The sequence below is a fragment of the Jaculus jaculus genome, chromosome 2 (assembly GCF_020740685.1).
Source record: "Jaculus jaculus isolate mJacJac1 chromosome 2, mJacJac1.mat.Y.cur, whole genome shotgun sequence".
In the NCBI taxonomy this organism is placed as follows: Eukaryota; Metazoa; Chordata; class Mammalia; order Rodentia; family Dipodidae; genus Jaculus; species Jaculus jaculus.
The window spans coordinates 111,130,017-111,202,105 of record NC_059103.1 but is presented as its reverse complement, the minus strand read 5'-3'; the positions used below and the strand labels follow the sequence as shown (position 1 = coordinate 111,202,105).

At 40.6% G+C, this 72,089-nt stretch overlaps 2 protein-coding genes across 3 annotated transcripts in view; both read right to left on the bottom strand.

The window, feature by feature from the left end:
• The window catches only part of LOC101606685 (17-beta-hydroxysteroid dehydrogenase 13), an 18,695-nt gene extending 6,001 nt beyond the window's left edge, over window positions 1–12,694 (bottom strand). The window contains exons 1-6 of one of the 2 annotated variants that reach the window (XM_004661601.2): window positions 12,485–12,694; window positions 8,090–8,197; window positions 6,309–6,440; window positions 4,250–4,356; window positions 1,578–1,715; window positions 1–85 (exon numbers count right to left, since the gene is read on the bottom strand). The exon at window positions 1–85 is cut by the window's left edge and continues 32 nt beyond it. In XM_004661601.2, coding sequence (XP_004661658.1) covers window positions 1–85; window positions 1,578–1,715; window positions 4,250–4,356; window positions 6,309–6,440; window positions 8,090–8,197; window positions 12,485–12,694 — 780 coding nt within the window. The remainder of the gene's footprint in view (window positions 86–1,577; window positions 1,716–4,249; window positions 4,357–6,308; window positions 6,441–8,089; window positions 8,198–12,484) is intronic. The other variant, XM_045144328.1, reaches the window with a different exon arrangement.
• Window positions 12,695–32,056: 19,362 nt separating this feature from the next.
• Window positions 32,057–66,965, bottom strand: LOC101606975 (estradiol 17-beta-dehydrogenase 11). Its single transcript, XM_004661602.2, has 7 exons — window positions 66,682–66,965; window positions 61,976–62,083; window positions 55,800–55,931; window positions 54,260–54,366; window positions 42,403–42,540; window positions 35,570–35,686; window positions 32,057–32,744 (listed from the first exon to the last, which is right to left on the bottom strand). The coding sequence occupies exons 1-7, from the start codon at window positions 66,889–66,891 to the stop codon at window positions 32,660–32,662; spliced, it is 897 nt and encodes a 298-aa protein (XP_004661659.1). The 5' UTR covers window positions 66,892–66,965; the 3' UTR covers window positions 32,057–32,659.
• Between the last annotated feature and the right edge of the window lie 5,124 nt (window positions 66,966–72,089).

The following is a 72,089-nucleotide window of genomic DNA, read 5'->3' as shown; positions in this document are numbered from 1 at the left end:
TGGAACAAAAATCATTTTCTTGTTGGTAAGTATTCCATCTATCAGACTTCTTGCTACTTCATCTGTCTCTAATACAGGCCATAATCTGTGAATAAAAAGAAAAAAGCGATTTATTTCTATTTAAAATGTGTTTATGTTAGTGCTAAGGACTAAACTCAGAACTTTGCACACACTTTACACTGAGTTAAAATTAAAAGCCCAGCCCCTCAATATATAGTGGTTTTTTGAGGCTGGGTCTCTCTTTAGCCCAGGCTGACCTAGAATGCACTTTGTATTCTTAGGATGACCTTGAATTCACAATAAGCTTCCTATCTCTGCCTCCCAAGTGCTGGGATTAAAGGTGTGTGCCACCATGCCCAGCAATTTTAATTAATTAATGAATGAATTAATTAATTCATTAAATAATTTTGGGTTTTCAAGGTAAGGTCTCACTCTAGCCCAGGCTGACCTGGAATTCACTATGCAATCTCAGGGTGGCCTTGAACTCACAGCGATCCTCCTACCTCTGCCTCCCAAATGCTGGGATTAAAAGCATGTGCCACAGTGCCTGGTTTAATTTTTTAGTAAATGAAAATTAGCCTATCTTTTTACCAAATTTGGAGTTAGGATTTGAAAGATTTTAGGATTCACTGCACAAATGCCACCTCCTTCCTTCCATCACCTCCCATGTTTTATCACAATCTTATGCTTCATACCCACAAGATGTGCTTCTCAGCATACCCAGGCAAAATAATAAAATGGTTGCTAGCAGTAAGATGGTAAGGGATAGAAGAGCCACAGAATGAAAAGATATGGGCTTGATCATAGGTCACCTGACAACTCAAGTCCTTTTGGATGCCAAGAGAATTCCAGGCTTCTTGCCTTGCATAGCTATCCCATAAAGCTGTGTTGTTTTGAAGGAGTTTAGTACTTTAGATTTGCCTCTGACTGGAACTATTCTGCTACTACTTGTGAAACACTTTTAAAATGCATACAAACCCCTACCCCTCACCCTTAGAGCACTTTCCTGCCTACTGAATCAGAATCTCACAGAAATAACCTGTGAATATTTGCTTTTCATGGAAGCCCAAGTAGTGACTTTTTGGGACAGGAAGGTTCAGAAAATGCTAGAGTCCTTTGTGTTGGCCTCAAAGTCAATGTCATGAAATGTAGCAGAGTCGCACATACCCAGACCTTTCCATATACAAGGAGAGTGAACCACTAAGGGAAAGAATATTGTTCATTTTGGAAGGCAGTCAGGATGGCCAAGTGGTCTAAGATATTGTTCATTTGGAGGTTCATCAGAGGAGAACAGGCCCATTCCCTTTAGCATGCCTCTTCAGCACACCGCATCCCAAGTCCACCCACTGCTAACTGCCTGGATGAAAGAATACCAGTTTTCTAATTCAGTGGTAGCCGATCACTACTGTTTATCCTTAGTGCATTTCCCCTTTCATTTAGTTTCAAGGTGAAACATAAAGCGAATGCAATATTAGCAAGAATTTTTTCCTTTTTTTCTGTATCCTAGAAGTTTCTCATATATTTTTCATATCAGCTTCTCATGCCATATATCATCCAAATGTGATTTTTGACCTCACCTTGTGCTTGGGTTTTTGGTGAACCCAGTGTTCACAAAAACTGGGCAGAGACATGAGGTTTTGATGCCAGTTTTCCCCATGGCTTCAAGTTCTGCTGTCAGAGCTCTGTGGAAACCAACAGCAGCAAACTTGCTTGAACTGTAAGAGAATCATGAATCACTGTTAGCTACAGGGTGGGGGGGGGGGCATCATTTGCTTTAACAAGAAGATCCCAAATCTACTTGGGATTTTCCTGAGAGATAAATGACCATTCATTCATTTTCATTTTCTTATAATGATTAAACAGAATTCAGAAAGTACTTAATTTATGTTGTCTTCTTTTTTGGCACTGGAGATTGAACTCGGGGCTCTGTAAATGTTAAACGTTCACTCTACCACTGATCTACACCTTTGGCATTTGTACCTAATTTCATGTGTGTGTGTGTGTTCACCTATGTGAGTGTGGGCATCCACATGCCACAGTGTGTGTGTGAAGGTCACAGTGCAACCTTGAGTGTTGGTCCTTGCCTTCCACTTTGTTTGAAGCAGCATCTCTTATTTTTGCATTCTTGTGTCAGCCAGGCTATCTGGCTTGGAAGCTTCTGGGAGACTCTCCTGGCTCCTCTTTCCATCTTCCCATGGGCATGCAGGAATTATAGGTGCACATTACAGGGCCTGGCTTTCTAAGGATGCGGATATCCGAACTCAGGTACTCATACTTGCATAGGAAGCATTTTATCCACCTGTCCAGTACTATCCTGTCCCTGGTTTTTTAACTGGCAATGACAACAAACAAACAATAACTTTATAAACTAACTTAAGGTTCATGTTTCCACCCTCCACACAAAGTTTGTCCTATATTCCAGTCAATGTTTCAAATATTTCTAAAGCAGATTTTATTACTGTTTTTGTTTTTAGAAGTAGGAGCCAGGGAAAAACATTTTAAATATGAAACTAATATCTGTATTGAAAAGCTTCGGTGAGACTGCGCATTCCCCCTCTCTCTCTTCCTGACTGAGTTGAGAGGTTCTCTTTGACTCTGGTGGCCTCACTGACTTCTTCATTTCCTTCTGAGAATCTGAGGCTAAGGGACTCCAGGTGGTACGTGTCTGTGTGTGTGTGTGTGTGTGCGTGTGTGTGTGTGTGTGTGTGTGTGCGTGTGTCTGTGTTGCCAGCTCTCAAAACGTGACTCTGTTCTTTGCTTCTCTGATCTATCTATACAAGTGATGGTTGTATTTTTGACACAGTTAACAAAAAATTAATTTTAAAGGCTGGCTGTTTTATTAAAGAGGAGGAAAAATGGAAAATTATTCCATTCCATTGTGTTACTACACATATTTTTTATTTTAAAATTTATTTATTTGCATGCAGAGAAAGACAGAAGACAGAGAGACAGAGAGAACAGCTTTGCCAGGGCCTCTAGCCACTACAAACAAACTCCAGATGCATGTGCCACTTTGTGGATCTGGCTTTACCTGGGTACTGAGGAATCAAACCCAGGTAGTTTGGCTTTGCAGGCAAGCTACCACTGAGCAATCATTCCAGCCCTGTTTCTACATCTTTTAAACATTACAACAATAGAAAATATTTAATCTGTGTAATTCTTATTTGTGTTTTGAGATGACAGAGACAGCTTGTAGATGTCATGTGTGCACAATGGCTGCCTGATCTGCACTGAAATTAATTATCAAGTGGCCACATGAAGTGTCTGAAGTGTATTTACTCTATGCCTAAACTTAACTTTGAATGTGTATATGTAAATAAGTAATAAATCCACAAACTACCTATGTACTCATCAATATTCATGTGTTGCAAAATGTTTCTGAGGTTATTATACAATAAAAGTGGGAAAATAAGATGAATTAGCAGAGCTCAAGGAAGGATATTTTGCAAACAGTATATCTTTAGAGTCTCTCTTTAGGTGCTTAATAGGGCATAGGGTGTAGTATCAACATCTGTCAATATGGTAGAGGTTCTTTCTCTCTCTCTTTCACATACATACACGTGTGTACGCACACACACACTACTGCATAAGCATACTGGCTCTGCTCCAGAGGCCACACTGATTGGCTTATGTTTGGCACATAGGCTGTGGTACTAATCTATGTTCATTATGTTCATTGGTATGTTTATTTCTTAGTGTCTGTGTTCCATGATTCTTTTAGCAACATCTACTTATTCTAGGGTATTATGGAAACATACTTGGTATGATTGTTTTCTTATATTACTCTGTGGAGGAGTTTTCAGAAAGTGGAAATATGTAAACAAAATTAAAGCCAATATCATTGCTTGAGAAGGCATTTTAAAACTTGTTCTGGGCTGGGGACATGGCTTAGCAGTTAAGGCAGTTGTCTGCAAAGCCTTAAGAACCAGGTTTGATTCCCAGGGACACATGTAAGCCAGATGTACAAGGGGCACATGTGTCTAGAGTTTGTTTACAGTGGCTGGAAGCTGTGATGCATCCATTCTTTCTCTAGCTGCCTCTTTCTCTCTGCATGTCTCTCTTAAATATTTATATATATATATGTATATATATATATACACACATATATATATATGTATATATTCTTAAATTGTTTTAACCTACTATATAATTTATGTACATCCAAGTTACCATACTGTGAGCATTGGAGTCTAAAATATAATCCTTTAAAGATGCAGAAATAATAGCATTACTGGCAAGTGCTACTTACCAATATGGGATGAGGTAAGGAATCACTCCATGGCCACACACTGAAGCCACTGTGACAATGTGGCCATAGTTTTTTCTCATCATTGATGGAAGAAGTGCTTTTGCGATCTTAAGGTCCATGCAAAGAGGAATAATGACATGCATATTAGGTTTCCATATTAGGTAGTTTTACTTTTGATAAGACAGAGGGCATTTGAAAGGAAATGAAATATTCGCACTATTCTGTGACTACATCTACCAAAATGACAGAACAGAAAAAGCAAACCTGTGATGGTTTGAGCACAGCAAAGAGTGGTGTGACATGTATATTTCAGGACAAGAACCTGTATTATTGTTCCTTCTTGATCACTTTGGAAGGAATTAACCATGTCCTTTCTGAAGATGTCATCTAATTATTTTTTTATCACTGGGGATTAGAACTTGGGTGTGGTGGTTTGATTCAGGTGTCCCTCATAAACTTAGGTGTTCTGAATGCTAGGTTCCCAGCTGATGGAGATTTGGGAATTGGCACCTTCTGGAGGCAGTGTATTGTTCGGGATGGGCTTATGGGTGTTTTAGCCAGTTTCCCCTTGCCAGTGTTTGGCACACTCTCCTGTTCCTGTTGGCCAGAGGGTGATGTCCACCCTCTGCTCATGCCATCGTTTTCCCTGCCATCATGGAGCTTCCCCATCAAGCCTGTAAGCCAAAATAAACCTCTTTTCTTTCCCACAAGCTGCTCTTGGTTGGGTGATTTCTACCAGCAATGTGAACCTGACTGCAACACTGCGCCTCACCATGCTAGGCAAGCGTAGTGCCACTGAGCTCTGAACAATATTATGCAGGGGGAGAATCAGTGTTGCCAGAAGGAATTCCCTACGATAATATAGTATTAGACGAGCCTTGGTCTTGTGATTTTATTGTTTCAGTTGGAAGGACTGAAATCTGTACTTGTGTCAGGGCAGTTTGAAAGAGTTTTGTACTGACCCACAACCTTTATATATTGTGGGTAGATTCACACACACACACACTCTTTCTTTTGTAAAATTATGTCTATGTTTTTAGAAATATAAAAAACCCTTTTCTCCAAAAAACTTTACTGTTTGTGAGAACTATCAATAATATTTGATAAAATTTTGTAGATTCACCCTATGTTCATTCTTAGAGCCAGAATTACCAAACCAAACTACCCGAAAAGTCCTGTAGGGATAAGGAATATTTATGGTTGGTTTAAAGCTGTAGGTTTTGTATAATCTGTTATGCAGCTACAGACAACTAATATACGGGGTCTCTGAGTAGTCTGGTGTGCATGAGAGCCAGATCCCACTAGCATACGTAGGAAGCTTGGGAAGGATCTCTTCTAGTATTCAGGTCTGCTCTTGGGTCTATAAGAGCATCGAGGCCCTGAAAAATTCATTCATTCATTCATTCATTCATTCATTCATTCATTCATTCATTCAGGACAAGAACCTGTATTATTGTTCCTTCTTGATCATTCAGTCATTCTCTATGAAGTCCTGCTGAAATTCACACTTCAGTCTCTCATAAACTAGCCAATTAGAAGTGTTCTGAGCCATGTTTCTAAGTTTCAGCATTTCACAAGTCTAGAACTTATCTCAAAGTTTTTACCCATAAGTGCCACCAACCCTGCATATATCTAAATAGTTACTTCTAATATCTTTTGTCAATAAAAACAAAGAAAATTCTATGAAGGGAGGTCACAAATGGATGTACACTTTACATGTTCAATCTAAAGCTTGAAAAACATGTATCCAAACAACCTTCACAAATATTTGAACAAGTCTCCACAAATATTTGTTGGTGACCCGGTATATGGCATGCTTTGTGTGAGATATGGAGGGTAAACAAACCAAGCAGCTTGCATTCCAGTGTGATGTGTCCACATGAACTCTGTGACCTTCTGCTAGACTCTGTGGCTTTTCTACCCAAACAAATGTGGTGATTCTTTGCTTAAGGAAAAGATATTGCCACCCAATAACACTGTGAATGAAATTATGAACTTCATGTACTTAAGAGGAAGTGTTAAACATGTGCAAGCCAGAAATGCTTCTACTCATACTAACCCAAAAATGGCCTAAGATGTTGACCTCAAATGTTCTGGTAATCTCTTCATCTTTGGTACTAAGAAGATCAGCGGGATATATGGCTCCAGCGTTATTTACCAGGATGGTCACATCACCCACTTCTTTCTTTACCTTTTAAAGTAAACAGAGAGAACATGGGATATGTTATTCAGACTCAAACTTTTGGGACTGATTTCATCCAGAAATAAGATTTTTGTTTTGTTTTGTTTTTCGAGGTAGGGTCTCAGTTCAGGCTGACCTGGAATTCACTATGTAGTCTCAGGGTGGCCTCGAACTCACAGCGATCCTTCTACCTCTGCCTCCTGAATGCTGGGATTAAAGGCATGCGCCACCATGCCCGGCTAAGATTTATTTTTTAATTCTAGTGAGTAAAGTCTTTTGGAGGTCAGGCATGAAAGAGCTTCTAGCTAAAGTTGTTTTTATTAATATAAAACCTTAGTACCTGGTGTATTGTGAGTAGTGTGAAAACTTATGAATAAAATAGAATTAATATTTATCCCAATAAATCAACATATGAGTCCTGGCCAAATATGTTTAAAGTGCTTACTGAGTAACTTGTTCTGACACCTTCTGGCCACATGACCTTTGTCTGAGTGAACTTTTCTGAGACTTAATTTGCCTTCTATAAAGGAAAGCTAATGGGATTATTTTTTTAAACATTTTTTTAAAATTTTTATTTATTTATTTATTTGAGAGCGACAGACACAGAGAGAAAGACAGATAGAGGGAGAGAGAGAGAATGGGTGCACCAGGGCTTCCAGCCTCTGCAAATGAACTCCAGATGCATGCGCCCCCTTGTGCATCTGGCTAACGTGGGACCTGGGGAACCGAGCCTCGAACCAGGGTCCTTAGGCTTCACAGGCAAGCGCCCAACCGCTAAGCCATCTCTCCAGCCCCTAATGGGATTATTGAAACAGATTAAGGAACACAATACTTTATTTGAATGCTTGCTTCATTGTAAGCACTTAGTTACTCTTTTTCAAAATTTTTATAATTATTGATTGTACATATTTCATGGGAGACTAGGTTAGCACACAAATAAATGGGAACTTACAGAGGAAACAAAAGAAAAAATTACTGCAAAAGTAATAACGCTAACACATTGGGTCATGATACACAGAGACATTTCTCCTACCCATAACTGAGGGCTAACTCCACAATGCATGACCCATATACCTCAACAAGGAGGGGTCGGGGGAGGGGGTAGGACATGGACGAGCCTAACAATGGTACCAACTTGACTGTATTCACTGAGTACAAAACTAATTAATAAAAAATAAAATAAAAAAGTAATAAGGCTAAAAAGTAGAAAGAAATTGATTTTCCTACTGATAAGTCTTTGGTCATTTACTTTGGGCCACTGCTCAAAACTCCACATCAGAACAGATTCATTAACAGTATAAAATAGTCACAATGGCCAGAGCTGAGTGGGTTACATATACATAGATATCTTTATTATTATTATTTATTTATTTGGCAGAGAAAGAGGGAGAAAGAGAGAGAGAGAATGAGAGTTCCAGGGCCTTCAGCCACTGCAAACAAACTCCAGACATGTGTGCCCTCTTGTGCATCTGGCTAACATGGGTCCTGGGGAATCAAACCTGGGTCCTGTGGCTTTGCAGGTAAATGCCTTTACCACTAAACCATCCCTCCAGCCTGCGTCTTCCTTTGTTCACATAGCTGAAATCAGGCAATCCTAGAACATTTTTTCATATTCCAACTTGGTGTCAGTGGATGCAAAATCACGTGCAGGCACTCACCTGATCCACGGAGCTGTAAATCTCCTCCCTGTTACTGCAGTCGACCACGTACGCATGCACTGTGGCCCCTAATTTGCAGCATTCAGCTGCAGTTTCCTCAACACCACTCTGTGATTACAAAGAAAAAAAAGCAAATTCAGGAAAAAGTAGAGGAGAAGTCATTAAAGGAGAATTTAAAAAAAAAAAAAAAGTTTTCAACATATCTCCGTAATGGTAAGAAAATGTATTGAGATGGTTTGCCTAACTTGCAATAAGATCATCTGGCCTTTCTGCCAGCAAAACAAAAAACATCATTTTTTATGTGTGTATTTTTGTAGTTGTCTATTTTTGCAGCTTTAGGCAGTTTGTCAGGAGCAGGCTGCTTTCATAGCTTGAGGGTGCTCTTGGAGAGGCTGCTCTTCAGAGTCAAAGAAGGAAAGTTTGCCCATGGAGCAAGAAGGGAGACTCGAACCTGAGCACCAACCAGAGCTGGCAGTAGAGTGCTGGGCAGCAACTCTAACCTGTGTGCTTTTGCAGGCTTCCCTCAACAGATTTGACTTACCCTTCTGGGAGGGGAGGAGAAAAACCATCTCTATTGGCAGGAGTGTTGCATGGGGAGACCATGAGCCTACCCTAGGAGATAGAGAGCATATGCTCCAGGAGCTTTGGAGCAAAACTCTTCTCCAGGGGCTTTTGGAGCACGGCTATTTGGCTGGATTCTCATTTAGCTAACAACCTTGCACAAAAGTCTAGGGTATGCCTGGTGTTGCATGCTTTTAATCCCAGCACGTGGGAAGCAGAAGTAGGAGGATGGCTATGAGTTCAAGGCCACCTTGAGACTACATAGTGAATTCCAGGTCACCCTGGGCTAGAGTGAGACCCTACCTTGAAAAAGAAAACAAAATATGGGAGTGGTGGTGCACAGCTTTAATCCCATCACTCAGGAGGCAGAGATAGGATTCCCATTAGTTCAAGGCCAGCCAAGACAACATAGTGAATTCCAGATCAGCCTGGGCTAGAGCAAGACCCTGCCCTAGGGGAAAAAAAAAAAAAATCTAGGACGCAGCAACACAACCACTTACTTTTATTTTTTATCCTCAGTTAAAAAGCCCTTAAGATAAAATTGTCCTAATGCCTAGTTGTGTGTGTATGCGGTATACGCGCGTGCGCATACATGCATGGGTGGTTCTTTTCTCTTTTGAGCTTTTGAATTAGGATCTCACTCTGTAGCCAGGGCTATCCTGGAATTCACTATGTCACCTAGGCTAGCTTCCAAATTATGTCAATCCTCCAGCCTCACCCTTCTTGGTGCTGAGCTTATAGGCATGGGCTAACACATCTTGATGTTTGTTTTTTAACCAGCATTTCCAAAAAATTATAATTCTCTCAAGTTTTGACATATATTGAATTGTGTGTGTGTGTGTGTGTGGTGGGGGTGGGGTCAGTGTGCACATGTGTTGAAGTCAGAGGTCAGTGTCGGGTATCTTCCTCAAATGGTGTTTGTCTTATTTTTTGAACCAGTCTCTCACTGAACCTGGAGCTCACCAGTTTGGCCAAACAAGCTAGCCAAAAAGCCACAGGGATCCTCTTATCTCTGCCTCCCCAGAGACCACATAGAGTTGCTACCATGCCTGGCATTTATGTAGGTGCTGGGGAAATAAACTTGGGCCCTTATGCCTGTGCTATGATTTTATTGACTAAACTGTCTTCCTGGCTTCTTTGTTGACTTTTCTAGAAAACGTTACAGGACTTTTAAAGTCACACTTGTTCTTCTCACAACTGCAAATCAGTACCTAGCTCAGGCTGGCCTTGAAACTGGCAGCAGTTCTCTTGGCTTGGCTTCTTAAATGTTGAGATTACAGATGTGAGTGACCGAACCCAGCTAATAGTGATCTTTCTGAGCCTGGCTTATTTTGCTTAGCATGATGCTCTCCAGTTCCACCTACTGTCCTGCAAATGGAATGATTTCAGTCTTCTTAAAGGGTGACTACTACACGCCCTTGTGTAAATGAGCCACGTTTTAATTCTTGATTCATCTGTTGATAAGACACATGGGCTGACTCCAGGACTTGGCTGTTATGTCACTGTATTCCAAAAGCAGCACTTTAGATTCACCCCAGGTGAAACTGCTGACATGCTCCCCATCCTTGGATGCAAAAGGAGCCAACTATAACAGCAACCTAGTCAGCCCCTCCCTGGACCTGAGAAAATCTGAGTTACATTTATAGCCTCAGAACTAGTCATTTAATATTTTAAATGTTTGATCATAACATTCACATTCAAGGACTCAAAGAGAATTCACAAGGTCAGGTTACTTATTCAGGTAAAAAGAAACAACAAATAAGCATTTAAAAAAACATGACTTCTATAGTTTTACTCTTCTCTTGTTTTTGGAAATTTTAGAGAAATGTAATACACAGTGGTATCTTCCTGTAAGACACATCTGGAAAGAGACCTTAAAGCTAGATTTTTATCAAGGCTTTTTTGTATACTTATTTATATTTTTGGGAAGTGCCAGAGAAAAATGGTTTTCTCAAATTCTAGAAGGCTTTATTTTCATCTCTTCAAAAGAGTCAAATCCAGTCCAAATCAGTTTGGTGTTGTGCCTATATCTTTTAAGTAAAGATACATTAGTGCCGGGTGTGGTGGTGCATACCTTTAATCCCAGCTCTTGGGAGGCAGAGGTGGGATTACTGAGAGTTCGAGGCCACCCTGAGACTACATAGTGAATTCCAGGTCAGCCTGAGCTAGAGTGAGACCCTATCTCAGAAAAACCAAAAAATAAAAATAGCCGGGTGTGGTGGTGCACACCTTTAATCCCAGCACTATGGAGGCAGAGGTAGGTGGATCACCATGAGTTCATGGCCACCCTGAGACTCCATAGTGAATTCCAGGTCAGCCTGGGCTAGAGTGAGACCCTACCTTGAAAAACCATAAAAAAACCCAATAATAACAACAAAAAAAGATACATCAACTTTTTCTTAAATTCTCCATTAGAGGAGAGCATAGTTCCTTAAAGACAAAGCACATGTTTGAAGGTCCTCCACAGGCAGGTGTCAGCTAGGCAGGATGAAGAGCCCCCAAGAGGAAAACTTTAATGGTAAGTAAAATCTCATTGCAATTTGTGGCAGTTCCACTTCACAAGCAAATGCTTCTTGTTTTCCCAGTCATAACCACTCTACCAGCCATATGTTAGTCAAAATGCTTTGAGTTTCCATATAGTTCTGGGATCAAACCCAGATCCTTGCCCATGCTGGGCAAGTGACACATCACTGAACTACATCCACAGTCCATTGTTTTCCAAATCTTAAAATCCTGTGAAAGTTTTCTTTTGGTATATATTTCTATGGCGTTCTTGAAATTTCTTTGTATTAGGGAAAATTATATAAGATTACAGTTACTTCATATTTATGTTGGGTAGTTAAGAACATTTATAAATAAATAGGAAATCAAAAAAATTTGAATGTCCAAGAGAAAATCCAACAGTCTTTCCATAGACTTAACCCAAGGAATATTTCTCAGGTGCCAGAGATGATTTTTAAGCACCTAAAACATTCACCTATTTAATCCTCTTGCACAGGACCTGGTAATTTTTTTCTACAAAAGGTCAGATAGTAAATACTTTAGGATAGTGAGTGTGAGACTCTCAGGGTTTCTGTTGTATATTCATGGTTTTGATATCCCTTTAAAAGTATAAAATTTGGGGAAATGTTTTAACTTAGTGGTATAGGGCTTGCCTTGCATGTATGATTATATGGGCTCAGTCCCCTAAAAGTCAAAATCAATTAAACAAAACAAGCTGAATAGGCTGTGTACTTGCCAAATCTGGCCCAAAGCAGTTGTTTGTTATGGTTCTTGCCTGCCAGTGACTTATAACTCCTTTGCAGAGATTTGAAGAAAAAAAAAAGTAAGTTAAGAAAGATCATATGAGTCGTCTAATTTCAGCAACTTGGAAGGTGCCTGACTGGTTTCTGCTTCTGTTAGCAACCCAGCATGCCATGGTATTAAAAAATGACCACTTTGCTTTCAAATATATTCCCTTTGTTTAACCAACCTGATACCTAACAGCATCAGAGGCCTCTAAGGAAGTATTTTGTTTTTATTGATTTTTATGCAAGCAGAGAGAGAGAAGAAAGCCAGAGAGATAGAGAGAAAGGGCACACCAAGGCCTCCAGCCACTGCAAATAAATTCCAGATGCATACACCACTGTAATTAGCTTTACATGGGTACTGAGGAATTGAACCTGGGTTATTAGGCTTTGCAGGTAAGCAAGCACCTTAACCACCAAGTCATCTCTCCAACCTTCTAGGGAATTTATTCAACATTGGAAAAGAAAACTATGAGGAGCAGCTGATGCAATTAAAGAGACATGACATACTTTGTGGCTTCAAAAGATGGGCAGGACTATATTTTACCTTATTAATATCCCACAGAACCAGTCTGCTTTTCCGTTTTGCAAATTCATAAGCAGTCAGCCGGCCTATCCCATGTCCAGCTCCGGTAATGAGAACCGTGTCCCCAGCCACAGATTTTCTTCTCTTGGGAATGAAAAACTTCACCACTGACTCTATGTAGGCATAGACAATGACGAGGAGGAGCAGGAGAAGATCCAGGACGATGTGCATGGCTTTGAGCTGCTCTCGCCCCCTGGCTCTGCACTTGTGTGCTCCTCAGAGCCCAGGAGAAATGTGCCCCACATTATGAGCTAGCACAGAAGAGGCAGGCTTTGTCTATGTCTTCTGAGAGGCCAGATACACCAGGGGCTTTAGAACTGATGCCAGTTGCTAATGTAAACTCAGTGCAGCCCAAGAGAACTGAACAAATGTGCTCTTTGGACTCACTTATCTGACAAGCAAATTGTGTACCATGTTTCAACATGAAATGTCACCTTTCATGGTAGTTCCAGAAATACTGCTCTCTTTTTGTGAAGTGTGTGTGTGTGTGTGTGTGTGTGTGTGTGTGTGTGTGTATGTGTGTATGTGTGTGTGTGTCGAGATCAGAGGGCACCATCCACCATTTAAAAGAAATTATTACTTTATTTGACAGAGATTGAGACTGAGAGAGTGGGAGAATGGGCATAACAGGGTTTTCAGCTGCTGCAGGTGAACTCCAGACACATGCATCACCTTCTGCATTTGGCTTACATGGATCCTTTGGCTTTGCAAGCAAATACAAAGCCATTTCTCCAGTCCCCACCATTTTTTTGTTTGAGGCAGGGTTTCTCACTGGCCTAGAGCTCACCAATAAGACTAGACTGGTTGGCCAGTGAGCCCTAGGAATCCGCTTGTCTCTACCTCCCCAGTGCTGGCTATACAAGCACTTGCCACATGCCTCACATTTTTTCAAAATGTCTTAATTTCATTTATTTATTTGAGAGAGAGACAGAAAATGAGGCATGCACGTGTGAGAGGGATACATACAAAGAGACAGAGAGAGAGAGAGAGAAAGGGTGTGCCAGGGTCTCCGGCCACTGCAAACGAACTCCAGACACATGCGCCACCTTGTGCACCTGGTTTATGTGGATTCTGGGAAATCGAACCAGGGTCTTTTGTCTTTGCAGGCAAGCAACCACCTTAACTGCTAAGCTATCTCTCCAGCCCACGCCTCACATTTTTATGTGGGTTCTAGGAATTGAACTCAAGTCCTCATGGTTTACTGACTTAGCTATCCTCCCAGCCTTGTTTGTCTATGTATAAGGGGCAGGGAAAGAGAAAGTAGAAATATTATCTTAAAGAAAATTAAAATATGGACCAATGAAATTTAGCTCTTTGATTCATTTATTTAGCCGTAATACTGTATTTCAGTGGGTTGGTTGGTTGTCTTACATATGATTCTCCTCTCTCTCTGAAAACCTCCTGGGTTTGAGGAACATATTTTTAAACCTTTTTTTTTTTTTTTTTTTTTTGCAGGAGGGTTTCAAGGTAGGGTCTCACTCCAGCCCAGGCTGACCTGGAATTCACTGTGTCATCTCAGGGTGGTCTTGAAGTCATGGTGATCCTCCTACCTCTGCCTGCTGAGTGCTGGGATTAAAGGCGTGCGCCACCACACCTGGCATTTTTTTAAAAAACTTTTTATCGACAACTTCTACACATACAGACAGCATGTCATGATTACAATCCCCTCCCACCACTCTCTCTTTCCCTCTCTCCACTGAATCCTCTCTTTTCACCTCATCTCTCTTCTATTTTGATGTCATCATTTTTTCCTCCTATTGTGCAGGTCTTGTGTAAGTAGCATCACTGTGAAAAAAAGTAAGCTATATGAAGTGATCTGTTCTCTTTTTAACAATATTGGGGGAAAAAACCCTTAGACCAGTTGTCAGAAATCTCAATGTTAGGGGGATGCATTTATTCAGTGTAGACTACTTTCTAATAATCAAATAGTGGAAATTACCTCTGACTATCAATGAATGGTTAATGAATGGTATGGAATATGTACACAATGGAATATTAGCCTTTAAAAGAAAATAAATTCTGCAATATAAACTACCCTCAAAGGTATTATGTCAAGTGAAATAAATGAGATACAAAAGCATAGGTATTGTATTACTTCATGTATATAGGATGCCTAGTATATTTAGATATATATAGACCAGGAAACAGAATGGTGGCTGTTAGAGGCTAGGTGTGAGGGGATAGGGTGTTATTGTTTAATGGATACAAAGATCAGTCTGGGCTAACAAACATTCTGAAATAGAGGGTGGAGGTGATTGCACAATGTGGGAATGATCTAATGCAACTTGACAGGACATAAAAAAATGGTCAGAGTGGTGAACTCTGTTATGTATGGTGACTTCAGATAATCCCATTTATTTTCTCTATGTTACATTTTCCTTATCTAGAAAGCAGAGATAAGAATAAAGCATGCTTAATAAACACACATTTTCACCACACCCATTCCTCAGTCTTCCCTCACACATCCACACTAGAATTAAATGAAACAGTGTGGTGGCACGCACACCCCTTCACACACACACACACACACACACACACACACACACACACACACACACAGTTTCAGACAGTATGCTGGAGTGTGCATAGCTGGGTCTTATTTTTTTTGGTTTTTCGAGGTAGGGTCTCACTGTATCCCAGGCTGACCTGGAATTCATAACGTAATCTCAGGGTGGCCTTGAACTCATGGCGATCCTCCTACTTCTGCCTCCCAAGTGCTGGGATTAAAGGCATGCACCACCACGCCCAGCTGCATAGCTGGTTCTTTACGTATGAACCTTGAGCACATTTATTATTTTTTTAAAGCACTTGACTGTATCATTCTGCATGTAGGTTTGCAGATGTGCGTGTGTGGAACCATAAATACTGGCAGGGAGCTGTAGACGAAGCATGAGCTGGGTTGCTTCGCAGAAACCTATTCTCAGCTTGGGTGTCCACAGCTGCAATCCTCAGCTTGCTCGTAAGGGTGACACTAGAGGATTAATACCATCCACCTTCATATATTACTGCTACACTCCGAGAAGCAGCTCGAGAATTCACTGTGGCATCTAAATTGTTTCATTCCTAGGGATTTGCACCATCCAGGAATCAATAAACACCAAGGAAGCGTGAACACTGGATGCTGGAAGCACGCAGTTGATGACCTCTAACCTGGTGAACCTCCTTAGTTCTCTTCCTTCCTGTGGGACAGAATATTCATGTGCCTCACATGCAGGGTTTTAGTGGCTTTAATGATGCTAGAAACACATCTTCTTTCAGATTGAAATAGAAATGAGACTGTTTCTTTTTTTTAAAAAAAAAAGAATTCTTTGCACACGTGTGTATGCACAAACACCTTCCAGGGTCCCTTGGCACTGCACATGAACATCAGAGTCATGCACCACCTTTAGGTGTGCTACTTAAGGGGAATTAGTTAGGTAGCTTTATTTTCAGGTAATCAGGTAGAAAGGGACCAAGAGGGAATCAAAAGAGTGGTCACACTGTGTCTGCCTGCATCAGCATCTGATCTGACTCATCTAGTCAGCTCTTTCTCACCCACCCCTTCAGGTGTGCTGACCTCTTCCTGAGCCAGTCACCTGAGCCCAGACCAATCAGCCCTCACTCAGAACTCACCTGAGCTTGAGGGTGAAGCCCAGAACAGATTATAAGTGGATGCTTACCAGGTGGGCATGGACTTTTTCCGGGTGTCCTCCTTTCTGATGTCTAAACCTCCAGGTCTCTGCTCTGGTAAGCCCTCCACTATCTGAGCCTGGCTGGGCTGGGATGATTGGTGGAAGGACTCTCTACCCCTTCCTGCCTCTGACCTGGCAGGAGCTCTCTGCACTTGCTTCTCTTAGACTAATAGAGTTTCTCTAAACCTTGCCCTCTGGCATGTGGATTTTAATTACTTAAATTCATAAGGATCTAGACTTATTGGTGTGTTGGTGTATGTTGGGTTTATTGGCAAAGAACCCCAAAGACTCCCATTATATTTCTTTACATGGATGCTGGGGTATTGAACTCAGACCACCAGTCTTTGCAAGCAGAAGCCTTTAGCCCATGACCCATCTCCCTGGCACCTTTTATTTTTGTGATTGTTTTTAGGAGTAGTATAGCTGAATAGTTTAGGCTGACCTTTTACTCTTCTTGCCTCATCTTTGTTGCTGCTGGACTTACAAGCATGTACCACCACACTGGACTGTATATTTTTATGACACCATTGGCTTCTTTTTAATATATCTTCATCACAAATAAGAATGCTAGTTCATGCTGATGTATTTATTTATGCATGGGTCTTTATATGTGTGCATGTCCATGTGTGAGGTGTATGTGTGAATGTGGAGGCCAGAAGACAACCTCAAGTGTCCAGTGTTGTTCCTTGACCTTTCTGTTTGTTTAGACAAGGTCCCTCATTGGTCTGGAGCTCAACAACTAAGTTAGACTGGCTGGCCAGGCAGTCTCAGGGATCCTCCTGTCTCTGCTGTAGCGAATGCTGTTATAAGCATGTACCTTACACCTGGCACTTTTATGTGGGTTCTGAGGATCGAACTCAGATCTTCATGATTGCAAGGTAAGTGCTTTATCAACTGAGCTATCTCCCCAGCCCCTCTGATCATGTACTAGAATAGCTGTTTTCTTGATATGAAGACAATTTATTGTTTTTTTCACATATTTTAGAATGATGTTACTCTCAAAAAAATTTTCCCAACTAAGTTAAAATCACTTCTATTAGAATCTTATTAAACTGAAATTCTTTCTGCACTCTTGCTTTTTTTTTTTTTTTTTTTTTTTTTTTTTTTTTTTTTGCTTTTACTACTGTAGGCCATACACATGGAGCCACCAGGCTGTGTCTGGAGTCCAGAAGAGGGGGCCAGGCTGGAAATAGCAGTATTGGCATGGTGGCTGGTACTGACAGTGTGCACTGTGGGTACTTTACTGAGATGAGGAAAAGGAAAGGAGGGAGGTCTAATTCCAGGATTTGGGCTTGGGTACTTGTTGGAAATGCCTTTCTGATAGGGAACACAGATAAAGTAGAGAAGATGCCAAATTTTGTCTGTGTTGACTTTAAGACATTATTTAACTGGAAGGAAGATAATAGAGGGGACTATGTTGTCTAATTTAATCCCTTTGTAGATGAGGAAACTGAAGGTCAATGATGTGAAGCTTGTGTCAGATTGTCCAGTGCTCTCTGCAGTGCCAGGATACCCAAAGACCCAGAAGACAGTGTAAGTAAAAGGTCCATCTCCCTACTTGACCCGTCATGTCATCCTAGATGACCAAGTGAAACAAAACAAAAGCCCCACCTTAAGAGGCCAGACTGGCTTCAAAATCCAGTAAACTTCCTATCTACTTGGAGGAAGGATTGATGCCCTTGTGGATGAAAACCACTCCACTTTGACCTATATTTTGTAACAGGGGTTTGAATAAAAGGACTGAGACCACACATTTTAGAAATAGGACGTTTAATTAGCAGCTTGAGGAGGAAGGTTTAGGCAAAAGCAGGGAGAAGGAAGAGCTGAAGGACTGCAGGCGCCAGCTCAGAAGGGACAGAATGCGGGGAGTCAGCAGGGTGAGGGGAACCAGAAGGGAGCTGAGAAGTGGAGAGAGAGAGAGAGAGAGAGAGAGAGAGAGAGAGAGAGAGAGGCATATATGAAGGGAAACCAGATGAGACAGAGGGAGATTCAGAAAATATAAGCTCCTTGTCTTAGGAAAGAGACCAGTTTAGGCCTTGTATATCTATGCCCTTGGATGTGGCAGACTTGCCACAGAGAGGGGACATGGAGAGTGTGGGCCAGTGCTCAAGGAAGGGGACGGGCTGCTTAGGACCCCCATTGAGCAACTGAGCCCTTTGAAGGCTTCAGTTTAGACCAATTCAGAGAGGAGGTGGCCCTGAGACTCTAACACTTATTTTAATTTCAGGGAACTTTAAACCGTGGTTATATAGGACTAGGCCAGGCTAGACATTTTCAGGTGAAGTAACTCAGATTCTGACTTGTAGCACTGTATTTAACCTTAAAATAATTCCAATACTTTTCCTTAAGATGGCAGTATAGTACCCAAATCAAAACAGCCTGGGGCGGGGGCAGGAAGCAGAAAATCAGCACAATACAGTCTTTTACCAAAAAGTGAAGGTGTATAAGGAATTATTAACCACAGAGACCAGCCAGAATTGGCACCCACTGTGGCTTTGGCGGTCTCAGTCCTGTGGGAAGAGCTACATGCCTGGCCCTGCCTGAGCTGTCAGGAGCAGAATCATGGTGAAGGGATTCTTCACTCACACAAGCCTCACAAAGTCAAAAAAGCTGAAGCGTAAGATAGCAGAGACCAGCAGATCAGCTCCAGAACACTCCAGAATACTCTCCACAGCCTCCCTTCCCCCAACAATGAGCACCTGGAACCACTGGACACCTTGGAACTCCAAGGGATTTCAGCTACCCCTCAGCTATACATCTTCCAGCCCAGCAGATTGGAACAGCAGATCCACTGACCTAACCAGCCTAGCTGATCTCACAGCACAACAAAGGGAGAATCAGGTGGGCATTCAGCATAGGTGAGACCGGGAGACATCCCAATAGGTAACAGGGCCTACTTATACTGGCCAATACCTGTCCCAAAGCCAGGTATTAGCATTGGAAGTGCTAATCACACCTCCCATGTCAGAGCAGAGTAAGTGGCAGATTGGATTGATGTACAAGGCTTTGCCATTCTTAAATGAGCTGTGTTGGGGTTGAGGTTTGTTACTTTTGATGTTTCCTGATTTATAGTGCCTTTTTGTCTTTTTCATCTGTCTTTCTTGAGGGCAGCGTCTCATTAGGTCCCAGGCTGACCTGGAACCCATAATGGACTAGGAACTTCAGCCTCCCAGTTGACAGGATTAAGGGTGTGGGGCAACACACACTCTTAGGGACTCTGGCTTTGTTAGATTATCTGTTTATTTTCATCTCCATTCTTGCATAAATATTCCATGCTGGTTTTGATTGTGTAAATTGCTCAGTTGAATTTTAGAATTGGCCTGTATTTTACTCCACCCAGGCTACTAGAATCCTTGCATAGCAGGCAGATTCAACACTTAGGGTTACTTCTGCTATTACTCTGGGAGTAATAATTAGAAAACCCAAGCATTGAATTCACTCAAAATGCAAAAATCTCTACATTATAATACAATGAACACAAAAACAAGACAATATAATTCCACCAAAAATCATAAATCCATCAGAAATGACCTCCAGTGTGACTGATTTAGATTAAGTGCCTAACAAAGAATTCAAAACAATTATTATAACTATGTTCAAAGAAAGCAAAGAAGAAATTAAAGGAATCAAAGAAGCAAGCAAATTCTGGAAGGAATACCAAGAGAACACAGGAGATCAACTTAATGAAATAAGGAGGTCAAAATAAGACATGAATAAGGAAATAGAAATACTGAAGAAATACCAATCAGAAATACTAGAAATGCAAAACAGAATAAGTCAGATAGAAAACTCTACAAAGTCTCACCAATACAATGGATTAAGGAGAGGACAGAATATCTAAACTAGAAGACAAGTTGGCAGATTTAGAACAGTGCAACAAGAGAAAGACAAACCAATAGGAATGTATGAATGGGAATTTCAAGACATTGGGGACACAATGATGAGAACAAACACAAGAATTCAGGGTATAGTAGGAGAAGAATTTCACCCCAAAGGCATAGTAGGTATACTCAACAAAATCATAGAAGAAAATTTCCCCTAAATAGTGAAATAGATGCCAGTGCAGGTACAGGACACCTTTAGAACACCAAACAGACAGAAAACAACCTCTCATCCCCATATCACAATTAAACTACTAAACACACAATCCAAAGAAAATATGTGGAAATCAGTTAGAAAGAAACATCAAGTCTCATACAAAGGCAAGCCCATCAGGATAACAGCAATTTACTCAACACAAACCTCAAAAGCCAGAAGGACTTAGAATGATGTGTTCCAGGTTATGAAAGACAACAACTGTCAATCAAAATTACTATATCCAGAAAAGTTATCCATCCAACTTGATGGAGAAATAAGGAACCTCCCCCCAAAAAAAACAGGCTAAAGGAATATATGATCACTAAGCAGTAGTCTTTCTACATACTAACAACAAACATGATGAGAATCAAATCAGGAAATCACTCCCATTCATACTTGCCTCAAAAAAATAAAGTACCTTGGAATAAATCTAACCAAGGAAATGAAAGAGCTCTACAACAAAAACTTTAAAACACTCAAGAGAGAAATTGCAGAAAACATTAGGAAATGAAAAGACATCCCAAGCCAGGCGTGGTGGCGCACGCCTTTAATCCCAGCACTCGGGAGGCAGAGGTAGGAGGATTGCCGTGAGTTCGAGGCCACCCTGAGACTCCATAGTGAAATCCAGGTCAGCCTGGGCTACAGTGAGACCCTACCTCAGAAAACCAAAAAAAAAAAAAAAGACATCCCAAGTTCTTGGACTTAAAGAATCAATATTGTGAAAATGTCAATCTTATCAAAAGCAATCTACATATTTAATGCAATTCCCATCAAAATTCCATTGGCATTCTTCATAGAAATAGAAAAAAATTCCTAAAATTCATTTGGAAGCACAAAAAAAATGTCAAGTAGCCAAAACAATTCTGAGGAATTGAAATAAGGCTGGATGTATCACCATACCAGATTTTGAGATATATTACAGAGCCATAGTAACAACAGCATGGTGCTGGCACAAAAACAGACACATAGATCAATGGAACAGAGTAGCAGACCCTGATGTAAACTCAGGCAGCTACAGCCATCTGATTTTTGACAAAAATGCTGAAAATATTCATGGAAGAAAAGACAACCTTTTAGCAAATGGTACTGGGAAAAGTGGATATCTACATGTAGAAGGATGAAAATAGATCCTTCTTTCTTTCCATGCACAAGAATCAAGTCCAAATTGATAAAAGACCTTAAAATTAGACCTGAAACTCTGAAACAGCTAGAGGAAAAAGTAGGGGAAACCCTTCACCATATTCACATAGGCAATGACTTTCTTACTATAACCCCGTTGTTCAGGAAGTGAAACCACTCATCAATCACTGGGATCTCATGAAATTAAAAAGCTTTTGTACAGCAAAGGACTGTGAATAGAGCAAAGAAACAACCTACAGAATGGGAAAGAATCTTTGGCAGCTATACATCTGACAGAGGATTAATGTCCAGAATACACAAAGAACTCAAATAATAATAATAATAATATTGAAGTAATCCCTTATACTCTGTCTGACCACAATGGGATTAAGCTGCAAATCAGCAACAAGAAAAACTATAGGGCATACAGAAATTCACAGAGACTAAACAGTGCAGTATTGAATTATGAATGGGTCATTGAAGAAATTGAAAAGGAAATAAATAAATTCATAGAATCAAATGATGAGAATACAACATACCAAAACCTCTGGGACAAAATGAAGGCAGTCCTAAGCAGGAAATCTGTAGCTCTAAGTGCCTATATCAAGAAATTAGAAAAAAAAGAAATTAGAGAGTTCACAAGTAAACAATTTAATGCTTTACCTTAATGCCTTGAAAAAAAAGAACAAAGAAAACCAAAAAAATCAGTAGACAGGAAGAAATAATAATTAATGAAATAGAAACAAACAAACAAAAATCTAAAGAACCAATGAAACAAAGAATTGGTTCTTTGAAAGGATAAATAAGATTGATAAACCCTTAGCAAATATGACCAGAAGAAAGACAGAAGAGACAAAAATTAATAAGATTAGACATGAAAAAGGTAACATTATAACAGACACCAAAGAAATTCAGAAAATCATAAGCACATAGTTTAAGAATATATATGCCTCTACGTTTGAAAATCTGAAGGAAATGGATGATTTCCTTGATTCATATGACCTACCAAAATTAAATCAAGATGAGATAAACCATTTAAATAGACCTATAATAAGTATGGAGACCCAAGCAGTTATAAAAAGTCTCCCAACTGAAAAATGTCCAGGCCTAGATGGATTCACTGGTGAATTTTATCAGATTTGCATGGAAGAATTAATACCACTGCTTCTCAAACTTTTCCATAAAATAGAAAAGGAAAGAAATCTACCAAATTCCTTCTATGAAGCCAGCATCACCCTGACAGAGACAGAACAAAAAAAGAAAATTGTAGACCAATCTCCTTCATGAACATAGATGCAAAAATTCTGAACAAAATATTGGCACACAGAATACATCAGAAAGATTATTCACCCGACCAAATAGGCTTTATCCCAGAGATGCAGGGATGATTCAACATATGCAAATTGAAAAATGTAATACATCATATAAATGGTGTGAAGGACAAAAATCACATGATCATCTCAATAGATGCAGAAAAGGCATTTGAAAAATCCAACATCCCCTCATGGTAAAAGTATTACAGAAACTGGGCATAGAAGGAACATATCTCAACATAATAAAAGCTATTTATGACAAATCTACAGCCAACATAATACTAAATGGGGAAAAACTTGAAGTTTTTCCACTAAATTCAGGAACAAGACAAAGGTGTCCACTGTCCCCACTTTTTTTTTTTTTTTTTTTTTTTTTTTTTTTGGTTTTTTGAGGTAGGGTCTCACTCTGGTCCAGGCTGACCTGGAATTAACTCGGTCATCTCAGGGTGGCCTTGAACTCATGGCGATCCTCCTACCTCTGCCTCCCGAGTGCTGGGATTAAAGGCGTGCGCCACCACGCCCGGCCCCACTTTTATTTAATATAATATTGTAACTCTTAGCTATAACAATAAGGCAAGAGACACTCATAAAAGGGGTACAAATTGGAAAGGAAGAGATCATATTATCATTATTTGCAGATGATATGATTATATACATAAAGGACCCTAAAGACTCTATCAGCAAGCTATTAGACCTGATAAGCATTTTTAGCAATGTAGCAGGATACAAAATAAACACACAGAAATCAGTACCTTTCCTATATATTAACAATAAACATGTGGCGGATGAAATCAGGTAATCTCTCCCATTCATAATTGCTTCAAAAAAAAAAAAAAACTACCTTGGAATAAACTTAACCAAGTAAGTAAAAAATCTCTACAATGAGAACTTTAAAATATTCAAGCAAAAAATTGCAGAAGACTTTAGGAAATGGAAAGACATCCCATGTTCCTTGGATTGGCAGAATCAATATTGTGAAAATGTTAATATTACCAAAAGCAATCTACACATTAAGAAATCTACACAGTAAGAAATCAAACAACCCAATTAAAAATGGGCTAGGGAACTAAATAGAGAGTTCTCATTGGAAGAAATACAGATGGCATATAAACATCTAGAGAAGTGTTTTACATCCTTATCCATCAGGGAAATGCAAATTAAAACTACTTTGAGATTCCATTTCACTCCTGTCAGAATGGCTACCATCAAGAAAACAAATGACAATAAATGTTGGCAAGGATGCAGAAAAAGGTGAACCTTTCTACACTGTTGGTGGGATGTAATCTGGTACAGCCATTGTGGAAATCAGTGTGGAGGTTCTTAAGACAGCTAAAAATAGATTTACCACATGATCAGCACTCCTAGGCATATATCCTAATGACTGTTCTCACTACCTTAGATTTACTTTTACAACCATGTTTATTGCTGCTCTATTCACTATAGCTAGGAAATGGAACCAGCCTAGATGTCCCTCCACAGATGAAGGGATGATAAAGATGTGGTACATTACACAATGGAGTTCTATTCACTGGTTAAAAAAAAAAAAAAAATCATTAAATTTGCAGGGAAATGCAAATTTCTGGAAAGGACTATACTAACTGAGGTAACCCAGGCCCAGAAAGCCAAACATTACATGTTCTCTCTAATATGTGGATCTGAGCTACAAATGTATATTCTTATGTGTGACCTGGAACTAAAAATCTGTAGCAGAGGTAAACTAGAAAAAGGCTATAAGGAAGAGAGCAGAGGGAAGAATTTAAGGGGATGGTATTGTATATATGTAAGTAGAAGAACAGATCACAGGGATGGGAAAGGCCTAAGGGCGGCCAGGGGAAGAGAATGAGTAAAAGAATGATGGGAGGAGTATCAACCAAAATTCAAGATATTCTGAATAAGACATGTGAAAACCTACTTTTTGGAATAATGACACATCAGAAGCCATAGATTGTTACTAGAAAATTTTCAGTGTCATGGATGGGGTATCTTCCAGGGAGTTGTTGGACAGGGACTTCCCTGTTCCCTCCAAAACATTACAAGCTTTTGCCAAGGCCTTTGGTTTCCCTTGAGAAATAGATAGAAAGACCCTATTGCCAGAGACTTCATATGCCTGAGTGGAAAAGTCACTGGGAAATCAAGCTCGTGCTGAGCAAAAACCTTCTCCCTGTAGACCAGCCAACTGAAAGCTGGAAAAACCTGCACTGCTCGCAGCCCTATGGGAGACAGAAGTCATCAATGGTTAATGTTTTCATTGTATAGGTCTTTCATGTCCTTGGTTAATGTTATTCCAAGGTATTTGTGTGTGTGTGTGTGTGTGTGTGCTGCTTTTGAAAAAGGGAAAATGCCACATTTCTTTCTCTGTATCTTTGTCTTTTGCATATAGAAAGGCTACTGATTTTTGTGCATTGATTTTGTATCCTGCTACTTTACTGAAGGAGTTAATCTCCTTTAAGAGGTTTGAGATGGAGGTTCTTGGGTCTCTTATGTATAGAATCATGTCATCTACAAATAGGGCTAAATTAACTTCTTCCTTTCCAAGTTGCATCCCTTTTATTTCTTTCTCATATCTTATTGCTTGAGCTAGGACTTCCAGTACTATATTGTAGAGCAGAAGTGAGAGTAGACACCCCTGTCTTGTTCCTGATCCCAATGGGAATTCCTTCAGTCTCTCTACATTAAGTATTATTTGGGCTTTAGGAGCTGTATATATAGCCTTTATTATGTTGAGATATAAACTATCATTGCCTATTCTCCCCAATGTTTTGATTATGAAGTGATGTTTTATTTTGTCAAAGGCCTTTTCTGCATCTATCAAAATAATCATGTGGTGTTTAAGCTTATTTATTTGGTGTATTACATTGACAGGTTTCTGTATGTTGACACACCTCTGCGTTCCTGGGATGAAGCCTACTTGATCAAGGTGGATAATGCTTTTGATGTCTTGTTGAATTCAGTTTGTGAGGATTTTGTTCAGGATCTTTGTGTCTAAGTTCATCAGGGAAATAGGCCTATAGTTTTTTCATAGAAGGAGTTGGGGAGCTTTCTCTGTTCTCTGATTGTATGGAACAGTTTCAGAAAAATTATTTTCAGTTCTTCCATGCAGGTTTGATAGAATTCACCTGAGAAGCCATCTGGTCCTGGACTCTTAATTTTGGGGAGATTTTTGGTTACCTTTTCAATCTCTATGGGTATTATAGTTTTGTTTAGGAGATTAATATGCTCTGAGTTTAGCTGTGGCATTTCTTCTACATTATTCAGTTTTGTGGAGTAGAGACTTTTGAAATAAGTCCCGATGATTCTCCCAATTTCACTTACATCTGTTGTGATCTCTCCTTTTCCATTTCTAATTTTGTTAATTTGAAGAGTCTTTTTTTTTTTTATTTCTTGATCAAATTGGCCAGGGGTTTATATCTTGCTTATTTTTTAGAAGAACCAGCTCTTTTTCCAGGAGCTGATGGGATTCCTGGCACACCTCTTGTTGTTAATTTCTAGCAATACAGCATTGTGATCGGATATCATGCAGGAAATTATGTCTATCTTCCTAAATATATGTATGCAGGCTTTATGACCCAGTATATGATCTATTTTACAGAAGGTTCCATGGGCTGCTGAGAAGAATGTGTAGTCTGTGGATTTTGGGTAGAATGTTCTGTAGATTTCCATTAGATCTAATTGATCTATGGTTTTGTTGAGCTCTCTCACTTCCCTGTTGATGTTCTGTTTGGATAATCATGTCTGTTGCTGATAGTGGAGTATTGAAGTCCCCAACTATGATGGTGTTGGTGGTTATTTCTGTTTTGTTGTCAAATAGGTTTTGTTTTATGAATTGTGGTGCACCTATGTTTGGTGCATAAAGATTGATGATTGTGATATCCTCTTGTTGGATTATTCCCTTGATAAGTAGGAAGTGGCCTTCTTTGTCTTTTTTGGTTACTTTTGGTTTGAAGTCTATTTTATCTGATATTAGTATAGCTACACCTGCTTGTTTCTTATTTCTGTTTGCTTAGAATATTATTTTCCACCCTTCTACCCTGAGGAAGTATGTCTTTAGTGGTGAGGTAGGTTTCTTCTAACAAGAGATTGAGGGGTCTAATTTCTTGATCCACCTTGTTAGCATATGTCTCTTGATGGGTGAGTTAAGGCCATTAATATTTAGGGTAATGACTGTGAGGTTTGATTTAATCCCTGCCATATTGTGGTGGTTTATGTGTTTTCTTGGACTTTGCAGTTTTTTGTGCCTTCTCTGAGTTTGGTTATTGTGATCTGCTTCTTGTAGGCACTTAAGGTTGGTTTTCTGATTCTTCTGTGTGAATTCCCTGAAGTACTCTCTGCAGGTTTGGCTTTGTGTTCATATAGTTGTAAAGCTGAGTTTTATCATGGAAAGTTTTTCCTTCACTATCTATTATGAGGGAAACTTTTTCTGGGTAGAGAAGTTTGGGTTGGAAGCCATAGGTTCTTAGACTGTACAGTGTTCCATTCCAGGCCCTTCTGGCTTTCAGTGTTTCCATTGAGAAATCTGAAGTAATTTTGATGGGGTTACCTTTATATATCATGTGTTGTTTATACCTAGCTGCTTTAGGACTTTCTTTTTGGTATCAATGTTTAGAGTCTTAATGACAATAAGTCTTGGAGAATTTCTCCTTTGGTCCAGTATGTTTTGAGTTTTGTTAGCTTCTTGTAACTTGATGGGACTTTCTTTTGAGAAAGTGGGAAAGTTTTCTTCAATAATTTTGTTGAGTAAGTTCACCATGCCTTTGGTTTGAATTTCTTCCCCTTATGGTATTCCCATGATTCAAATACTGGGATGTTTAAGTGTATCCCACAGCTCCTGCATGTTCTGTCCACAAACATTTTTGAATGTATTGAAACTTTTATACTTCTGAACTGTTTCTTCTGTTTGTCTTCCAGTTCTGAGTTTCTATCCTTCACATCACTGATTCTACTCTTGAGAACTTCTATAGAGTTTTGGGCTTGTTCAATTTGGTTTGTATTTTCTACTACTTTTTTTTTTTTTTTTTGGTTTTTCAAGGTAGGGTCTCACTCTGGCTCAGGCTGACCTGGAATTCACTATGTAGTCTCAGGGTGGCCTCGAACTCTCAGCGATCCTCCTACCTCTGCCTCCCGAGTGCTGGGATTAAAGGCATGTGCCACCACGCCCGGCTCTACTACTTTTTAATCTATAATTTCTATCCCTCAGTTAAGTACCCTTTTCATGTCATTTTCTGATTTTCTTAATACTTGGAATTTATGCTTGCATTTTCTTTTTCAACCAACTCCAGATACATATACTACATTGTGCATCTTGCTTACGTGGGTCCTGGAGAATTGAACCTGGGCCCTTTGGATTTGCAGGGAAGAGCATTAACTGCTACTCCATCCCTCCAGCCCTTCCTTGCATTTCTTTATGTCTTCATTGAGCTTTGCCAGCTGGTTATTAAGGTCCTTTTTTTTCACTCTTCTTCAGATCGCTTAACTGTCTTTGGAATCCTTCCTGATTCTTATTTATTAGGTCTAATCTAGGGAGGACAGCATTCATATGATTATCGGCCCTTTGTTGCTTTTCTGCAAGTTCTGCTCTTTGCTTGGTCAGGGTTGCATAGTTTGTATCTTCATTTTGGGGTTCTGATCCTATTGTCTCTTCTATGTTTTGAGTAGAGACATCCACTGTGGGACTGGATGATCTTACTGGATTTACTTGCATTTGATTTTTCATGTTATTCCTTTTGCATTGTGGTCTACCCATCACAGTGTAGCAGTCTAATTTAGGAGGAAGCTGTGGTCTACCCTTGAAGTGTCTTCTACGATTATTCCCTTTTATGTTTGCTTCCCACTAGGCATCTGATAGCAATTGGGCCTACCTGCACAGAGGGAAGGAGCCCATGAGGTCTGGTGGGGGCCTGAGGACCTGATGTAGGGCCTTGTTTTTCCATGATTCAGGGTATGGGACTGTGTGGTCAGGTGGCATGAGGGGGTAGAGGGTAGGGGAGGAATGGTGGGAAAAAGCAGATTGCTGTTGGGGCTGGGCTGTGGGGCAGGAGAGGATGGGAATGTGTGGGGATTCTGCGACGCTGAAGGGTGAAGGGATGGGGCAACGGGTCCCTTGGGACCTTGTAGCAGGGGGTAGAAAGGACTACTTGGTTCTGTGACAGGGCAAGGTGGGGATATGGGACTGCTGTGGGTCAGATGACTTGCAGGGGGCCGGGGGGGCTTGGAGGTCCCCTGTGGTGAGAGAGCCTAAGAAGGGGTGAACGCTAGCCTGTTGGCCTGGGCCCATGCCGGGGGTTGAGGGGTGGCAGAGGGTGGGATGGAGTTTGCAAGTGAGGAGGCATGCATGGAATGCATGGAGCTACACTGGCCTGGGGCCCCTTGCCTGCAGTTAGTGCAGGTGGAACCTGCGGCTGGGACTATGGCTAAAATAGCTGCTTGAGGGAAGTGAGGGAATGGTGGGCTACCCGAGAGCATGGGAATCACTGGATTCCCTTCTTTGCTCCTCCATGCCTTCCCACTGGAGTTCTATCAGAGTCTGCTCACCCCTAGAAGACCCAGTGAATCCTCAACGTCTTGCCTTTCCTTTACCGGGAGGTGCAGCACAGTTAGGCAGATGCCATCTTGACCGGAAGACTCTCCTCCTATGCATTTCTTAAGCAACCAAATTTATAATCAAGATTAGTTAGGGCTGGTGAAATGGCTTAGCGGTTAAGGCGTTTGCCTGCAAAATCTAAGGACCCCAGTTCGATTCCCCAGGACCCATGTAAGCAAGATGCACAAGGGTGCTCATGCATCTGGAGTTCGTTTGCAGTGGTTAAAGGCTCTGGAGTGCCCATTCTCTTTCTCTTTATCTGCCTCTCTCTCAAATAAATAAATAAAATACTTTAAAAAAACAAAGATTAGTCATCCCCATATGTAAGGAGAGCATCCCTAATGCAGATTCAGAAAGTTCCAGGGTGGTAGACAATCAGTCCCAATTTACATGAGGATAATCATAAGCCTCTTTGGTGTAATCCTCATAAGTAGCCTTACTAATGACTAGGTTGGATTTTTCTCATCAAACATTTAACAAACTCCAGACTGATGGGAAAAAAATGATGACATCAAAACAGAAGACAATTTGGAATGAAGGAATTCAGTAGAGGGGGTATTAGGGAGGGGGACAATGGAAGCTGGTGGGAAGGGATTATGATCATGGTGTGTGCGTGTGCATGCGTGTGTGTGTGTGTGTGTGTGTGTGTGTGTGTGTGTATGCACATACATACATGAAGGCTGTCAATAAAAATGTTTAAATAACAACTCCTGACTGACTGAGTCACAGGAGTAACTTCCTAATGTCAGTAAATTAGAATTTTTATTTTAATTTTTTTTGAGAGAGACAGACAGAGAGAATGGGCACACCAGTACCTCTAGCTGCTGCAAATGAACTCCAGATACATGTGCCCCTCCCCCTTGTGCATCGAGCTTATGTGGGTCCTGGGGAATCGAACCTGGTCCTTTGACTTTGCAGACCAATGCCTTAACTGCTAAGCCATCCCTCCAACCCTGAGTTATTGTTTTTTTCTTTTTAAGATGTAGTGAACAAAATCCAGGACCACCATCACTCCATAGTACTCACTCATCTTTCCTGAAGAGAAGGGCTTCATGCTCAAATGTTCTGGGTTACTGCTGCTACCTCTGTGTCCATAGCTAATTAAAGTCCTTTAACACTTCCACACAGGATTACTGTGAGATTAAACAGCAAACTGCCTGGTGTGCAGCTAACACTTAACAACTGAGATGGGATTCCATTCTGCCAGTAAATATCCAAAGAAATAATACTGTTCCTCACAGTGGTTAAGGTTAAAGTTCATTTCTAACTACTGTTTAAGAAGCCAAAGTATGATTATTGGGAAAATGGCAGTGTTATCAGTGCACTGTGGCATACAGTTCACTGTATTGTGCACTGTAATGTCCTGAAGGTTCCTGAAAGCTTTCATCTTGACTGCTTCACTGGAACCTGAGGTTGGCAAATTCGTACAGGTATAACTTAAATGAGTAAATAATTACATTTCTTTTGTTGCAGGTGTGTAATATCATTCATGATCAAATGTGTGGGGATGCAGGTGCATGCATGGGGAGGTGTGTATGGGAGGGGGTGCAGTTAGGGTGAATGGACCCCTGGAAGTAAGAAAAAGGCAGGAAAGTCTGCACTTGCTACAAACCAAAGATGATCTGGCTTCTTATCTCTCCTTTCTAACGATTTTTATTTATTTATTAAAGACAGAGAGAAGGAGAGAAAGAGTGGGTATGCCAGGGCGCACCAAATAAACCAAACGCCAAACTCATGTGCCACCATGTGCATCTGGTTTACGTGGGACCTGAAGAGTTGAACCAGGGTCCTTAGGCTTCACAGGCATGCACCTTAACCGCTAAGAAATCTCTCCAGCTCTCTTATCTCTTTTCTAGTTTCCTAAACCTGTTTTTCCACAAACAACCAGGACCACTCCTAGGAGGGAGGTCTTTCATAGGCTTGAAACACTGTGGTTGGTCAAGTTCAGCCCCTGGAACTTGGTGTCAGGGCTTCTTCCTGAGACAGCCCCTAGTCCTAACCAACCAGCTGTCCCTCTGGTTCACTTGAGCTGGAAGACAGCCCACCACATTAAGGTAATCAATACCTTTATAAGAGGAGGGCAGGATCTCTGACCACTTGGGAATGCCCAGCTGTGGGTGAGATTTTCTTTCAGCTGGGTCTGGGCTGGCTTGGCCCAGGCCCATCCAGAGGGCCCCTAGCCCTTACTGTCCACATGGGTTTTCATCCTCTCCAGTTTCCACATGGCAGGAGCTCCTTGAACTTTCTTTTTTCTCTTTTCTTTCTGTAGTTTTTCCAGGCCCTCCATGTGGGATCTCTAGCCACATGGGTGCCTTTCCTTGGCTCTGTGTTTTCCTCAATAAATACAAGAATGTAATAATCATCCTTCTCAGTCTTTTTTACTTAATTCTTTAATTAAAATTAGAAACAAACCTAGGGTTTGGGGGTTCAAGGAATTTCCTGGACCTTTTCCACCATGTTATATGTAGGCCAAACAAGCCCAGTTGTTTTTTTGTGGTGCTGGGCACCCAGAGCTATGTATATGCTAGGCAAACACTCTACCAATTGACCTATATCCCTAGTCCTGTCTAAAGCAGTCTTGAATGTATTTTTCTGTAGTGAAAACTCAACAATTGACTTATTTGTTCAATGCTTGTGCCTGATCTAACTAAATTCCCTATCCAAGACATTTCTGGAGACTAAAAGAAGACAGACTTTTTACTATGTAGTGGATTTTACTTTAATTTGAAGGTTAAGCCATGTTCTGCTTAAGACAAGCAAGTGACGACACCGAGAGTTTAAATCTCGCTCATTTATTGTTGCCATTTAGAGGTCCATCCTCCATAGCTGTCTGAACTCACAGGGATGCCATTATACTTGCAATTAGCATCCACCTTCAGCTTCCTTGGAATGAAATTCTTATTGAGATGTGAGGCACGTCAGGAAACAGTGGTCATGTGTAGGCTGGAATGTTTCAGAGCTCATGAAATCCATTGTTAAATGACAAGACACAGTCCATTACATCTTGAGAGGTTAAAGTTTCTAATTTTATATAGACTAAAAAAGAAAATGTGGATGACATCAAATGAAAGTGCAATTAAAATATCTTAAATAAAAATCCACGGTACAAGCTCTGGAAAATTTTGTGAGTTACAAAATGTGGGAAATTATTGCCATGAATTGTTTTTTCTCTCATTTTCCATAAGATAAATTCTTAGGGATTTTTGGTTGTATTATAAAAAATTAATTTTCATGAGTACTTTGACACCAACAAAAGGTGATACTGAAGTAAAAAGAATAATCTGGAAAAACAAAGTAAAGTTATTAAACTACTGATTAATATTAGGTAACATCAACTTTAACCTGGTAAATCCATTTTCAAGAAAGCAGGCACTCATTGTTACTTAACTTTGTACCCAATAACTGCATCAAACTTAACATTGATCTTTTGTTTTACAATGGACAGAAAACGCTCAGGAAGGATCCTGGAAGAAAAAGATAGGTAAAAATCATTAGGAAGTTAATACTAAGTACATTTGCAAACTATCTTCTTTAAATCTTGTTATATTTATGATGTAACATGTCAAATCCATCATAGCTAATGACTAAGAACTTTTAACTCTGTTTGTTTTTTCCTATTAAATTCATTTCTTGTGGGGTAGGGAGATGACTCAATGGTTAAAAAGCACTTCCTTTCAAAGCCTGCTACCTAGGTTCAATTCCCCAGATACCCATGAAAAGAGGGATGAAACATGTAGTGTAAGCACCTGGCATTTGTCTGCAGTGGCAAGAGAGCCAGATACACCCCAAATATACACGTTTTAAATAAATAATACTTTCTTTTCTTTTCTTTTCTTTTCTTTTCTTTTCTTTTCTTTTCTTTTCTTTTCCAACTTAGGGTTTCACTCTAGTCCAGGCTGACCTGGAATTCACTATGTAGTCTCAGGGTGGCCTTGAACTCACAGTGATCCTCCTACTTCAGCCTCCCGAGTGCTGGGATTAAAGGCATACGCCACCATGCCCAGCTAATAATACTTTAAAACAATTCAAAATTAAAAGCTTTAGCTTTCTGTAGGGTAGGAGGACCTAAGCATCTTTTGAAATATACATGCATATTTATTTATTTTTGAAATGAATATGTTCTTGTATTTTTCCAAAGAACTAAAAGTGTACAAACCTGGATAGTTAAGATAGTGGGTTAAAAAAAGAACAGTGAAGTTGGAAAGGAAGTGAAATTAGGAGCTAATTTTGTACGTATCAAATATAATTTGATAATTCAAGATGCCCTTTCGATATTCCAGTAAAAGACTAGCGAAGTAGAACTGCTAAATGAAAATGCAAACCATGCACTTCACTTTCAGCATCCTGCAGGGCAAATGGCTTAACTTTTGCATTGAAATTCCTCGCATGGAAGTGGCAAAGGAAACTGTGCTTTCACAAGGATTTCTGTGCGCAATCTATGGATTACTACATAAGCCCGTGCACAGTGCAGACATGTAGTCAATTTCACTTTCTTTCTCCCAACCTATAGTTAAGACTATTTAGGGGCTTATCTTATTTCAGTAGACCTGAGAGAAAGTAAACAAAATATACAAATCAGTCTAATGATATACAGAGGTCTGCTGGACAGCATTATAATATTTGCAAACTGGACTCCAGCCAGGACATTAAGAGCAGTTACAAACATACTAACAGTAAACAGTGGCATGGGTTGCATGTTGTCTACTCAGTGTGCTAAATATAGTTTATGTGTTCTTTCATTTACGCTTCAAGTCCTGTTCTTGTTTTTATTGTGCAGATGATGAGCTGAGCTTGAAAGAAATGAGGTAACTCCTCTGTGTTCATGTTGCAAGCAAATCACACAAACACAGCTTCACAGACACACTCTGAGGGGCATGAGGTGTCTAGGGCTTAGGATTTACTCAGCTGGCATACATTTTGATGCCTCCGATGTGTCATCACTCAGGGATACAGTGATAAAAAATTGGAGAAATTCTTTCGCTCAGAGGATTACATTGTAAAATAAAAAGGCTGACTCATGTAACAATGTCACAGACACCATTGAAAATGTTATAGGTTTTTCAAGCAGACTCTAAAGCTTTATTACCAAAACCTGCAGGCCTTATTACCCAGTTTCTAACAAGGTACTAGAAAGCTCCCCACACATCATACTTTAGATCTCTTAAATTCCTTCAATCTTTATGTCAGTAATTCTTTCTGTTTGGCATGTGTATGTGTGTGTTATGTGCAGTCCAAGGTTGATATTGGGTGTCTCCTCTATTATCTTCCACCTTAGTTTGAGATAGTCTGTTACTGAATCCAGAAGTCAGTGATTTGGCCAGACTAGCTAGCCAGCCTGCCTGCCTCAGAGCTCCCTGCTCTGCCTCCCCAGTCTTGGGACTCCAGGCATATGCCACTGCATCCAACCTTTGACATAGGTGCTGGGGATTCAAACTCAGGTCCTCATGCTCCCATGGGAAGCACCTGACCTGCTAGCCATCTCCCCAACCCAATAATTCTTAAAATATGTTTTGTGGATCAAGTGCTGGTAGCAGTTATCTGTTAAAATACTGATTTTTAAATGGTTACTTCCATAGGAAATTATCTTGGATTATTTATTGATTGATAAAAATACTCATTTCTGAATATCAAACACCTTCATATCTGGGAATAAGATCCAGAAATTTAATTTTTAAACATTTTTGTTTATTTATTTGAGAAAGACAGAAAGGAGAGAGAGAGAGAGAGACAGAAAGCAAGAGAGAAAGGTTACTACCACTACACATAAACTCCAGACACATATGCTCCTATGTGAATCTGCCTTTTTATGTGGGTACTGAGGAACTGAGCCTAGGCTGTCAGGTTTTGCAAGCAAGCACCTTGCAAGCAAGCGCCTTGACTACTGATCCATCACTCCAGCACAGAAAGAGATTTGTTTTGTTTTGTTTTGTTTTTTTGAGGTAGGTACACACTGGAATGATTTGAAAGTATGGCCAGGATTGGAAATCACCTTGCAAGCTGCTGTGTCTCTCAAAGCCAAGGTCACATTCCACATCAATTCAGAATCTCAGGGCCTAGATCTCAGGCATCAACACTCTCTAGGCTCTCATTCCAGTGTGCGCCAAAGTTGAGTGCTCCTGGTCCACAGAGGTGCTCACCAGGTACCAGTCTCACCTCAATGATTAACACATGGTGTTAAAAATTGATGACATCTTTCACCTCTCATTTTTATTAACTTAAATGCATATAAATCTGAGTGGACAAACGGAGATGCTTCCTTCTCATGCTGACGAACATAGCTGTCACTTACCTTTCCAGTTTTAGTAACGGTGACAGAGAAGCTGGAATAAAAATCATTTTCTGTTCAGTCAAGATCCCCTCCATGAGCTTCTCTACCACATATTCAGGTTCCAGGGTGGAGATCAAGCTGAAACAGAGTCAATGTTCAAATTAAGGAACTTCATTTGAGTTTAACAATGAGAATTTTAGAAGTAACTTGGACTAAAAACTAACTTAGCTAAATTAGGCCATGACAAACTCACTTTGAAATCTTCAGTTATTGTGGAAAAGAAATCAGAAATTGGGCTGGAGAGATGCTTAATGGTTAAGGCAAATGCCTGTGAAGTGTAAGGCCTCATGTTTGATTCTCCAGGTCCCACGTAAGCCAGACGCGCATGGTAGTACATGCATCTGGAGTTCATTTGCAGTGGCTAGAGGCCCTGGCATGCATGCTCTCTCTCTCCCCACCTCTCTCTGTCTCTAATAAATAAAAATAAATTTTTATAATAAAAAAGAAGTCAGAAATCATTATATAATTTTATTCTATACTATGTCTTTATTGAACAATGTCCAACATGTCTGAGAAATTAAAATATGATCAGTATGTGCCTCGTCCCTCTAGGTCCCTAATCTCTGCATAGAATCATAATATGTATTAGGTCTTAATCTACCTTTAGCCCTGTTCCTGAGAATCTTGTCGCATCTTGCCTGTGTAATCACTAAGATATATGCACTCAGACTAGCAGCTGGCCTCTAAAGGTGACCTTTAAAAATCCGGGCGTAGAGTAAGTGTTCTTAAGAAGACAGTCATATGAGTTGGTCTTCATTTTCTTTAATTATTTATTTATTAGCAAGGAGAAGACACAGAGAGAGAGACAGTGTGTGTATATTGGGTGTGCCAGGGCCCCTAGGCACTGCAAACAAACTCCAGGTACATGTGCTACCTTGAACATCTGGCTTTATGTGGTCACTGGGGAACTGAACCCAGGTTGTTAGGTTTTGCAGACAAGTCCCTTAACTGCTGATCCATCTCCCCAGACCCTAGTCTTCATTTTCTAATGTTTTATTAATTATTTATAAAAGATACATAATCAAATATGCTCAATAGTTTTGCCAAAGTAGTATCTTGGAGAGACAGATTTTAAATGCTTGTGATTAGTTTAAAATAAGTAGACAAAAAGTGTTGAAGTTCTTTAGAAATATATATAGAATAGTTCATTCAGGAAAAAAACTGCTCTGAAGTAAAATTAGGACAACTGAAAACTGTACATAAAAGTGAACATGATAATTAAATACATAAAGGAGAGGACAGCTTAACAATACATAATATGATCTGTTATTCCTAGCAGGAAAGTCATTTATTAGAATACCATGTGCACCAGAGAACCCTGAAACAATACACTGCACATGAAACATTTGGAGATGAAAGAAAAGAGGAATTATGATGATGAACTCATGGCTTTTGGCCAAATGGACACAAAAGACAAAGGCAGTGGAGGCTTGTAAGCAGGTATCGGTGCTAGGGAGGATGTATCCTGCATGGAAGGTTGTGAATGAAAGCCTTCCCATGACAGGTCATTTTGTAGCATCTTCCTGTCAGCCTTGCATCAACCACGAGCTCAAAATCACCTGTTTGAACAGTGCAGTACACTGGGCGTTCCTCACTACCCACCAGGTCACTGCAGTGACTGGATGCTGTGACACCCGCTCTAAGGCTCTGAGCCCATCACAGGATTTCTCATTGAAAAGCAATGTCCCAATGTCCATCAAACATGGTTTGAAAATGCCAAAAGAAAAGACTTTCAGAATGGGAATGGTGGTGCACTTCTGTAATCCCAGCACTCGGGAGGTTGAGGTAGGAGGATCACCATGAGTTTGAGGCCATCCTGAAACTACATAATGAATTCCAGATCATTCTGGGATAGAGTGAGACCCTACCTTGAAAATCAAAAGAAAAAAAAGAAAAGAAAAACTTTCAGAAAAATTTCAATTTCTTGGTAAGATAAAAATTGTACTCTCAGCTGGGCGTGGCAGCACAAGCCTTTAATCCCAGCACTCGGGAGGCAGAGGTAGGAGGATCGCTGTCAGTTCAAGGCCACCCTGAGAGTACAGAGTGAATTCCAGGTCAGCCTGAGCTACAGTAAGACCCTACCTTGAAAAACCATCACCACTACCACCACCACCAACAACAAAAAATTATAATCCTCAAAATGTCAGTACTTGAAAATACTCTCTTCCAACATCCTAAAATTAATGAGAATTGCAAACTACATTAAACAAATAAATGTTCATTACAGATTTTTGTAGGAACTATAATACTACTTAGGGCCAACCTGTTGGAATGGAGAAGGATATATGTGGGAGAGAAGGAAAGTTGAAGAGTATTTTCAACTGAAGGACAGTGTTATTTTATCACTTTGGTAACAGATTAACCTGGGGAAAAACATTTTGACTTTAAAACTCAGGTTTTTGTTTTTACTAGGCACAAGGCAGTGGCATGGTGACCAATGTTTAACAAGTAGTTCTGCAGAGGACAAAAAATGCAAATTTACAGTACTTGCTGATTCCATGATGAAAATGGTCCCAACCACAGCTGATATAAGCCACCAACCTAGCACCAGCCAGCACCAGCTCCTCAGCAGCCAAATGATGATTATGAAGAGATACATGCAGGTGAAACCACAGAGGAAGTGGGGAGAGGAGCAAGAGTGCTGCTTCCATGGTGAGCCTGACAATCAGCAACAGGGTGAATGAGACAGACACTAAGGATATTCAACATATACCAAACCAGAAATCCAGAGGCTCCTAAGAGTTCATCACTGAAGTAGACTTGAAAAACACCCATCAAGGCTCAGGAACTTTTGCAGAAGTGGGGGCAGAAAGATTATAAGAGCTACAAGTTGGGACATCACACCCAGAGGCATTCCCTCCCCTGAATAACTGCTGCTCTCACAATGCATAACCCTCAATGCCATGGGGAATAGCAGGGGGCCAGGGAGGAGGGAAAATATGGTGCCAACACATGATGTATCCATGCAAAGCATGATCTTAATAAAAAAAATTTAAAAAGAAGAGAAAAATATCAAACCAATGATGTGTAAGTCCACATTGAGAACTGGGGGCCCTGGTGAGCCTCCTGCCTCAACCTCCAGACTAGATCTACACAGAGTGCATGCACAACTTTACTCTCTTACTTTTGTTTTCTAATAAAATTGTGTCTTAAAATAGATAGATTTTGTGCAGCTGAGTGTGGTGGTGCACGCCTTTAATCCCAGCACTCGGGAGGCAGAGGTAGGAGGATTTCCATGAGGTCAAAACTACTCTGAGCACAAAGGGGAAGGAGATCAACGCAGAGAAAAATCAACTCCTACCAAATCAGAGAGCCAAAGCCTCAGAGGTCCCCAACACCTCAGCACTGAAGCAGACCAAAAATGAATCCAACATGGCTCAGGGAAATCTTGCGGAAGAGGGGGCAGAAAGAATGTCAGAGTTACATTTTGGGTCATGATTTGCAGAGACATTTATCATACTAATAACTGGGGGCTATCTCCACAATGCACGACCCATTTTCATTAACAAGGAGGGTCTAATGGGAGGGGGTAGATCACAGATGAGCCTAAATAATGGTACCAAACTGCCTGTATTCACTGAAATGAAAACTAATAAATTAAATTAAAAAAAAAAACAAAAAAACTACTCTGAGCCTCCCTAATGAATTCCAGGTCAGTCTGGGCTAGAGTGAAACAAAAAACCAAGTGAAAAAAAAAAAAAAAAGATTTTGTGGGTTTCATGACATTAAAAAGAAAGTTTAAGAACTAAGTGAAGAGACAGCCTACAGAATGGGAGAAAGTCTTTGCTGGCTATACATCAGATAGAAGATTGCTATCTAGAATATACAAATAACTCAAAAAACTAAATAACAAGAACCAAACAACCCAATAAGTAAGTGGGCTATGAGCTGGAGAGATGGCTTAGCACTATGGTACTTGTCTGCAAAGCCAAAGGACCTAGGTTCAATTTCCCATGGCCCACATAAGACAGATGCAGAAGGTGGTGCATGCATCTGGAGTTTGTTTGCAGTAGCTGGAGGTCCTGGCATGCCCATTCTCTCTCTACCTGCCTCTCTCTCTCTTTCTCTGCTTCTTTTTCTTTCTCTCTCAAATAAATAAATAAAAATGTCGAAAAAAGTGGGATAATAAAATGAAATATAGATAGGTATTTCCATAAGTATGATATGCAAAAGAAGTTTTCTAAAACAGAACCTAAAAGGCATGATGGGGGGAAAAAAACAGGAAAAATATGCATACAAAATGTGGCATGTATCTTTATACAGAGCACAAATGTGCTTAGTTGTCATCTTCTTTATTTTTATTTTAATTTTTTGGATATAAGGTTTCATCCTAGCCCAGGCTGACCTGGAACCACCTCTATAGAGCAGGCTGGCAACTCAAGGCAATTCTCCCATCTCAGCCTCCTAAGTGTCAGGACACACCACCATGCCTGCCTCAGGTATTCATTTGAAAACTCTGTAGCTTCACAGAAAAGTGAGCAGAGACTATAAAGCAGACAATTATACAGGAAGTCAAATGAGCTAGTTATTAGGATAAAAATAAAGATGACTCTGCATGTCGGGAATTGGCAAAGCTGGATATGGCCAAATGTGTCTCTAGCCCTAGTCTGGGTCTGAAACCAGAGAAATGCTGGGATTTGCTGACCACAAATAGCAACTCTGAGTGGAGGGAGAAACCCCATCTCAAGGAAATATGAACAAAAGAGAAGGGCAACTGAAGTTCTCCTCCAGCTTCTGTAGGCATGCACCTCCACTACACATAATATACCACATCAAAGCAAAATCACACATGCAAAAAGAAAAGGGAGAAGAAAGGAGACTGGTAAAGGAGTAGCAAGAAAGAGGCTCTTTCTGCACTATGGGTGAAACTGGCTTAACAGTTCTAAAGGAGAGTTCCCAATATGTACAAATAGTTATAATTCCTGAATAAGTGAATTGATGTAGTAGTGTCCCTCCAAGAATCTACCTGGAGATCACCCAAATATGCAAAGATTCTTTCACAAGGATATTCATGACAGTTTTGCTATGTTGAAAATCTGGGGCTGGACACCAGGAGTGGTGGCACACGCCTTTAATGCCAGCATTTGAGAGAGAGAGGTAGGAGGATTGCCATGAGTTCAAGGCCACCCTGAGACTACATAGTTAACCCCCGGTCAGGCTGGACCAGAGTGAGACCCTACCTCGAAAAACAAAACAAAAAAATCTGGGGCTGGAGAGATAGCCCAGAAGTTAAAGGCACTTGCTTGCAAAGTGTGACAGGACAGGTTTGATTCCCTAGATGCATAAAGTGGCACATGCTTCAGTCACTCATTTGCAGTGGCAGGAAGCCCTGTGCGCCTATACTCACTCTCTCAGAAATAAATAAATAAAAAGAGGAAAAAAATCTGGAAAATTGCAATCAATCTTAAAATTAGCACTAGAGAACACTACTGTTTGAAATAATCAATGTAAATTATGATAAAGCTCTGTATTTTATGAACATGAAATATGACTGTAACCAAAGGTATATCAACTGCATTGACAAACCTCTGCTTACTTCCCTTAGTATTAGGTCATGGTTTGCTTACTGCTTCCAATGACTCATGTGTAATATATGCTGATTACTTAAAATTTAGAATATTAGAGAGAGAGAGAGAGAGAGACAGAGAGAGAGAGAGGTGCAGACAGACAGAAAGAGAATGGGTGCACCAGGGCCTCTAGCCATTACAAATGAACTCCAGACACATGTGCCACCTTGTGCATCTGGCTTACGTGGGTCCTGGGGAACTGAATCTGAGTCCTTAGACTTTGCAAGCAAGCACCTTAACCACTAAGTCATCTCTCCAGCCCCAGATTTCGACGTAGAAAATCAAAACATTTACTTATTTGCAAGCGGGGCGGGGTGAGTGTGAGTGCGCTACCGCCGCCTATCACTCACTGCAAAGGAACTGTAGGCGCATGCATCACTTCGTGTATCTGGCCTACAGAAAAATGTTTACCAAAATGCTAAGAGAAGGGCTAGGGAGACGGCTGAGTGGGTCAAAGCACTTCCTTGCACAGCCTGAGTCTCAGGAGCAGTTTCCCAGTACCCACGTAAAACCAAATGTGCAAAGCGGCACATGAGTCTGGGCTTTATTTGCAATGGCCCTTGCATGCCTTGTGCTCTTTCTCTTTCTGCCCCAAATAAATAAAAGTATTAAAAAGTAAACCCAAAATGCTAAGAGTAGATTCTATTAGATAAAGAAAACTCAGAAGTAAGTTTTCTGGTTAGTATTTTCTGTAATGTTGGAATTTTAAAAAAGGATATTATGACTACAGTGACGTTAAAGTTAATTCCCAAAGACTAGAAACTATCCTTTGATTTCGTTTTTGAATCAAGGAGTGTTTAGTTTGAAATTCAGTTTGGACGATAACCCAAGGGGAAGACTTTTCTACCTTGCAGCACCAGAATCATCAGATGCTTTTGAACCTCCGATGCGCCACCCCACTCCCCTACCTCGCCCAAACTCAGTATGACATGTCATCTCTGGGTGGGGAGCCCAGCATGTGTCCCAGGCATTTCTGGTCACATAAATGTGCCATGCGAACCTGAGAGCTACGGCTTACACAGGAAGAAACAAAGGAAGGGTTAAGTTCACCGGCATCATTCCTGTCATTCCCTCCCTCCCCCTCTCTTTGTAGCTCCACCTGTTTTCCCACCAGTGATGCGAGCTGAAAGGGAGGTTGAAGTAAAGGCATCGAATGTCCTTCCCGGATTGCAGCTTTTAGGAACACCCACTGACTAATCTTTTGTCTGGATGTCGGTCTCAACTTACTTGGTACTCGGGTTTTTGATGAAGCCAGTTTTTATGAAGTTAGGGCAGAGGCACGATGTTTTAATTCCCGTTTTTCCCAAGGCCACCAGTTCTTCAGTCAGACCTTTGTGGAACCCGACCGCAGCAAACTTGCTGGAACTGAAAAGAGAATTTGCAAGCAAAATGTAAGGCTAGCTCTCCCTAGCTCCGCGCGCCCTCCTCCCCAGCGGGGGCGCCACCCGCAGGGTTCCCGCGCGGGCCTGCGGGACCCGAGTCCGGTAAACGTCTGTCTGGACGCGGGAAAGCCGCACACACACTGACACCGTATTTGCTACGTGACAACATCACTATCACTTGGATTTCAGTTAAAAGTTGTGATAAGAAAATTGGGGGAGAATCCAAATGCAACTGTAAGTGGTTTATTATTTATTAGCAAATATCCATGGAATTCCCTGGAAAATTCTCCTGAATAAATCCTATTCTTCCTTTAGGTTCAGCTTTATTTCCTCAAGGAGACTTTTCCTGACCCATACTTTTATTTTCTCACTATATGGTAGTCTTCAGTTTTCTGTGATAGCATGTCTTGGATTTGCTTATAACTAAATTTTTACCTGAGGTTAATATTTTAAAATTTTTTGTCCCCTACACTAAAAAAAAAAAAAAAAAAAAGGCCTAGACAGAGCATGGCTCTTACTAAGTATTCATTAAATATTCACCAAACATATGAATCATAGTGCCAGTAAGTCTTCCAGTGCTGCTTTCATTTGGAAACAATAGTGACATTACTCTAAATAGACATTATTTTTCCAGATAGTTAAACCCATGTACCATAAAGTTCACTTACTCAAGGTTTACAATTCATTGGCTTTGGGATGTCATATTACTAATTTAAGAAATTATCATAAAATATATAAAATTTGTCATCTTGAGTATATAGTCCAGTGACATTAATTACTAGATATTTTGTATACTCTTAGTAATTATGCAAAGTATCTACAAATTCTTATCAGTCAACTTGTATTTTGGAAAACAGAAAGCTATGGAATGTTTTCTCTTACTCTTTTTAAATTTTTTACTTTTTTATTTTTTGAGGCCAGCCCAACAGACTGCCTTGTTTTATGCAAGAGTAAGAGAGAGAGAAAAGAATTGGCATGCCAGGACCTTCAGACACTGCAATTGGGCTCCAGATGCATGCACCCCCTTGTGCACATGCGCAACCTTGCGTGCTTACGTCATTCTGCATCTGGCTTAAGTGTGACCTGGAGAGTTGAATATAAGTCCTTAGGCTTCTCAGGCAAATGCCTTAACCGCTAAGCCATCTCTCCAATTCACTTGGCTATTTTTTTTTTTTTTTTGCTTATTTTTATTTATTTGAGAGCAACAGAGAAAGAGAGAGATAGAGAGATTGGGCACGCCAGGGCCTCTAGCCACTGCAAACAAACTCCAGACGCATGAGCCCTCCTGTGCATCTGGCTTATGTGGGTCCTGGGGAATTAAGCCTTGATCCGGGGTCCTTAGGCTTCACAGGCAAGCGCTTAACCATCTCTCCAGCCCATCGCTTGGCTATTTTTTAAAGCGTAGAAATATATTGACGCCTTAAAAGACTGTTAGGTCCAATTATGAGGTGAAATTTTTCTATACATTAAAAATAATAAGTAACAATAATTATAGCTAAAATTAATTACTATATACCAAACACAGTCCTCAGTTATTCAGATGATTGAACTTACTTTTAAATATTTTTTGTTTATTTTTATTTATTTGAGAGCAACAGATAGAGATAGAGGCAGAGAGAGAGAGAGAGAGAGAGAGAGAGAGAGGGAGAGAGAGAGAGAATGGGCCTGCTAGGGCCTCCAGTCACTGTAAACAAACTCTAGATGCCTGTGCCCCCTTGTGCTTCTGGCTAACGTGGGTCCTGGGGAATCGAGCCTTGAACCAGTGTCCTTAGGCTTCACAGGCAAGTGCTTAACCACTAAGCCATTTCTCCAGCCCAGATTGAACTTATTTACTCCTCACTGCAACCTTATGAAGTACATACTATGGTGAGCTCAATTACCAAAGCATAAGTCAGGGCTCAGAGCGATTACTGAACATGTCCAAAGGTAAAACATAAATGGAGAAGAATCAAACTTTAAACATGGGCATTAAGCCAAACCTGCATGTTCTATATCTAAAGGTGACTTGGCTTCCAACTAAACTAAGAAGCAAGTGACAAAGTGGGAGACATCTGTAGCATGTAAGACAAGGATAAAGCTTAAAACACAGTAACTGGGGGCAAGAGAGATGGCTCAGTAGTTAAGGTGCTTGCCTGCAAAGCCTAACAACCTAGGTTCGATTCCCCAGTACCATGTAAAGTCAGGTGCACAAAATGGTGCATGCGTCTGGAGTTGGTTTGCAGTGGCTGGAGGCCCTGGTGTGCCCATTCTCTCCATCTATCTGTCTTCTCTCTCTTTCTCCTTACAAATAAATAAGTAAATAAAAATAAAACCATAGCAACTTGGGCTAGAGGTATAGCTCACTGTAGAATGCTTGCAGAGGTACCAGGTCCAATCCCAAACTTTACACAAAAGGAAGAAAAACAAAACAGAAAAAGAGACAAGTTTTAAAATCAATAACATAATCGTGTTATAATCCCTAGGGTAAAGACCATGAATAAAAATAGTTAAAAACAAGCTAAGTGTGGTGGTGTATGCCATTAATCCCAGCACACAGGAGGCAGAGGGAGGAAGACCGCTGTGAATTTGAGGCCAGCTTGGGACTACAGTGAGTTCCAGGTTAGCCCAGGCTAGAGTGAAACAATGCCTCAAAACAAAACAAAACAAAAAAAGGAAATAGTTATAAACAGTTTTAAATATCTGTGGTGGACAGCAATCATATCCCCTCATTCTGGACAATCATTGTGTCCAAGTAGCAAGATGGTCTACACACTGAACTACAGGACTACTTTGAAGGTACTTTGGGGATTTCATTAAACTGTTAGTATCTATTGTGCCACTAGAGGGAGACAGCCTGTTGGAGGCTGGCTACAGGGTCAAAAAAATTCCTCTTTGGGTTTAGAGCAGCTTAAGTTTTTTTTATATTTCTTCTAACTGCAAGAATCCTGACAATAATGGATAATGTTTGTTATATCCTGAAGGAACTTAAAATGATGTTGACATATATGTCTGTTAACATGCACAACTTGATTGTTTTAAACTAAAAATGCAATATTAAGTGAAGATTTTTGTTTTTGTTTTTTGAGGTAGTGATTCACTCTAGCTCAGGCTGACCTAGAATTCACTATGTAGTCTTAGTGTGGCCTCGAACTCACAGTGATCCTCCTACCTCTGCCTCCCGAATGCTGGGATTAAAGACATGTGCCACCACTCCCGGCTCCAAGTACAGAATTTTTTCAGACGAGGTCTCACTGTGTAGCTCAGTTTGTTCATTGAACTTGTCAAATAGCCTAGACTGACTTAGAACTTGTGATCTTCTTGCCTCGGTGCCACTGTGCAGGGCTAACTATAGATTTGATTTTACTGTTCTTGTGCAGGGGAATCAAACACAAACAAAACATAAACAAGCTAGGCAACTACTTTCCCACTGAGCTATAACTCCAGTCCTTAGTTATTTATTTTATTAATTTATTTTTGATTTTTCAGTATAGGCTCTCATTCTATCCCAGGATGACCTGGAACTCACAGCAGTCCTCCTACCTGTTTCCTGAGTGTTAGGGTTAAAGGTGTGAGCTACCATGCCTGGCAACTTATTTATTTTTCAGGAGATAGGGTCTCACCACATGATCCCAGCTAGACCTGAACTTGTCCTCTTGCTTCAGCCTCCTGAGTATTAGGCCTGCAGGCTCATGGTGAGATTTTAGGTGTGCATTACCATGTTTGTCTCTAAATGTAGACTTAAAAAAATACAGGACTATCTGTGTTTAAAATGTCCTAAAAAGTTGTTATTTCTGCATGGTGATATTATCAGTAAATTTAACTTTATTAAATTCTGTTTTCTGATTTTTCTTAAGTGAACCAAAAGAGCAGAAGCAGCTCAGAGTTAACCTCAAACATGTTAAAGCAAAAGTAGATATTTTGAGCTTCAGGGTGAATTATATACGTATATATGAAACATAAAAGTGAGATTACCAAACTGGGCGTGGTGGCGCACGCCTTTAATCCCAGCACTCGGGAGGCAGAGGTAGGAGAATCGCCATGAGTTCAAGGCCACCCTGAGACTACAGAGTTAATTCCAGGTCAGCCTGGACCAGAGTGAGACCCTACCTCAAAAAACCAAAAAAAAAAAAAAAAAAAAAAAAAAAGTGAGATTACCTTCCCACCCTTTGTAACATTACAGCAAATTCTTCATTCTAGCCTCAATTATTATTATTCCAAAATACTCATTTAAATAACATTTCATTACAAGCTAATGTGCATGACTCAGTTTTGCTGAGTATTCCCAAACTGGCTAGTTCGTCTGACAAAACATATTTGTCAGCAAATTGCTTTCTTTTTAAAATCAAGATACTAGTGAAAAAAAAAAGAAAAGAACAGCTACCAACAGAACACATTTTATAATAGAATCAAGACTCATCCTTCCCCACCATGAACCCAGTTCTGTTATCTTGCGTTTCTCACATTAATCACTAAAACTGTTCCATTAGAACTCCTAAAGTAAGATGAATAGATGATTAGAACTATCATAAAGTCTCTAGCTGTAGCAGTTTCAGACACAGTATGTGAAGGCTAGGCTATAGGGGAAAAGAAAGAAAGGACTTTGTGTCCCTTTCATTTTTTTTCTAACAAAGAAGAGCTGGAAGATATCTAATTAGGCCCTTGGGAGCAGTACTCTTGAAACTGAGATGTGCAGTGAGCCCTCGTTGTTTTGTGTGAATACAGAGAAATGGTATTAAAACATAAAGCCAATAAGCACCCGCTTATTACTGAATACATGCAGAATTTTAGATTCTGTGCTAACTATATTGTGTAATTAAAATTTGATGCTCTTATAAAAGTGGCTTGTGGATGAGGAAAATAAAGACTAGAAAGATCTCACAGCAAGTAAGTGATTAGGCCACTATTCATAATATCATTCAAATAATACTATGCTGGAAGCATCTTAAATGTTCATAAACATTAGAATGGGCAGAAAAATTGCTTGTGTAGTCACATGATACAAGACTAGCTAGCCATGAAAATGATCAAATAATCAAATAATAGCTACGAATGACAACACAGCTACATCTCACAAATACAGTGAGAATCCATGTATATAAAGATCAAAACCAGGCAAAATGAACCTGTGGCATTACGGGTCAATACTGTGGGCACCTGTTAGTGGTGACTGGGCTAAATTCTAAGAGGGGCTCCTAGGACCTATATGATAAACAGATATTTCCCCCATGGAGTAATTCATTGAGCTGTGCACCATTTAATTGCCCATCTCTTACTAGTTCTGCCTTCTGCTGGCAGAGTCTTTGTGTCTCTGGGAAAGTTTTACCACTGATGAGATGCAGAGCAAAACCCAGCCAACTGAAATGAAGACAACTGCCATTGGTTAAGACTACAGGCCAGGAACAGCGGGGTTAGAAACCACAGCTGTCTCTCGGTGGGAAGTACACTAACCGTTTTTTGTGGTTGCAAACCTGATTGGTACCTCAGATGACACCCCTGTGTGAATGTGAAATGCCATTTTTCTTGGTAAGCTCTTCTACTGTCATCTTTTGGAAAAGATGTTCAACTATAAACAGAGCAGGATGTGAACACACACCAGAGTCATGCAGTGGACATCAGCATAACACTCCCATGCTGACAGCACTCAGCGGGAGTTTTTTTAGTTCTTTAGGACAGAAGGTATAGGAAAACTTTTCAGTGACTGGATTACAATTGGACAAATTCCTGCCTCCACTCTGGGACAGGATTCTAGTTGAAACGAAGGGACTAATAGCTGATATGCTGTTAATCCATCCAAATGTTTTGTGCAACTCTTCCATCTCAGCAACCTCAAGTCTATTATCATGATAACATGATAAAGGTAGTTCTCATGAGACAGGATAAGAAATCTCACGGGGCCCAGTGGTGGTGGGGGGGTGACGCCTTTAATCCCAGTACTCAGGAGGCAGAGATTAAGAAGAGATAGGAGGATGGGTGTGAGTTCAAGGACAGCCTGAGACTACATAGTGAATTCCAGGCCAGCCAGGGCTACAGGGAAACCCTATTTCAAAAATAAATAAACAGATAAAATCTCATATGGGTTAAACACAGGAATCAATTAAGGAAATGTCACGCCCGCCTCGCCAGCAAGGAGGACGCCACAATCAGGATTCTTCTGAACACACTTTATTAAGGACTGCCAAACTGCTAGATGCTAAGACGCGAAGACCCAGAACCACGAAAGGCAACTGTTTATATAGGGTTTAGGCTGCTTACCCACAAATGATTGGTCAACTGTGGATATGTGGCCACCAGTGATTGGTTACTTTCTGGATGCCTCATTAGCATCGGCCCGCAACGGGTTGGAGCATGCGCACTGTGCTAAATTTACACCAGCTGTGACCAATAAGAGGCCAGAAACCGGCGCCAGCTTGTAATAGCGTCTGCGCGGCTCCTAACATATCCCCCTTCTTTTTTTATTATTTAGACACCAAGGGACCAAATCACCGATCTAGCCTTTCCCACTTCTGGCAACAGGCGATCAAGGTTATAAGGCCTTGGAAAACTCACAACTCACCTTATCCTGTGCAATGAGTTATTCCTCAAGGATGTGCAAAGGCTGAGTGTGAAATAAAACTAAAAGTCTTATGCCTAACCTGGTGCAATGAGAATAAGCTCTCAGGGTGCAAAGGCCACAAGACAGCTCAAACAAAGGGAGAAAACGTCCAGGTCAAGCAATAGCAAAATTACACACAGGCACATCATGCAAGTACCAACGAGGCCCAGAGTAAGCACCAATCACTGGTTTCAGCTCCCTATTGTTTCAGAGTTATCAATCAAGCATTAGGTGAATGTCCTGATTCCAGTGCAGCAAATGCTTGCACTAGCATAGCATTGTCTCTGAGTCTTTGACTTCGCAATTTACAGAAACACCAAAAACACCCGATTGCAGCAGCAATCATAAACAGCATCATGGAACCCATTCCAGCCCATTCCTTCAAATAAAGGGTAGCTTTCTATATCCAGTCCAATTAATAGAAGTTTGAACATCCAAAGTATTAGCTACATTAGCTGATAAATTATTCAAAGTCGCAGCAGTTTGTATAGTAATAGCAGCCACAATGGCTGTAGTAATCCCAAAATCTCTTTTGATTCTAAACAATGTCATAGAACTAGGAGAACAGCATATAGTAATAGCAGCCACAATGGCTGTAGTAATCCCAAAATCTCTTTTTGGTTCTAAACAAAGTCATAGAACTAGGAGAACAGCTTCATGTATTACAGGTAGAGGTTTTGGGAATACTGAGAGTATTCCCCAAAGGGGTTCTGTCCATATCCCCAGCAGGTTGAACAGGGGTAATATCATCAGCACAGCAATCACGATCTTCATCCTTTTCTGGACTCTCTTTGACCACTCGCGTCAGTCTGGCAGGAACCCAAATGGGATTGTCTTGATCCTGTGGAAAAACACAAACAGCTCCCCTGGATCTTATTAAAACAAGATCCGGGCCCTTCCATTGATTAGATATAACATCTTTCCATTTTATTTTTTCTGAAACTGGTGATGGTGGCAGACAATGCCTGTCTGCTGCTGACCTACCCATCACGTCCAAATTTAAAAAATTAAGTGTAAAAAGAGCCAGGGAAATAGTTCCTTTAGGTCCCAACGTCGTGGGGCCTATTTCCCCTTTTTGTTTAGATAAATATGTCTTGAGTGTACCATGAGCACGTTCCACAATCCCTTGTGCTTGTGGGTTATAAGGTAATCCTGTCTTGTGTTCTACACCTAAGCGTTGACAAAATTGCTGAAAAGTCTTTGAAGTATAGGCCGGACCATTGTCTGTTTTAAGACTGTAGGGTTTTCCCCAAGCAGCCCAGGCCTCCAAGCAATGAGTGATGACATGGGACACCTTTTCCCCAGCAAGGGCTGTGGCATGTATAATACCAGAGTAAGTATCCACAGAGACATGAAGATATTTCATTTTTCCAAAAGCAGGAATATGAGTTACATCCATTTGCCACAAATGTAAGGGGCGCAAGCCTCGAGGATTAATGCCCAGACAAGGAGTATGTCTGAACTCTGCGCAATTAGGACATTGGAGTACAATATTTCTAGCTTCAGCTCTAGTTAGCTGAAATTTATATCTTAAAGTTTGAGCAGGAACATGATACAGTTTATGAAAATCTACAGCAGCTTCGTACCTGTTTGCAACCCAAAAAAGGTGTTTTGTGGCGACATCAGCCAATTCATTAGCTCTAGCCATAGGGCCAGACAACAGAGTGTGAGCTCGAATATGTTGTATAAAAAAGGGATGACACCTATTTCTAATAGAATTTTGAATATCATAAAAGATATGTAATGGTTATCTATTTCTCCAGAAAAGGTGCATCTTAAAATGGCCCACATATCAATAGTGGCACAGAGAGTTTGAACTTGAAATGTAGTATAGGGAACAATGATTGTTTCAGGAAATTTGGCAAAATGTGTGATGGCTAGTTGAAGTCCTTTTAAGGCAAGCTCTGCAACTAACGTAGGATAATGTCCAATAACTTTTCCTGGAGAGGAATGAGAATGGACCCATAACAGAGGTCCATCCTGCCACAAAACAGCAGTGGGTAACAAGGATGATTGTATTATACACAGCGAAAAAGGTTGATCTTCTGTTATTCTAATTAACTGAGAACTTTGTATAGCCTTTTCTATTTTTTCTAATACCTTAATAGCTTCAGGATTAAGATTACGAGGAGAAGTAATGTGAGCTTCTCCTTCCAAAATTTGAAACAAAGGTTTTAACTCAGATGTGGGAATCCTCAAAAAAGGTCTAAGCCAATTAATGTCTCCTAATAATTTTTGAAAATCATTTAAAGTTTTTAAATGATCTCTACGGATTGTGACCTTTTGAGGGGTAATTTTATCAGGATATATTTTTGTACCTAAGAAACTACCTATTACTCCTTCTTGTACCTTTTCAGGAGCAATTATTAAACCTTTTAATTTTAAAGATTCATTTAATCTCGAATAAGCTACTTTTAGGTCCTCTTCAGATTGCCCACATAATAAAATATCATCCATGTAATGGCAAATTTTTATTTTTGGAAATTGTTGTCTTATTGGCTTAATGACATGAGAAACAAATAATTGACAGATAGTTGGGCTATTGGCCATGCCTTGTGGCAGGACCTTCCACTGATATCTAGCATCAGGTTCCTCATGATTGACAGATGGTAAAGTAAAGGCAAATCTTTGTCTATCACTCTGATGCAAAGGGATGGAGAAAAAACAGTCTTTAATATCCACTATAATAAGTTCCCAATGTTTTGGCAGCACTGACAATAAAGGCAGACCTTTTTGTATAGGTCCCATAATTTGCATTTGAGTATTAATAGCTCTCAGGTCATGTAAAAGTCTCCATTTTCCTGACTTTTTCTTGATCACAAAAATAGGAGTATTCCAGGGTGATTGTGAGGATTCTAAATGTCCCTGCTCTAATTGTTCCTGCACAAGTTCTTTTGCTGCTCTTAATTTCTCGGAGGTGAGAGGCCATTGGGGTACCCACACAGGTGCCTCCGTCACCCAGGGTATGGGCAAAGCATCCTCAATGGCCCCTAGGAAAAACCCAGTCCTTTTCGATCTAATTTTTGAGTACCAGTCACAGGCTCTGGACTTCCTTGTGACATTTTTTCCTAATCCTTTTTCTGGAACACACCCCATATCTCTCATAATTTGTTGACTCTGATTAGAGTAATCATTAGTCAATTTAAACTTCATCTGATGTAAAATATCTCGTCCCCACAAATTTACTGGTAAAGGGAGTACATATGGTATGAATTCTCCCACACGTCCTTCATGATCCCTCCATCTTAAAGCCTGAGCACTTATACTAGGAGAAGACTCATATCCCAACCCTTGTAGAGTTTGTGAAGACTGATTGACAGGCCAATTAGAAGGCCACCATTTGGTGGAGATAATACTAGTATCTGCTCCCGTATCTAAAATACCAGAGAAAATTTTTCCTTGAATAATTAACTCCAAGGTTGGTCTTTCATCCAGATCCAGTGAGACATAGGCACATCCTCCTCTGGAGGATCCAAGACCTTTTGTTCCTCTAATATCCTTTTTATAAGGGAACAAGCCATGTAGGCTAGGCAATACTAAAAGCTGAGCAATACGATCCCCACAGGAAATAGAAGATATCCCTCTAGGGGAAGAGCACAGAATTTTTACTTGTCCTTCATAATCCTCATCTATAACTCCAGGGTGAACAATTAAGCCTTTCAGAGCTGAAGATGAGCGTCCTAGCACCAAGCCTACTGTATCAGAGGGCAGGGGTCCTTTAAAATATTTCTTTTGGCTTGCAGAAAGAAGTTCCCTCCATGTATCTCAGTACTTCTTTCTTTCTTTCTTTCTTTCTTTCTCTCCTTCTTTCTTTCTTTCTCTCCTTCTTTCTTTCTTTCCTTCTTTCCTTCCTTCTTTCTTTCCTTCTTTCCTTCCTTCTTTCCTTCTTTCTTTCTTTCCTTCTTTCCTTCTTTCTTTCTTTCTTTCCTTCCTTCTTTCTTTCTTTCCTTCCTTCTTTCTTTCTTTCCTTCTTTCTTTCTTTCCTTCTTTCTTTCTTTCTTTCCTTCTTTCTTTCTTTCTTTCCTTCTTTCTTTCTTTCTTTCCTTCTTTCTTTCTTTCTTTCCTTCTTTCTTTCTTTCTTTCCTTCTTTCTTTCTTTCTTTCCTTCTTTCTTTCTTTCTTTCCTTCTTTCTTTCTTTCTTTCCTTCTTTCTTTCTTTCTTTCCTTCTTTCTTTCTTTCTTTCCTTCTTTCTTTCTTTCTTTCTTTCCTTCTTTCTTTCTTTCTTTCTTTCCTTCTTTCTTTCTTTCTTTCCTTCTTTCTTTCTTTCTTTCCTTCCTTCTTTCTTTCTTTCTTTCCTTCTTTCTTTCTTTCTTTCCTTCTTTCTTTCTTTCTTTCCTTCCTTCTTTCTTTCTTTCTTTCCTTCTTTCTTTCTTTCCTTTTTATCATTACCCTTCATTACATTTTGTTCCTTCCTTTTATTACCTTCTAAATCTTTAACCTTAGTTTTCTTTTTACCATTAACCTTAGTTTTATTTTTACCATTAACCTTCATTACATTTTGTTCCTTCCTTTTATTCTGTTTTCCTTTTTGTTCCCTTTTTTCTGTTTCTGACATACTGTCCTGATGTTCCGCTAAAGTCCTCTGGCCCTCTTTCACTTTAATGAGCACACAGGGCAAGAAGAAAATCACAACAATAGCATCAACCTCCCAGGGCAGCATACCTCTCAGAAAAAAGTCCGGATCCGTCCGTCCCGTGTGTCAGTTCTGAATCCTCCTTAAAACAGGGGTCTTCGCTGGTGCAAGATGTTCTTCAATTCCCGGGGTTTCGGCACCACTTGTCACGCCCGCCTCGCCAGCAAGGAGGACGCCACAATCAGGATTCTTCTGAACACACTTTATTGGGGACTGCCAAACTGCTAGATGCTAAGACGCGAAGACCCAGAACCACGAAAGGCAACTGTTTATATAGGGTTTAGGCTGCTTACCCACAAATGATTGGTCAACTGTGGATATGTGGCCACCAGTGATTGGTTACTTTCTGGATGCCTCATTAGCATCGGCCCGCAACGGGTTGGAGCATGCGCACTGTGCTAAATTTACACCAGCTGTGACCAATAAGAGGCCAGAAACCGGCGCCAGCTTGTAATAGCGTCTGCGCGGCTCCTAACAAGGAAACACATGCTCACATACCAATAGGTCAGTAAGAAGGGAACTGCAATATGCCCAGCTGCTGATGCCACGGTGACAATATGACCATGATTGTTTGCCATCATCACTGGAAGAAATGTCTTCGTAGTCTAAAAATAGTTTTCATTAAGTGGAAAAAAAAAAAACAGAGGTTATGATTTAGATGGAGAATAATTGAAAAGAAAGATATATACTTAAAATACTGTTGCTGGTGTAAATGAAAACACCCAAATTGACAACTATGACATTATAAGACAAGTAGACAAGATGCCACCATCAGAAAACTAAATAAAACAAAGATACGGAAAGCTTTGAGAATCCATCTCATTTAAAACGCTACCTTCTTATACCCTCTAACTCTCCACCTCTCATCACTGACATCTTCTACCACCTCTATATCAAATAGGGACAATCATCTGGAGTTGCCAAAATAATTTACACTTAATGTGAGATTGTCAGGAAATTGCTTGGTCCTATTTTCAAAATACTGTGAAGAGCCATCTTCCAGTGGCTACTCGATGATTCATGCTCCAAACATTTGTTGAGTGCCTACTATGTGCTAGGGCTGTAGAAACATGTTATACAATTCCCTACATTTTACCAAACATAAAAAAAAAAGTCAGGTATGGTGGCACATGCCTTTAATCCCAGTACTCGGGAGGCAGGGGTAGGAGTATTGCCATGAGTTTGAGGTCAGCCTGAGACTATATGGTGAATTCCAGGCCAGCCTGGGCTAGAGCAAAACCCTACCTCGAAAAAAAAAAAAAAAAAAAACACCAAAAAAAGATCAGTAGCTGGAAGCAACTGTGTGAAAGAAAATGTCACATTTTCATCTGTCCAATAGTGATATTAAGATATTAATTACCCCAAGAAAGACTGAGGGACATTTTATAAACTGGTTATTTGGGAACTGTTGACTTCAGAACCACATTCTAAAGTCCTTGAATGTTATGTCCAATGTAAAGTCGGTAAGGCTTAGGCCTGGAAATAATAAGAGGCCTGAGACTCATGAGAACTTGAAAGCAAACTGAATTCACCACTGGGGTCACAGTCAGTCCCCCAGATGGTCTCTATTTCCCTACTTCATCTCCATGTCATTACAGAGAGATATGAAAGCCTGGAATGAAATGAAAACATCAAAGCTGGGCATGATAACCCCAGTACTTGAAAGGTAGAGGCAAGAGAATCAGGAATTCAAAACCATCCTCAGCTACCTAGTAAGTCTGAGGCCAGCCTGGGCTACATGAGACTCTATCTCAAAAACAAACAAACCACCACCACCGACAACAACAAAACCAAAAGAAACAAAATATATACAATATATAAAGTTTATAATGAATTACCTTATTATTATTATTATTAATTTGAAAAAAAGCAACTTTGTAGAATTTGGTCATAATGCAAGAAATGAACTCTTTGTATAATGCTATCTGTCGTACTTAGGGGAAAATTTAGCATTGGCTTAATATTTTCAAATTTCTTCTAGAAACTCTACTTTAATCTCCAGGGTTCAAATTGGTAAATAAAAATAAAACATACTCACCCAAAAATGTGCAAGAATATTAACTTCAAACGTCTTTTCAATCTGAGGGTCTTGTGTAGCAACCAAGTCTGCTGTATAGACCACCCCAGCATTATTCACCAGAATGCTAACATCTCCAACTTCTTCCTTCACCTTCAAAATTAAAAGCAAAAAAAATACATTTTTTTCCCTCCCCCTGAGGTAGGATCTTACTGTAGCCCTGGAACTCCATAGTCTCAGGCTGGCCTCAAACACATAACAATCCTCCTACCTCTGCCTCCTGAGTACTGGCCACCACACCTAGTTTAGAAAAATAAATTAATTGCAGGGCGGCATGGTGGTGCACGCCTTTAATCCCAGCACTCAGGAGGCAAAGGTAGGAGGATTGCTGTGAGTTCAAGGCCACCCTGAGACTACATAGTGAATTCCAGGTCAGCCTGGGCTAGAGTGAGACCCTACATCAAAAAAACCAAACATATATATGTATATGTGTGTGTGTGTGTGTGTATAATCAAGTGTGAACATAAATTTATATGTAATGGCTTCTAAAGGAGTATATACTTTTTCTACTAAGCATGGAAAAGGAAGTTTTGTTATCCATGTGGTGACCCCTTTGATTTTGGCAACTTAAAGTCAAAGCTATCTGCCAACCAATCTACTAGTTAATTAGAAATTTCTACTGCAGTTGGCCACCATGGTATACGCCTAGGTTCTTACTCTTAGGAGGCAGAAGCAGGAGTAACTTTGCAAATCTGAGATGGGCCTGTGCTGTAGTCAGGTTCACAGTGCTGGTAGAAATCACCCAACCAAGAGCAGCTTGTAGGAAAAGAGGTTTATTTTGGCTTACAGGGTCAGCTCCGTGATGGCAGGGAAAACAACAACATGAGCAGAGGGTGAACTGATGTTCACACCTTCACCAACATCAGGTGGACAACAGCAATAGGAGACTCTGCCAAACACTGGCAAGGGAACACTGGCTATAATACCCATAAGCCCGCCGTCCCCAACAATAACACTGCCCCAGGAGGCATTAATTCCCAAATCTCCATCAGCTGGGAACCCAGCATTCAGAACACCTATGTTTACGGAGGGACAACTCAATCAAACCACCACAGCCTGGTATGCATGGCATGTTCCAGGCCAGCAAGGAGCACATAGTAAGACTCTGCTTCAAAAGAAGTTTTTTAAGAAAAGTAAAAAATTTCTTTTGCAACTTAGTTTCTTGACTTTCCTGTACTGATTATAATCCAAGAGAAATTTGCCTAAATAGTATTTATTTTAAACACTTCTTTAAAAGGTAAGCAAAAATGAGTTAAATTTATTAGCAAATCCAAGGACTATTAAGATGATCTGGGAGCCAGGAAGTGGTTCAGTTGTTAAAGGTTCTTGCTTGCCAAGCTTGTTGGCTGGGTTCAATTCTCAAGCCAGCTATATAAGCCAGATGTAAAAGGTGGAGCAAGCATCTTTTGTTGGCAGCAGCCAGGGGCCCTGGGAGCTATTCACTCAGCCCCCCCACACACACACATAAATAAGTGAGTAAATTGAATAAAATATTTTAAAAATTCAGGCATTGTTTAAAAACACATGGTCACATCTTCTAGCTCTCTACTTTCAGTTACGTTCTTCTATTGTTCTTACTCATTCTCCCTTGGGTGGCGAGAAACTTGGGGTGGGGAGAGTAGGGTGTCTGTGGTCAGCCTTGCGTTATGTTCTGGCTGTCACTATCTGGACTGAACACGCTTTGAGCCTCTCAAAACTTCCCATTGCTATTCTGTGTTTTGTTGTTGTTGTTTGAGGTAGGATCTCTCTCTAGCTCAGGCTGACCTGGAATTCACTATGTAGTCTCAGGTCGGCCTCAAACTCATGACGATTCTCCTACCTCTGCCTCCCAAGTGCTGGGATTAAAGGCATGCACCACCACACCCAGCCCCACTGCTGTTCTTAAAACAGATAGAATAAAGAGCGTTTGTGAATTACTGTAGGGACAAAAGAAATAATGTATATAATTAGCTATTTGATTTACATAATAAGTTGTTATTACTGTCTTTATTATTATATGTCATCATTATGTATCCATTTACATCTCTATATATATATAAAGAGCTTGAATGAAAGTCCTTTTCTTGACCATTTGGGTGCCCATGAAAGCACTCAGTATGGAAACATAAATGAGGTAAGCATGAACATTATACATTCTGGTCTTTCTAACATGTCCATGTTTTCTTTTGACAATCAATTCCTTACTTGAGTGTTAATTCAGAAGGAAGAACATTTAAAAAATAAAGTGAACATGTAGAAGGGCTTATGTAAGCTCTTAGGGCCAAATTTCAAAGGTTATTGAGGTTGTCATAGGTAAAATGACTTCAGTTGAGGAAACGTTAGCAAGATACCAGGGCTACTTGCCAAGACTGGTCACAGGTATCCTTTGAACTGTGAAAACTGTTTGTATTCATGAAAGAAAAACTTTACGTGATGCAATGCTTTTTCAAAATCACTGTTATATCTTTTAGATTGTAATGTAATCAGTAACAAGTTTTTTAAAAGTCACTTTATTTTATTTATTTGAGAGAATCATATACATACACACACATATTATATATATATATATATATATATATATATATAGAGAGAGAGAGAGAGAGAGAGAGAGAGAGAGAGAGAGAGAGAAAGGGAAAGAGAGGGAGAGAGAGGGAGAGGGAGGGGGGAATGGGCATGCCAGGGTACTGGGGAATTGAACCTGGGTCCTTAGCTTTGCAGGCAAGTGACTCAACTGCTAAGCCATCTCTCCAGCCCAGTAACAATTTTAAATAAGAAAGACTACAGAATTTTAATACTTATGCTTTATATTTTTATAAACTTATAATGTTAATTCCAAGAGTTAGAAATCCAAGAATATCTTACATGAGACTTTTTTTACATTTGAGTTATTAGGCTTATTCTTTGGGTAACTACATTGTGTTGCAAATAAAAGCTAGCTTCCACTAACAGAGACATCATTATTTATAGTGCTATGATATGTTGGAGAACTGAGGGAAAGAGTTAAGTACCCTATTAGAAACTTACTTTGTTACACCTTTAATATGATTTCATTGTCACGTGTAATGTTCATGATAATTCTATGAGACAGTAACTTTTTTTTAATTTTTATTTATTTGAGAGTGACAGACACAGAGAGAAAGACAGATAGAGGGAGAGAGAGAGAATGGGCGCACCAGGGCTTCCAGCCTCTGCAAACGAACTCCAGACGCGTGCGCCCCCTTGTGCATCTGGCTAACGTGGGACCTGGGGAACCGAGCCTCAAACTGGGGTCCTTGGGCTTCACAGGCAAGCGCTTAACTGCTAAGCCATCTCTCCAGCCTGAGACAGTAACTTTTTTTTTTTTTTTTGGTTTTTCGAGGTAGGGTCTCACTCTGGTCCAGGCTGACCTGGAATTAACTCTGTAGTCTCAGGGTGGCCTCGAACTCATGGCGATCCTCCTATCTCTGCCTCCCGAGTGCTGGGATTAAAGGCATGCGCCACCACGCCCGGCTCTGAGACAGTAACTTTTGATGACCACTCGAAAGATAAAAAACATAAAACAAGAAGGATGGCTTAGATGCTTACCAAAGGCCCATGGCTATTAAAGAGTAGAGCATGCATTCTTCCATATCTGACCTCAAAGGCCAGGAAAAGGGACCTGAAAGCATAAGGCAGCTAGGAGCAAAAGTCCACGAGTGCCTGGTAGGAGGGCTTCAGTGTACCAAGCTAAAGTCTCGTCCATAAGGACTGAATACCATTAGGTACATTTAAACTAGTAACTGTGAAGCTAAGTTAGTTGGCCTTTCATTAGTACCATCAATATTCTCATGTATAGTACAGGATGGAAATTATTAAGAATAGGGAAGATGGCTAGTGGTTAAAGGTACTTGCTTACAAAAATCTGTCGGCCCAGGTTCAGTTCCCAAGCACCCCAGTAAGCCCAATGCAAAAAGTGGTCCAAGTATCTGGTGTTCATTTAAAGCAGCGAAGGGCCCCAGCATGATCTCACACACACACGCGTGCACACATGCACACGCGTGCAAATAAATTAATAAATAACTGGGTTATAAAGATGGCTCAGCACACAAAGCCTGCCAGCTGAGGTTCAATTCCCAAGTTACCCAGGTAAACTGGATGCAAAGCTGGTGCCAGCATCTAGTATTTGTTTGCAGTGGCAAGAAACACACACACACGCAGAAATAATTGAAAAAAATAAAGGGTAGCAGGACAAGGTGGTGGAATATGCTCAAAGAACATTATGTACTTGCATGCAAATAACCTTATGTAACCCAATGTGGTCACATAAAACAAAGAACAATGCCCCAAACTGAGCATGAATAGCAGGATGATTTGCGTAATTGTACTGAGTAAGCTGCTATACTGTCTCCAAATTAATAAGATTCTTCACAGACAAGTTACTGCTTCCTATTCCTAAAGAATTTTCCCAAATACTCTTGATTTTTTTCTTTGTTATTATCTATTCTTTCCTCATGGTGGCATATAGGACTGTAGTTAGCAAGTAAGTGAAAGTGCCCTTAGAGCAAAACACCATTTTATAAATAGACTGTTTCAGCTGTACACAGGGGAAGCCAGTGACACCTGGAAGGGATTGCTCTACCTATGATTTTAAGAAACTGGAGGTTGGGGAGATGGCTCAGAAGGTAGGAATATTTGTTGCCCAAGCATGAGGACTTGAGTTTAATCCCCAGCATCCTCTTAAAGAGCATGGTTGCACATGCCAACCCTAGTGCTGAGGAGAGAGGAGACGGGGGGATGGTTGGTGCGTCCTGGTTAGCCAGTTTAACCAGAAAACAAAAACAGCAAGCTTCAGGTTCAGTGAGAGAATCCTTCTCAAAGAATTTAAGTGAAAAAGCAATAGAGAAAGACACCAACATCTTCCTCTGGCCTCTGCAGTTGTGCAAACAAGACCCGTGCATCTGTATACGCACATATATGGACCACATGCACACACATACATGCCATACATGCTAAACACACACATACACCGAAAACTAAAACAACAATAGTAACTGATGAAGAGTAGGCTTCTAACCCATTTCTCAGAAGACACTGTCAGGGATTTGGCCAATGTCATGCATGGGCAGAATCGTGGGTGAGGTGAGGGCATACAGGGTTCCAAACGTGGATTCCTGAGCCTTGTCCCACACATACTAAAAGAAAGCTTCTGGCAGGTGGGGGTCCAAGAATGCAAATATATGTTTATATATGTATAGACACACATATGTATATATTTTGTGTGTGATAGTAGAGATTGAACCTCAGGCCTTGCACTTGCTAGACTGCACTCTATCACGAAGCTACACTCCAGTAACAAGTGTGTGTGTATGTGTGTGTATTTGTTGTTGTTGTTGTTTTTGTTTTTTTGAGGTAGGGTCTCACTCTAGCCCAGGTTGACCTGGAATTCACTATGTAGTCTCAGGGTGGCCTCAAACACAGGGCAATGCTACTACCTCTGCCCCCCAAGTGCTTAGATTAAAGGTGTATGCCACCATGCCTGGCCAAGAGTATACATTTTTAATAGCTTCCAGAAGGTTCTGGAATACACTAATGCCTGAGAATCTCACCTGCACCATCTAGTTATGAGTCTTTCAGTAGCCAGCCTAAGACAAACAAAATCACAATTTTTCTCAATTACTTTGTATCATTAACAAACTATACTGCCTCCAAAATACCTCCTAACTCTCACATGACACATTTCTAACTAAATATAAATTTTCAGGGCCGGGGAGATGGAATAACAGTTAAAGGTGCTTGTTTGCAAAATTTGCTGACCCAGGGTTGATTCATCAGTACCCACATAAAGCCAGATGCACAATGTGGTACATGTGCCTGAAATTCTTTTGCAGTGGCAAGAGGCTCTGTTGTGTCCATACTCTCTCTTTCTCTTTCTCTCTCTCTCTGTCTGTCTCTTGTGCAATACATAATTTTTTTTTACATGTAAATTATTTTTTTTAATTTTTATTAACATTTTCCATGATTATAAAATATATCCCATGGTAATTCCCTCCCTCCCCACCCCCACACTTTTCCATTTGAAATTCCATTCTCCATCATATTACCTCCCCATTACAATCATTGTAATTACATATATACAATATCAACCTATTAAGTACCCTCCTCCCTTCCTTTCTCTACATAATTTTTTTTTTAAATGTCACCTTCTTTGCTGAGCTGTAAATCTCTTCTCGTTTGCTGCAGTCCACTACATAGGGATAAGCCAGCGCACCCAGTTTCCTGCAGTTAGCAGCCGTTTCTTCAATGCCATTCTAGAAAAAGGAACAAAGAGGGCCAGAGAACAAGATAAATGACTAACAGCTAAAAATCAAGTAGGAAAAATGTGTTAAGTAAAAGGTGGGTTATTTCAACTAAACCAATTTAATGTAACAAGAAGCTCACTACGCAGTCCTAAATTTTTTGAACCATTCTCAAAACCTCTGCTATCCCACCCTGGTATGACAAACCTCTACCGTGCCATCTCTCTACCTGGATTTCCACCACAGCCTTTGCCCTGCTTCCCAGCCTCACTTGCTTCCTCCACCGCTTCTCCTCTGCGTTCTCTTTGCAACCCACTGTTCAGAGGACTCTCTTCAACGGAAACTGGCTCAAAACCCTTCATGGCCTCCCAGACATAAACAGCTTCCAGGAACTTATGATGGGGGGGGGGGGTCTCTCCCTTAGGTCTCCAGACCAGCACTGTCCCATACATATGTAATGTGAGCCATGTACCTCATTTAAATTTTTCTGGGTAGCATGTTTCAAAAATAAAGCTTAACTTGGCAGAGTATTTTATTTAGATTAACTGAACCATTTCTCAGGTGCATTCATTCCATTATTTCATTGAAGAATTTGTTCCCGAATATTTGTGCTGAAACATGCCAAAACCAAAAGCTAACATGAGAAATTGTTCAGATCAATGTAGAAGGAAGCATCAGATCACTTAACAAATTGCAGTGACAGACATGACAAACAGGAATTGGAAGCACTGTTTGCAAATTGATTGTACCACATAGATTCAATCAAGCATAAGTCCAACATAGCAAGACAAGCTCCTCTCATCGTCTGGTACTTGGCTGTACACTTGTCCCATAGGGCTCTGTTTGGGCTATGTACCCATAGAAGTTCACTATCCCCCTAAGCATGTTGGAAACCTGTAAGAAGCTGAATATTATCATCTCCATCTCACAACCAGGGTGAATGGTAAAGCCAGGCGTACCAGGCAGCAAAGACTGGGTACAACCATTGTGATTGATAGGTAGTTTCTACAATTCTGTGCATTTGACTCATGCATTGGTCAATTCATTCCTATATTTAATCCAACATATCTAAACTGTCATTTAAACATGAGATTAAGAAGGTGTGTGGTGGCATAGGTCTTTCAATCACAGCATGAGCAAATGTGGGCCCGAGGCCAGTTTGGGACTATAAAGTGAGTTCCAGGTCAGCCTGGGTTAGAGTGAGACCAACCTGTGGTGGTTTGAGTCAGGTGTCCCCCACAAACTTAGGTGTTCTGAATACTAGGTTCCCAGCTGATGGAGATTTGGGAATTAATGCCTCCTGGAGGCAGTGTATTGTTGGGGGCAAACTTATGGGTATTATAGCCAGTTTCCCCTTGCCAGTGTTTGGCACAGTCTCCTGTTTCTGTTGTCTACCTGATGTTGGCCAGGGGTTGATGTCCACCCTCTGCTTATGCCATCATTTTTCCTACCATCATGAAGCTTCCCCCTCAAGCCTGTAAGCCAAAATAAACTTCTTTTTTTCCTATAAGCTGCTCTTGGTTGGGTGATTTCTACCAGCAATGTGAACCTGACTACAACACAACCCTACGTCAAAAAAGAAAAAGTTTGTGAATATGTGATTACTAATACAACACATTACTAACACATTTGTTCTTCATACTAAGTCTGCAATCAAGTTTGTTACTTCCAACTGCAGCACACCTCTATTCAGCCATATTTTAAAATCTTAACTGCCACAAAGGAAACATGGTTACTACCTACTTGTGTCAGCTCAGATCTTGACCTAGAATGCTCTGCTACTTCTCTTCCTTCCTTCAATGCCAGGTTTTGCATTTGTTCAGCCCTCTTTACAGAGAAAACATTGCTATCTCAGCTGTCTCCATCTTTTTTTTTGGGGGGGGGTGATGGTATTGGGTTGAACCCATAGCCTGCTTGTTTCTTAATAAAAGTATAATTAAGTGATGTGAGACCTATATATATATCCCAGTAAATTATACTAAGCCTTAATAAGAATCCAGGACTTTTATTTTAATTATTAAAGTAGTATATTGCTTCACTAGACCTAAATGGTTTTTGGTATGCTCATAGACACTATAGCTACTGCTGTTTTTATCATAGCTACTTTTGTCAAGACACTGAAAAAGTCACCTAATCTACTCCAATAACGTACTTTGTATATCAAACTGTGTAATGTAATGAGTGTCATTACTATACAATATGAGACAGACAAAAAAAAAAAAAAAAAACTAACCTGAGTACAACCAATGAAATCATCTATAACATATGTTGGGGACCAAATTGAAGCCACTTGGCTCCAGGCCACTTTAAATTATAATTGGAGACATAAATCTATATGTATGGCCCCATATCTTATATTTATACATAGGACAAAACTAATAAACATCTTCAAGGGTCCCTACTTAATTATATTACTAGACATCTTAATTGATTACATAACCAAATTAGTCAAACAGTAATTGTCTTACGAAACAATATTAAAGAGACATCTTGACACCAGGATTTTGCCAATAGTTTGTCTTGGCTTAATCCATCTTCCTGGTTTTCAAATACTTGGCCTTCCATGTGGGTGGCCATTGGATTAATTACATGCACTTTGTTCTTTGTGCAATTGGAGCGATCAACCTGAAAATACTTACCAGCAACTAACAATGCGTCTGGCTCATCAGACTGCTTTTGAAAGAAAAAGAAAAAGGAACAAGTGGAAGTCAAGCTAATCGGCAAGACTAAGCCTGGGGACATGGAAAACTATGAGCCTTTGGTAGACCTTCTTTTTTTTTTTTTTTTTTTTTTTTGATTTTTCTAGGTAGGGTCTCACTCTAGCCCAGGCTGACCTGGAATTCACTATGGAGTCTCAGGGTGGCCTCAAACTCAAGCAATCCTCCTACCTCTGCCCCCCGAGTGCTGGGATTAAAGGCATGCGCCACCATGCCTGGCTTGGTAGAGCTTCTTGAAGACAGGAAACTCACCACTTCTTCCAAGATTTCCTGATGCAGTAAATATAAACAAACAACTCAGATCTGATCTGATGTGAACTCGAGATCTGTCTTATGCTCTGACTTATAGCTTTGACAGCCTGAATCTGAGTAAAAACTTTGAGTGCACAGTCAGTGGAGGAAGTGCTCAACTACATCTCTATGACCCACCATTAAATCATATTTTGCCTGGCATGTGTGTTCATTTTGTGCTTATCCAAACACGGCGACTGTATATACAGGTGTGCGCATGGCTGTGTGAATACAAGTGTGTGTAGAGGCCAGAGGACAAGTCTAGGTGTCCGTCCTTCTAGAGGCGTCTTTCACTGGCTTGGAATTTGCCAAGCAGGCTGGCCAGTCAGACTGAGCTATTTCCTATCTCCTTTAACTCACTCTTTGTTAAAAAAAATAAAATAACACATTAGTATGTTTACCATACACCAGACACTAGGCTAAATTTCCTCATGCATCATCTCATGTCATCTTCCTGGCCTTCTGGAGGGAGGTGCTGATTTTTATACACCTTGTAGAAAAGAGAAACAAAGAGGGGCTGGAGAGATGGCTCAGCGGTTAAGGCGCTTGCCTGCAAAGCCTAATAATGACCCAGGGTTCAATTTCTGGTACCCACATAAAGCCAGGTGCATGAGTGGCACATGCATCTGGAGTTTGTTTGCAGCAGCTGGAGGCTCTGGTGCCCCCATTCTCTCTCTGCTTGCAAATAATAAATAATATAGAACATTTTAAAAAGAAGAAGAAGAAGCAAAGAGACCACACCACCATGCCACAGCTTGGCCAGTTATCTACTCTGGAAGTACTTGGTATCTTTCATTGCATAAATAAGTACTTGGCATCTATTTTTTTCTACTTCATGGAGGGGGCATTGGACCCTATCTCCTGTTTATCACCTGTAACTAATGTCTAGGCAGTAGAATTTGTTGATTGCTGTCTCTCTCAACCACTCTTTTGAGTTAGCTTACATTAACCTCTGAATCTTGCTGGCAGGATTGAGTGATCATTAGCGTGCAATGGGCAGCATTTCAGGTCAGCAGGTGCCTCCACAAACCTCTTAATTCATCTACTCAAAGACAAACATAAGGCGAAATTTCTGGTCCTCCTATCTTACCTAATTAATCCCACACCTACATGTGTCCCGGGTTAAACACATAGCATATTGAATTTCCTTTTTTTTTTAATCATTGTTTTTTTTTTTACTAGAGGATGATTTCAAAAGTTACTCTTGGCAGTAACTCAGGTGGAGTAATGTTGCTTTCTGTAGGGCACAGACTTTTAAGCCACGTATTTCAGTGACTGCAGGTCGGATTTAGTAGCTTCGAGCCTCTCTTAGCACCCTTACTTACATCTCACCCCTCTTTCAAATGCTTAAGACAGAGACAGGGTCAATGGAATCAGGCTGGGGAGGAGATTACAAACGATTTCCAGCATCGATTTACAATGTTAAGTAGTAATGCGCGGTTAAGTGAGCCTCTTATCTCCCCTGGGTCCATTCGTCTTGGGATCAAAACACACGCCCTCCCTCCCCCTTCTTCGGAGAAGCGGCAAAGAGTGGTGGGTTGGTAAACGTGGACGTGAGCCAAGTGCAGGAAGCAGAAAAGAGACGCAGCGAGCGCTTATTACCTTATTGATATCCCAGAGAACCAGCTTGGAGTTAAGTTTGGCGAATTCATAGGCGGTCAGTCTCCCGATTCCATGGCCAGCTCCAGTGATGAGCACGATTTCTCCGGCGACTGATTTTCTCCTCTTGGGAATAAAAAGCTTGACGAACGACTCCAAGTAGAAGAGGATGAGCAAGATCGGCAACAGGAAAATGTCCAGGAGGTATTTCATCCTTTCCGGGGCAGCTCTCGGGAGCGAGTGCGCGCCGCAGAGCCGCGGGCAGGGCGGTGTGGAGCGCACAGCGGGAACCGCTCCTTCCGCGGGGCCGGCCCGGGGGAGGGGTTTGCGATCGGCGGGGCCGGCGGCGGGCGCTTCAGGGATGGACGAAGTCCAGACGCAGCCCCGGGGCGGTGCGGCCTCCTGACCTCCTACTTCCTCCCGGACTCCCAGCCGACCCTGCCGGCTTAGCTGCTCTCAGGCCTCCCTGAATTTCATAGCTCCCGGGTCTTAAAAGGATAAACTGACTGTGCCTGCAGGTCACTGGCGGCTTTGGAAGTTGAGGGGTTGCAATCACACAGGATAGGGGATGCAAACGTGGAACCGCACCTCAAAGGAAAGCACGTGCGATGCAGACAAGGAATGCAAGATGTGTGGAGAAGGAATGCAAGATGCGTGTCCTGAAAGCCGAAGGGGGCCCGCTCTGTGGGCAAAGAGGACCCGAAGGTGGAAACTGGATGGAAGGGCGACGACGGGGCTAGGGACCAGTAAAGACAACTGCTGAGATACCTTGCATGAAACCCATTTCTTTATATGATAGCCCTGCTCCTGGCTGAGAAATGAGCCTACATCATATTTTAATTTGAATTAGACGTGATTTCTGCAAGTCTGAGGGATTTTTATCCAATCTCACCATTACCAGGACTTAGGGGAAAAAAAAAATCTTACCACATTAAAAAGGAGATGATTTCCACAAGAAAGAGTAATATATTTGGACAATCGTCTCCCATTTGACCTATCAATATTTGGCGGAGAAGCCGGGTGTGGTGGCTCATGCCTTTAATCCCAGCACTTGGAGGGCAGAGGTAGGAGGATGGCCGTGAATTCCAGGCCACCCTAAGACTACATAGTGAATTCCAGGTCAGCCTGGACTAGAGTGAGACCCTACCGTGAAAAACCAAAATAAATAAATAAATAAAAATAGATAAATAAATTAATTAAATTTTACAAGAAAAGAATTTGGAGGAGAAAAAAATGTAAGCCAACCAACAAAGCATGTATTCAATGATAATAATTGTATCTCTATCCAAGTTAATAAATCACTGTCCAGAATGTGTAATAAAATAGAAAAGCATTCCATTTGTAGGTAGCCTATGTAATCTTTTTAGTTTCATAGCTATAAATGTGAGTATTCAATATATATTAGCTGATGATTTAAAAAATGAAAAGGAATTCCTAGAAATGAGTAGTTGAAAGAAAACACCTAAATAGGGTTTGTGTGCAGCAAGAGGTTAGCTGGTGCTGAGATATCCTGTCAGATGCAGAGGAAAAGGGGGGCAAGTGAAGCAACCCCCAGACCCACGAAGAACGGCCACTTCCCAGGAAGAACATCAGAAATGATTTCCAGACTGTGTGAAAGGAGGTGTCTCCAACAGTTTTGCTGCCATTTTGGGCCTTTGCAGATGGCTCTAAAGTCTGAATTACAGAGCTAGAGAGAATTAGATATTAGCCCTCGAATTAGATATTAGCCCTGTGCCACACACACTTTCTTCATCGACAAGGTCTTATGTAGCCCAGGCAGAGGATGACCTTGAACTTCAGAACCTCCTGATTCTAGCTGTGGAGTGCTGGGATTACAAATTTACATTCATCACACCAGCTGTGGTGCAGTGGTAGGAATTGAAATCAGGGCTTTGTGTCTTCTAGGCAAGCCTTCTATCAAGTCACATATCCCTCAGCCCCAGCTTTTTTTTTTTTTTAATTTTAGTTTTTTGAGGTAGGATCTCACTCTAGCCCAGGCTAACCTGGAATTCACTCTATTGCCTCAGGGTGGCCTTGACTTCATGGCAATCCTCTTACCTCTGCCTCCTGAGTGCTAGGATTAAAGGCATGTGCCACCAAGTCCAATTCGTTTTGTTTCTTTTCTTTTCTTTTCTTTTCTTTTTCCTTCCTTTCTTCTTTCTTTCTTTCTTTCTTTCTTTCTTTCTTTCTTTCTTTCTTTCTTTCTTTCTTTCTAAAGTAAATGAATCTATAAATCCAAAATAAAGGTCCAAGTTCTCAACTCCCAGAATTTATAGTTTTAAAAAGCCCATTATGTCTGCTTGTAATCTCAGCACTGGGGAAGTGGAAACAATCAATCTCTGGTTCTTGTTTGTCAGCCAGCCTAGCCTGCACACACATGGATGGTTCAGCAGTGATAACACTACCCTTGACCAATATTCAGTTCAACCATTTTAACCAGTTTATCTATTGCAATGTTAACATCCATTTCTTAAAAATATATATATTTTTGTATAGAGTTTTTAACATTTTATTTGCAAGCATAGAGAGAAGGACACATACACATGTGTATATACATACATATATGTGTATACATATGGAGAGAGAGAGGGAGGGTGGGAGAAGAGGGAATGAGAATGGGTGCATTAGGGTCTAGCCTCTGCACATGAACTTTAGATGCATGTGCCACTTTGTGCATCTGGCTTTAAGTGAATACTGGGGAATTGAACTTGAGACTTAGGCTTTGCAGGCAAGCACCTTGACCACTAAGCTATCTCTCTAGCCCCCATTTCTCTTTTTTAAAATTTTATTTATGGGGAGAGAGAGAAAGAGAGAGAGAGAGAGATTATGGGACAGTAGGGCTTCTTGCTGCTGCAAATGAACCATAAACACATGAACCACTTTTTGTATCTGACTTTACATGGGTACTGGATAATTAAACTTGGACTGTCATGTTTTACAAACTATCACCTTTAACTGCTGCGCCATCTCTCCAGCCCCTAATTCCATGTCTTTAATAAAGGTTCCTAATAGTTAGTTCTTGATTTATCAACTACAGACATTACTAGTTGATTTTTCTCTTACGACAGTTAAGGAGGTAGCTCATTTTTCTCCCTTTCTCCTAACTTCTCAATGTAATAGCTCTCTTTACTACTTCCATTAGGTTTTATTTGCAATTTCAGGGAACATACTTTTACTTTTTGTTTTATCCTAGCAACTGTAGGCTTCCTGTTTTGTAGTAGGAGGATAATGTGCCAGTCTTTTCTTCAGCTGTTCATTTCTAATCCTCTATTTCTATTTTCTGTAGTTCACTTTTTTCTGAGGTAGTTTCACTCTAGCCCTGGCTGACCTGGAACTCACTCTGTAGTCCCAAACTGGCCTCAAACTCACAGTAATCCTTCTGCTTCTGCCTCCCCAGTGCTGGGATTAAAGGCATGCACAACCATGCCCAGTTTAGTTTACTTTTATATTATCAGTGCTGATAATATTTGCTCCACCTATTGGTTGATTCTGAAAGCTGAAAGTCAACAATTTACATTTAGATTTTTGCAACTGAAAAGTGGCCTTCCCCAGCATGACACTACTGACTAGGCTGTCCGGAACAGAGCAGACCAGAAGAAACTGGTTTCATCTGGAAACTGAATTACTGGGCCTTCTCAAGTCTGAGACAGCCTCAGAGTTACAGCTGAGCCTCTGAAGTTAGCTTAGAATCAGCTGTAGCAGGACACAGTACTCTGGAGGTGGAGGCAGGAGGTTCAAAAGTTCCAGGAGAGGGGTGGGGAGACGGTTCAGTGGGAAAAGCGTGAGTGCTTGAATTCAGATCCCTGGCACCCACATAAAAGCTCGATGCAATAGCATGCCTATAATCCCTATGATCATAGATTCAAACCTGTCCTTCATCACAGGTAGGTAGGTCATTGAATGCTGCCTTAAGAGTACATGATTGCTTTAGGATGTAAAGGCTTTAGTTTCTCATTTTCACTCTCAGTCATATAAAAACTCACCATTAACCCATGGCCTTCTTGTAGCAATGCTGGGGATCAAATCAAGGGCTTTGCATATCCCAGGCAAGCATTGCCATAGTCCCAATCCAGCATTATGCTTTTGGCTTAAGTAATCTTCACCTATTAAATTCTCTCTCTATTAAAAAACAAAATAAGGATTATCCCATTTACCTGGCACTAACTTTGCTGTCCATTGGAGAATCTGCTTCTCTTTTTCAGATAGACGCAGATCCTAAGGAGAGAACCACCCCACCATACCCCAAAAGGGCCCGAGCTGAAACTAAGAATAATTGGCTAAACAAGTAAGAGTGCTGTTTTCTTGATGAACCTGGTACCAGCACAAGGGTGAAGGATATCAACACACAGAGAACAATCAACTCCTACCAAATCAGATATCCAGAGACACAGAGGCTCCCAACACCTCATCACTGAAGCAGACCCAAAGTGAACCCAACATGACTCAGGGAAATTTTGCAGCAGAGGGGGCAGAAAGAATGTCAGAGCCACGCATTGGGTCATGATACACAGAGGCATTTCTTCTGCCCATAACTGTGGACTAATTCCACAATGCATGACCCATATACCTCAACAAGGAGAGGCCAGGGGGAGGGGGTAAGACATGGATGAGCCTAACAATGGTACCAACTCGACTGTATTCACTGAGTACAAAACTAATTAATAAAAAAACAAATTAATTAAAAAAATCTCAAACTTCTTGAGAAGTATAAGAATACTAAAACACAAGGATACATTATCTTTTCTTTCAGTTCTTTCTGTACCCAAGAACAGCTCAGGAAGCATTGACTTTTGACACGGTTTGACAAAGATCAGGTGTATGGGATTTAACCATTATCATGATTATGGAAACATGCCACCCAGATGCCCTGACCACTTACTGTGACAGGATTGCATTAGCTTTGGAAGACTGCTCCACCTTAAATAAAGCCGGAAACAATTGTCTCACTATAGAGCAAAGGTAGAGATAGTGAGAGTAGAGAAAACAGGACAGGCATTGAGCTATAAAATTCAAGTTGTGTGTGTGGGGGCAGGGGGAGGGGGAGATCCCTTGTGTTAGAGCAAAAGATGATTTAGTAAACTCACTCTCACTCAAGAGGAAAATGTGGAGATAGGTAAGCTGCAGAGATTGTCTGAGAGATTATTTGGTGCCACTGCACGTTTCCTTGGAGCATTTTCCCATGGTTGGGTTGTGATTATCAGGGACCTAAATCCAAGTGTTCCCACTTCTCTATTTAGAATTGAACTTCAAAGTGTAGTTTTTTTTTCCAGTAATTTTAAAAACTTTTTTTATTGACAGCTTCCATACTTACAGACAATAAACCATGATAAGCCCTCCCCTAACCCACTTTCCTTTTCACAAATCCACACTCCATCATATCCCATCCCTCTCTCCATTACTCTCTCTTTTAT

Bases quoted from the DNA above. Each gene is read 5' to 3' on its own strand.
- LOC101606975 (XM_004661602.2), bottom strand. From the start codon at position 66,891: ATGAAATACCTCCTGGACATTTTCCTGTTGCCGATCTTGCTCATCCTC. The intron at 42,541-54,259 runs GTATGTGAGCAT...TTCTCTTTTCAG, and splicing joins CCCTTCTTACTGACCTATTG to TTCCAGCAAGTTTGCTGCGG. The intron at 32,745-35,569 runs GTAAGTGACAGC...TTTTTCTTCCAG, and splicing joins CCGTTACTAAAACTGGAAAG to GATCCTTCCTGAGCGTTTTC.